The following is a 72,089-nucleotide window of genomic DNA, read 5'->3' as shown; positions in this document are numbered from 1 at the left end:
AAACTACCGAGAAGATCATCCAAATTCAACAACGGTTGAAAACCGCCCAAAGTCGACAAAAGAGCTACGCTGACATTAAAAGAAAAGATATAGAATTTGAAATTGGAGAGATGGTCATGCTTAAAGTTGCACCTTGGAAAGGCGTTGTTCGATTAGGTAAACGAGGGAAATTAAATCCAAGGTATATTGGACCATTCAAGATTATTGATCGTGTCGAACCAGTAGCTTACCGACTTGAGTTACCTCAACAACTCGCGGCTGTACATAACACTTTGCACGTCTCGAATTTGAAGAAATGTTTTGCTAAAGAAGATCTCACTATTCCGTTAGATGAAATCTAAATCAACGAAAAACTTCAATTCATCGAAGAACCCGTCGAAATAATGGATCGTGAGGTTAAAAGACTTAAGCAAAACAAGATACCAATTGTTAAGGTTCGATGGAATGCTCGTAGAGGACCCGAGTTCACCTGGGAGCATGAAGATCAGATGAAGAAGAAATACCCGCATCTATTTCCAGAAGATTCGTCAACACCTTCAACAGCTTAAAATTTCGGGACGAAATTTATTTAACGGGTAGGTACTGTAGTGACCCGAACTTTTCCATGTTTATATATATTAATTGAGATTGATATTTACATGATTAAATGTTTCCAATATATTAAGCAATCAAACTTGTTAAGACTTGATTAATTGAAATATGTTTCATATAGACAATTGACCACCCAAGTTGACCGGTGATTCACGAACGTTAAAACTTGTAAAAACTATATGATGACATATATATGGATATATATATAGTTAACATGATACTATGATAAGTAAACATATCATTAAGTATATTAACAATGAACTACATATGTAAAAACAAGACTACTAACTTAATGATTTTTAAACGAGACATATATGTAACGATTATCGTTGTAAAGACATTTAATGTATATATATCATATTAAGAGATATTCATACATGATAATATCATGATAATATAATAATTTAAAATCTCATTTGATATTATAAACATTGGGTTAACAACATTTAACAAGATCGTTAACCTAAAGGTTTCAAAACAACACTTACATGTAACGACTAACGATGACTTAACGACTTAGTTAAAATGTATATACATGTAGTGTTTTAATATGTATTTATACACTTTTGAAAGACTTCAATACACTTATCAAAATACTTCTACTTAACAAAAATGCTTACAATTACATCCTCGTTCAATTTCATCAACAATTCTACTCGTATGCACCCGTATTCGTACTTGTACAATACACAACTTTTAGATGTATGTACTATTGGTAAATACACTCCAATGATCAGCTCTTAGCAGCCTATGTGAGTCACCTAACACATGTGGGAACCATCATTTGGCAACTAGCATGAAATATCTCATAAAATTACAAAAATATGAGTAATCATTCATAACTTATTTACATGAAAAGAAAATTACATATCCTTTATATCTAATCCATACACCAACGACCAAAAACACCTACAAACACTTTCATTCTTCAATTTTATTCATCTAATTGATCTCTCTCAAGTTCTATCTTCAAGTTCTAAGTGTTCTTCATATATTCTACAAGTTCTAGTTACATAAAATCAAGAATACTTTCAAGTTTTCTAGCTCACTTCCAATCTTGTAAGGTGATCATCCAACCTCAAGAAATCTTTGTTTCTTATAGTAGGTTATCATTCTAATACAAGGTAATAATCATATTCAAACTTTGGTTCAATTTCTATAACTATAACAATCTTATTTCAAGTGATGATCTTACTTGAACTTGTTTTCGTGTCATGATTCTGCTTCAAGAACTTCGAGCCATCCAAGGATCCGTTGAAGCTAGATCCATTTTTCTCTTTTTCAGTAGGTTTATCCAAGGAACTTAAGGTAGTAATAATGTTCATAATATCATTCGATTCATACATATAAAGCTATCTTATTCGAAGGTTTAAACTTGTAATCACTAGAACATAGTTTAGTTAATTCTAAACTTGTTCGCAAACAAAAGTTAATCCTTCTAACTTGACTTTTAAAATCAACTAAACACATGTTATATATCTATATGATATGCTAACTTAATGATTTAAAACCTGGAGACACGAAAAACACGGTAAAACCGGATTTACGCCGTCGTAGTAACACCGCGGGCTGTTTTGGGTTAGTTAATTAAAAACTATGATAAACTTTGATTTAAAAGTTGTTATTCTGAGAAAATGATTTTTATTATGAATATGAAACTATATCCAAAAATTATGGTTAAACTCAAAGTGGAAGTATGTTTTCTAAAATGGTCATCTAGACGTCGTTCTTTCGACTAAAATGACTACCTTTACAAAAACGACTTGTAACTTATTTTTCCGACTATAAACCTATACTTTTCCTGTTTAGATTCATAAAATATAGTTCAATATGAAACCATAGCAATTTGATTAACTCAAAACGGATTTAAAATGAAGAAGTTATGGGTAAAACAAGATTGGATAATTTTTCTCATTTTAGCTACGTGAAAATTGGTAACAAATCTATTCCAACCATAACTTAATCAACTTGTATTGTATATTATGTAATCTTGAGATACCATAGACACATATACAATGTTTCGACCTATCATGTCGACACATCTATATATATTTCGGAACAACCATAGACACTCTATATGTGAATGTTGGAGTTAGCTATACAGGGTTGAGGTTGATTCCAAAATATATATAGTTTGAGTTGTGATCAATATTGAGATACGTATACACTGGGTCGTGGATTGATTCAAGATAATATTTATCGATTTATTTCTGTGCATCTAACTGTGGACAACTAGTTGTAGGTTACTAACGAGGACAGCTGACTTAATAAACTTAAAACATCAAAATATATTAAAAGTGTTGTAAATATATTTTGAACATACTTTGATATATATGTATACATTGTTATAGGTTCGTGAATCAACCAGTGGCCAAGTCTTACTTCCCGATGAAGTAAAAATCTGTGAAAGTGAGTTATAGTCCCACTTTTAAAATCTAATATTTTTGGGATGAGAATACATGCAGGTTTTATAAATGATTTACAAAATAGACATAAGTACGTGAAACTACATTCTATGGTTGAATTATCGAAATCGAATATGCCCCTTTTTATTAAGTCTGGTAATCTAAGAATTAGGGAACAGACACCCTAATTGACGCGAATCCTAAAGATAGATCTATTGGGCCTAACAAACCCCATCCAAAGTACCGTATGCTTTAGTACTTCGAAATTTATATCATATCCGAAGGGTGTCCCGGAATGATGGGGATATTCTTATATATGCATCTTGTTAATGTCAGTTACCAGGTGTTCACCATATGAATGATTTTTATCTCTATGTATGGGATGTGTATTGAAATATGAAATCTTGTGGTCTATTGTTACGATTTGATATATATAGGTTAAACCTATAACTCACCAACATTTTTGTTGACGTTTTAAGCATGTTTATTCTCAGGTGATTATTAAGAGCTTCCGCTGTCGCATACTTAAATAAGGACGAGATTTGGAGTCCATGCTTGTATGATATTGTGTAAAAACTGCATTCAAGAAACTTATTTTGTTGTAACATATTTGTATTGTAAACCATTATGTAATGGTCGTGTGTAAACAGGATAATTTAGATTATCATTATTTGATAATCTATGTAAAGCTTTTTAAACCTTTATTGATGAAATAAAGGTTATGGTTTGTTTTAAAATGATTGCAGTCTTTGAAAAACGTCTCATATAGAGGTCAAAACCTCGCAACGAAATCAATTAATATGGAACGTTTTTAATCAATAAGAACGGGACATTTCAAAACAAACGACAATATGTTTGGAAACTTTGGTAAAATTTAATCATTTTTATACGCTAATCACCCTCAATAATTTAAATTGTTACTGATTTCTTTCAAATGAGGGCATTGCAAGATCTTAAGTGTGGGAAGGGGTTAAATTCTTTCGGATTTTTGTGGATCTTCCCAGAAATAGTGTTTTATATCACTAAAGAATTTCTTTCGTTTTTGGTACGATAATCATTTTTCAAGGAATCCACATACTAAGTAGTTTGCATAGTCTGCAAACTATGGAATTTCACTATAATCTATCTTCAATAGATATTCATCAGGAAAGTTATCTTGTATGGTCGATTCATTTAGAACTTCTAATTCAGGATTTTCAAGACGAGAAAGATGATCAGCTGCGAGATTTTCTGCTCCCTTTTTGTCTCGGATCTCAATATCTTCTTTTAAGAGTAAGATCCAACGGATTAATTGTGGTTTGGTATCTTGTTTCAAAAATAGGTATCTAAGAGCAGAATGGTCAGTATAGACCACCGTTTTAGCTAGAACGAGATATGAACAAAATTTGTCAAAAGCAAAGACAATAGCAAGGAGTTCTTTTTTAGTAGTTGTGTAGTTCGTTTGTGCTCCTTGTAACGTCTTACTAGCATAATATATAGGTTGAAATCGTTTTTCAATCCTTTGTCCTAAAACGGCTCCCATTGCAAAATCACTTGCATCGCACATGAGTTCAAACGGTAGATTCCAATTTGGAGTTATCATGATCGGCGCATTAGTGAGTTTTTCTTTAAGAATATTAAAATATTTGATGCATTCATCTGAAAAGATGAATGGAGCATCCTTTTCTAGGAGTTTATTCATAGGAGTGGCAATTTTAGAAAAATCTTTTATGAAACGTCGGTAAAAACCGGCATGCCCTAGAAAACTCCTAACTCCTCTAACATTGGTGGGATGTGAAAGTTTAGCAATTACATCTACTTTAGCTCTATCTACTTCAATTCCTTCCTTTGAAATTTTATGACCAAGAACGATGCCTTCTTTAATCATGAAATGGCATTTCTCCCAATTAAGTACAAGATTTGATTGTTCGCATCTAATAAGCATTCTTTCAAGATTGACTAGACATGATTCAAATGTATCACCGAAGACTGAAAAGTCATCCATGAAAACTTCCATGCATTCTTCTATCATGTCGTGAAAAATCGCCATCATGCACCTTTGAAAGGTTGCAGGGGCGTTGCAAAGTCCAAATGGCATGCGTTTGTAAGCAAAAGTACCATAAGGGCACGTGAACGTGGTTTTATCTTGATCTTCGGGTGCTATTAGAATTTGAAAATATCTGAAAAACCATCAAGAAAACAATAGTAACTATTTCCGGCTAATCTTTCCAACATTTGATCAATGAAAGGTAAGGGAAAGTGATCTTTTCTGGTGGCGTCATTTAATTTTCTATAATCAATACAAACACGCCATCCTGTTACAGTTCTAGTAGGAATAAGCTCATTTTTCTCATTTGTGATGACAGTCATGCCTCCCTTCTTAGGTACGCATTGAATTGGGCTTACCTATGGACTATCAGAGATTGGATAAATTAAACCTGCATCTAGCAGTTTAATAATTTATTTCTTAACAACATCTTGCATATTAGGATTTAGTCTTCGTTGGCGTTGCACATACGTTTTATGACCTTCTTCCATAAGGATTTTATGTGTGCAATACGAAGGACTTATGCCTTTAATATCATGAATCTTCCATGCAATAGCTGGTTTATGAGCTTTTAGCATAGAAATGAGTTGAGATTTTTCATTTTCAGTAAGAGAAGACGATATTATTATAGGTAATTCAGATTCACCATGTAAATAAGCATATTCCAAATGGTTTGGAAGTGGCTTTAACTCTAATGTAGGTGGTTCTTCTATCGATGATTTATATCGATATCTGTCTTCTTCTTTTAGCATTTGAATTTATTCTGTTGTTGGTTTGTATTCATTAGCCATAAGTGTAGCTAACATTTCAGCTTCATCAATTGGTTCAGTTCCTTCTCCTAAAGAACATTCTCCTGTTCCTTGTAATTCTGGAAATTCTTCTAACAATTCTGCATGTGAATCTATAGTTTGAGTATAATAACATGTATCATCTGCAGATTGCGGTTGTTGCATGGCTCTATCAACTGAAAAGGTAACACTCTCGTCCTCTATACTTAGGGTCAGTTTCTTACCGAACACGTCTATTATTGCTTTAGGCGTGTTTAAGAATGGTCTTCCTAATATGAGAGGAACTCGAGAATCTTCTTCCATGTCTAGAATAACAAAATCTACTGGAAATACTAAAGTACCAACTTTAACTAGCATGTTCTCCATTATCCCTCTAGGATATTTTACTGATCGATCAGCTAGTTGTATACTTATTCATGTTGGTTTCAATTCTCCAAGGTCTAGTTTAGCGTATAATGAATACGGCATTAAATTTATACTAGCAGCTAAGTCTGCCAATGCTTCTATTGAACTAAGACTACCCAGAAAACATGGAATTGTGAAACTTCCTAGATCTGATAATTTTTCTTGTATCTTATTCAAAAGCACTGCAGAACAATTAGCATTCATAGTAACAGCCGAGAGTTCTTCCATTTTCTTTCTATTTGTGATTAGATCTTTCAGAAATTTAGCATATCTAGGCATTCCTGAAATCACATCAATGAAAGGAAGATTAACATTTATTTTTTTAAACATATCCAAGAATTTGGATTGCTCGGCTTCAAGTCTTTCTTTTCTCATTTTACTCGGGTAAGGAAGTGGTGGTTGGTATGGTTTAATATAAGGTTTAGCCTTAACTGTGTTATCTTCATTAACCTTTTCAACTACCGGTTCTTTTTCCTTATCTTGCTCAGATTGTGGTTCTTGTGGAGTAGGAATAGAATCATTAGAAATTACAGGTATTTCAGGTGGTTTAAGTGTAATACCACTTCTTGTGGTAATGGCTTTAGCTGTTTCATTTCGGGGGTTAGCATTTGTATCGCTAGGTAGACTTCTCGGTTTTCTTTCACCAATCAACCTTGCTAGGTTACTTACTTCTTGTTCCAGATTTTGAATAGAAGCTTGTTGATTTCTAAATGCTTGAGCATTTTGTTCATTGGTTTGTTTCTGAGATGTGAAAAACTGCGTTTGAGATTCAACTAGCTTTGACATCATATCTTCTAAATTTAGCTTTTTATCATCGGTTTGTGGTGTTTTGTTTTGAAAAATAGGTCTTTGCTGATTGTAAGTATTATTGGATACTTGTTGAAAGCTAGGACCTTTTTGGTTAATATATGGAACATTTCAGTTATAATACTGATTTTGATTGTAAATTGGTCTTGGCGGTTGATAATTATTTTGATAATTATTTCCAGGCCTTTGGTTCATGTATGAAACATTCTCTCTTTGTTCCATTGTTTGTTCAATACTGAGACAATCTTTTGTTAAATGTGGTCCTCCACACTGCTCACAACTAATTCTTATTGAGTGAATATCTTTAGTCATCTTTTCCATTCGTCTCTCGACAGCATCTATCTTTGCAGAAATGGAATCGAAGTCATGGCTAGAATCGGCTCTAGCTGCTTTAGATGATCTAACGATATCTTTTTCTTGATGCCACTCATGTGAGTGGGAAGCAGTGTTATCAATAATTTTGTAAGCGTCAGTAGCAGTTTTCTTCATAATGGAACCACCAGCTGCTATATCAATGTCTTTTTGTGTAGTGATGTCGCATCCTTGGTAGAATATTTGTAATATTTGATAAGTGTCTAAACTGTAGTGACCCGAACTTTTCCATGTTTATATATATTAATTGAGATTGATATTTACATGATTAAATGTTTCCAACATGTTAAGCAATCAAACTTGTTAAGACTTGATTAATTGAAATATGTTTCATATAGACAATTGACCACCCAAGTTGACCGGTGATTCACGAACGTTAAAACTTGTAAAAACTATATGATGACATATATATGGATATATATATATATATATATATATAGTTAACATGATACTATGATAAGTAAACATATCATTAAGTATATTAACAATGAACTACATATGTAAAAACAAGACTACTAACTTAATGATTTTTAAACGAGACATATATGTAACGATTATCGTTGTAAAGACATTTAATGTATATATATCATATTAAGAGATATTCATACATGATAATATCATGATAATATAATAATTTAAAATCTCATATGATATTATAAACATTGGGTTAACAACATTTAACAAGATCGTTAACCTAAAGGTTTCAAAACAACACTTACATGTAACGACTAACGATGACTTAACGACTCAGTTAAAATGTACATACATGTAGTGTTTTAATATGTATTTATACACTTTTGAAAGAATTCAATACACTTATCAAAATACTTCTACTTAACAAAAATGCTTACAATTACATCCTCGTTCAGTTTCATCAACAATTCTACTCGTATGCACCCGTATTCGTACTCGTACAATACACAGCTTTTAGATGTATGTACTATTGGTATATACACTCCAATGATCAGCTCTTAGCAGCCCATGTGAGTCACCTAACACATGTGGGAACCATCATTTGGCAACTAGCATGAAATATCTCATAAAATTACAAAAATATGAGTAATCATTCATGACTTATTTACATGAAAACAAAATTACATATCCTTTATATCTAATCCATACACCAACGACCAAAAACACCTAAAAACACTTTCATTCTTCAATTTTCTTCATCTAATTGATCTTTCTCAAGTTCTATCTTCAAGTTCTAAGTGTTCTTCATATATTCTACAAGTTCTAGTTACATAAAAATCAAGAATACTTTCAAGTTTGCTAGCTCACTTCCAATCTTGTAAGGTGATCATCCAACCTCAAGAAATCTTTGTTTCTTACAGTAGGTTATCATTCTAATACAAGGTAATAATCATATTCAAACTTTGGTTCAATTTCTATAACTATAACAATCTTATTTCAAGTGATGATCTTACTTGAACTTGTTTTCGTGTCATGATTCTGCTTCAAGAACTTCGAGCCATCCAAGGATCCGTTGAAGCTAGATCCATTTTTCTCTTTTCCAGTAGGTTTATCCAAGGAACTTAAGGTAGTAATGATGTTCATAACATCATTCGATTCATACATATAAAGCTATCTTATTCGAAGGTTTAAACTTGTAATCACTAGAACATAGTTTAGTTAATTCTAAACTTGTTCGCAAACAAAAGTTAATTCTTCTAACTTGACTTTTAAAATCAACTAAACACATGTTCTATATCTATATGATATGCTAACTTAATGATTTAAAACCTGGAAACACGAAAAACACCGTAAAACCGGATTTACGCCGTCGTAGTAACACCGCGGGCTGTTTTGGGTTAGTTAATTAAAAACTATGATAAACTTTGATTTAAAAGTTGTTATTCTGATAAAATGATTTTTATTATGAACATGAAACTATAACCAAAAATTATGGTTAAACTCAAAGTGGAAGTATGTTTTCTAAAATGGTCATCTAGACGTCGTTCTTTCGACTGAAATGACTACCTTTACAAAAACGACTTGTAACTTATTTTTCCGACTATAAACCTATACTTTTTCTGTTTTGATTCATAAAATAGAGTTCAATATGAAACCATAGCAATTTGATTCACTCAAAACGGATTTAAAATGAAGAAGTTATGGGTAAAACAAGATTGGATAATTTTTCTCATTTTAGCTACGTGAAAATTGGTAACAAATCTATTCCAACCATAACTTAATCAACTTGTATTGTATATTATGTAATCTTGAGATACCATAGACACGTATGCAATGTTTCGACCTATCATGTCGACACATCTATATATATTTCGGAACAACCATAGACACTCTATATGTGAATGTTGGAGTTAGCTATACAGGGTTGAGGTTGATTCCAAAATATATATAGTTTGATTTGTGATCAATACTGAGATACGTATACACTGGGTTGTGGATTGATTCAAGATAATATTTATCGATTTATTTCTGTACATCTAACTGTGGACAACTAGTTGTAGGTTACTAACGAGGACAGCTGACTTAATAAACTTAAAACATCAAAATATATTAAAAGTGTTGTAAATATATTTTGAACATACTTTGATATATATGTATATATTGTTATAGGTTCGTGAATCAACCAGTGGCCAAGTCTTACTTCCCGACGAAGTAAAAATATGTGAAAGTGAGTTATAGTCCCACTTTTAAAATCTAATATTTTTGGGATGAGAATACATGCAGGTTTTATAAATGATTTACAAAATAGACACAAGTACGTGAAACTACATTCTATGGTTGAATTATCGAAATCGAATATGCCCATTTTTATTAAGTCTGGTAATCTAAGAATTAGGGAACAGACACCCTAATTGGCGCGAATCCTAAAGATAGATCTATTGGGCCTAACAAACCCTATCCAAAGTACCGGATGCTTTAGTACTTCAAAATTTATATCATATCCGAAGGGTGTCCCGGAATGATGGGGATATTCTTATATATGCATCTTGTTAATGTCGGTTACCAGGTGTTCACCATATGAATGATTTTTATCTCTATGTATGGGATGTGTATTGAAATATGAAATCTTGTGGTCTATTATTATGATTTGATATATATAGGTTAAACCTATAACTCACCAACATTTTTGTTGACGTTTTAAGCATGTTTATTCTCAGGTGATTATTAAGAGCTTGCGCTGTCGCATACTTAAATAAGGACGAGATTTGGAGTCCATGCTTGTATGATATTGTGTAAAAACTGCATTCAAGAAACTTATTTTGTTGTAACATATTTGTATTGTAAATCATTATGTAATGGTCGTGTGTAAACAGGATATTTTAGATTATCATTATTTGATAATCTACGTAAAGCTTTTTAAACCTTTATTGATGAAATAAAGGTTATGGTTTGTTTTAAAATGAATGCAGTCTTTGAAAAACGTCTCATATAGAGGTCAAAACCTCGCAACGAAATCAATTAATATGGAACGTTTTTAATCAATAAGAACGGGACATTTCATAAACCATGTTGCGGACATCCTCTTAACAATTTTCCAAATCTTGTCCACGCCTCATATAGAGTTTCATTTGGCTTCTATGTGAACGTAACAATTTCTGCTTGAAGTCTTACGGCTTTAGATGCTGGAAAGAATTGTTTAAGAAATTTTTCAACTAAAACGTCCCATGTATCAATCGCCCCTTCAGGTAACGATTCTAACCAATCGCCCCTTCTCTTATTTTAAATAGTGTACAGATCCTATTAAAGGTTCGAAGATGTTCATTTGGATCTTCCTTCGGCGCACCACTAAATTGGCATTGATTAGTTACCATATGTAGAATTTGTCCTTTGATGTCATAATATGGCGCATTAATGTCTGGTTGAGTAATTGCGTGACCTTGGCCAGTGCGTTAAGCTCTCATTCGGTCTTCCATACTTAGAGGTTCCAGATTTTCCATGATTGAATTTGTTGAATCTAAATCACTAGAGGATTCTGATTTAATTGTTTGTTCCTCGACAATCTCTGTTTGAATGATTGGTGGTTCCGGAGGAAAGATTAGTGGTTCAGGATCTCTGAATTGTCCCTGAATATCCTCCGGATTCTCAATTGTGAGGTCGGGTTCAAAAAATGGATTATCGGAAATTTGAATTGAAGTACTTGGTCGACTTGATGACGATTCTAAAGAAAAATCAACGGCGACAATATTGGCTAGATGTCTTGATCGAGTTACAGGTGGTGAACGTATGAAAGGTGGTGAACATTTTACTCGGTGCATTCACTGAATATCCTATTAGTTATAAAAATAAAAATTATATAAGTTATCAAATTAATAGACTCATCTGCTTTTACCCACGTTTCGAATAGCCAAAAGATGTAGCAGGGAGCCAGAACCCTTTAAATCGGAAGCTCACAACTCAGCCACTAACAAATCCAACTATTACTACGAAGCAGAAAATTTGAATGTCTATCAATTTAACCGCTTAAAATAATTTTTCTTCGAAGTTTAAAGAAATTTTAGAGAAAAAATAGAAAATTCTATGTCCTAAAAAAATAGAGCGTCGAAAAATAAGAAAGAAAAAGAGTGCGTCGAAAAACGTTGAAAAATAAAAGGTCGAAAAATAATAAAAAGAACGTAGCGTGTCGAAACTTAAAAAGGACCTAAAATTTATAAACAGCGTCGCAAAATTCTAAAGAAAACGCACTTAAGGGATTTTACGGCAAAGCCTAAAAATCTAGAATTTAAAAATAACTATGGCCAAAACTATGACTTAAAACTAATTACGAGCGAAAAATAACAAAAATATGCTTTAACGATTAAAAAGATACGAAATATAAAAATAAACTTAAAGTTGTAAAAAGTACAATTTTTATAAAAATTTTATTTTTATATTATTTATTTTATAAAAGTATTAATTTTATAATTTATTAAAACTAATTAAAACTAAAAATACAAATTAAAACTAAAAACTAAACTAATTAATTAAATAAATAACCCTAATCTTAATTAATTAATAATAATAATAATTAAACTAACCCTAATTCTGTCGGCTGAGGTTACCAGGCCTGTCAAATCAAGTCATGCGATCGCATGACTTGGATGTTATAAATCCATGCGGTCGCATGGAGTAAGGTTTCGGGCCAGGTGTTGGGCTGCTACAGTCCTCGGCCCGATTAGTTTATATATATATATATATATATATATATATATTTTTAATATTTATATAAAAATATTTATATAAATTAAATAAAACTTATATTTTTACAAAATAAAGAAACTTTATAATTATATATATATATATATATATATATATATATATATATATATATATATATATATATATATATATATATATATATATAACAAACTCTTAAAAATATATAAATTTTGTTTTTTTCTTTTTCTTTTTATATTTTTGTATTTTAAAAAAAAATTAATACGTATTTTTACAAAAGTAAATTAAAAAATCTTTTTTTTATATATATAGCGTTTCGCTTCAGGCGTTTAGGCAGTCCCCGGCAGCGGCGCCAAAAATACTTGATGTTATGCGATGTGTATAAAAAATAGTTATATTTTTACAAGGAAATACTATTAAATACGATACAATTTTACACAAGTTATTTATTTATTTATAGAGTGGATATACCTAAACCTTGCTACAACACTTATAGGCAGTGTACCTAATCGTACAGTAGTGTAGTTTTTAGTAAGTCCGGTTCGTTTCACAGGGATCTTAGCCAAGTTTAACGCTATATTTTTAAAACTATATTTGTAAATAAATATATATATAAATATAAGCAGTATTATTATTATAAAAGGGGGTTTTTACCGTTTAATTACCGGTTTGTCGATTTTAAAACTTATGTCGCAGTTAAAACCTAATGTAAAATATTAAAAAAAATAAATATAACTTAATTTAAAGCGTAAAGTAAATGACAATAATGAAATTGCGATAAATAAAAGTGCGATAAATAAAATTGCGATAATTAAAAAGTACGATAATTAAAAGTGCAATAAAATGATAGTAAATAAAATGCGATAATTAAAAGTGCAATTAAATATGAAATAAAGGAATTATGCTTATTTAAACTTCCGTAATCATGATGTTTGACGTGTTGATTTTAGTTTATTACCATGGGTTAATTGTCCTTTGTCCTGGATTATTCAATATGTCCATCTGGTTTTTGTCCATAATAGTCCATCGTCAAATTATCCTTATATCCGAAGTCAAATATTCCAACTAATTGGGGACTTAAACTATAATTACACCAAGTGTCCTTGTATATAATTCACCCCTGTTTTAATAAGTCCATTAACTATTAATCCATTCCCGTGTCCGGTTAAATGAACGATTATTAGTACTTACAAATATCCCGCTCATCGTGTCCGATCGAGTGTATATGGTTATTTATAGGTACGTCCAATTGTAAATCTTTATATTAAATTAACAAACTATCATTTAATTAAATAAATATAAAGCCCATTAATAGCCCATAGTCTAATTTCCACAAGTGTCGTTCTTTTGTCCAAACCCCAATTATGGTACAAAGCCCAATTACCCCATCTTTAATATTTTAGCCCAACATCACGATTACTTCGGCTTAAATAAGCATAATAATAACTTAGCTACGAGACATTAATTTAAAAAGGTTGAACATAACTTACAATGATTAATAATAGCGTAGCGTTACACGGACATAATTTTGACTTATACCCTTACAACATTCGCTAACATACCCTTATTATTAAAATTAAAATTAAAATTAAAATTATAATATATATATATATATATATATATATATATATATATATATATATATATACGTTTGAGAGATGAGAAGAGAAAAAGATGTGTTTTTGTTCGACCAAAACTGCGAAATTTATAGATGTGGCCAGCATATTGAGGCCATGCGATCGCATGGAATTTTCACTTCATGGCCTGCTTTTCCAGCTCACATTTTGTTGTTTGCTTCTTGCCGACGGTTTTATAAATATATATAATATATATATAATTTTTAAGAATTATTTATATATTATATTATATTATATTTATGTGCATAGTTGACTAGTAATTTTTAGTCCGTTGCGTCGAGCGTTGAGAGTTGACTCTGGTCCCGGTTCCGGATTTTTGAACATCCTTTCGTACTATTTAATATCTTGTACTTTGTTTTTTGCGTTTTGTGTCTTGTACTCTTGTAATTTTTAGATGTTTCTCATCAATAATTTGAACCACTTTGATTGTACTTTGTACTTTTGAGCTTTTTGGTCATTTGCATCTTCAATTCGTCGAATCTGTCTTTTGTCTTCACCTTTTATTATTTAAACGAATATTACTTGTAAATAGAACAATTGCAACCAAATGCTTGTCTTTCTTGATGGATAATGCTATGATATATGTTCGGTTTTAGCATTATCAATATATATATATATATATATATATATATATATATATATATATATATATATATATATATATATATATATATATATATAATATATATATAATAACATGAACACTAATAAACTATTATATACATTTATTGTTATAAATAAATATATAAAATAAAATACATTGTAATAAAAAACTAATATTTTATACGTATATTTCTTTTATATATATATTGTTATATCTAATTTAATTATTTAATATATATTTATTTTCGTAGTAAATTTTGTTATTTAAAACTGTTTATATATATACATAGTGTATATTAAATATAATAAATTTTGAGCTTAAAAGGTAAATGTCTGTAACTTTTGGTTGACGTTTAATTATTTTTAAAATAGGTCTAATATATATATATATATATATATATATATATATATATATATATATATATATATATATATATATATATATATATATATATATATATATATATATATATATATATATATATATATATATATATATATATATATATTAGGTTTTAAAATAAAAGTTGGTCCAAAATTTGATTAAAAAGAATATAGTTTTGATAAATATTTTTATTACCTTTTCAATCTAAGTTTTTGTACTCCATACATATAAATTGGAACCAAAAATAAGTAATTATAGAATATTTTTGATCGGGTTTCGAACAGGTAATGACTGAAATAAATAAATGGACTTAATTTTAAAATATGGGATTTTTCTGAATTAAATTAGCCGTAACTGTTTAGCAATGGACACACCCCGTGAAAACTGTCGGTAGTATACATCCAACTAAATGTCACGAGATTTAAAATTATGTTTACTGTACCACTATTTGCCTTTTGACTCCTTAACTAACTATCTTATTATATATAGATATACATAATACATATCAATATATGTAGAGATATTGATCATCTCCTATTCTTCCTCTTGCAAACTTCGTAAACCACGATCACCGGCTACCATGAACACACTCCCTCACTCACCGGGACACCATCACCACGCCACCACTAAACACCACCGTACTCCATCACTAACCACACGACTACTATTTGAATCTGTTTCCGTTTATAACATGCATTAAGACCCATTTACAACCACGATCACCATCACTCTTGGTTGAAACTACCCTTCACTTTCGCCATAAACCGTCACCACCACTATGAACCACCGGTTAACCGTATTCACCTTGAAAACACTCATCACCTTTTATGAATTTAAGCTCATAAACATAATTTAATACTTTGAAAACCCTAGTTATTCATCTTTGAGTCTACATGACCCAAATTCACCCAAAACACCCAATTCACCAACAAATGGGTTTTAAGTTCATCACTTACCCCAAACCCTAACCCATAATCAAATTAAAATCAAGAAACCAAGATTAGAGCATACCACTATCACTACAATGTAGCTAGAGGATAGATGAACAACTTTAATGCTTGCACTTAGACCCGATTCAACCTCCTTCTTCCTTTAATGGAGCTCTCTCACTCTAGAACTTCCTCCCTCTCTAGGATTTAGTGGAAGGTGATAAGGTAGATGGAAATGGAGTAAATGAGACTCCAACAACTGATCCCAAGCCTTAAAGTCGGGTCTCATGTGAATTTACCAAAAAGTCCTTAAAATATGTAATTTAAAAGCAAGAGATGGGCTGTCAGCCCGTAATGGCGCGGCGCGCAGATAGCCTGGGCAGAATTTGTAACAACCCTCACTTTTCGACTTCTAAATTACTGAATTAACCCTAGGGTTATATGTCTGACTATATGTATTAAGGGTTGTTATATATAATTAAATATTGACCGAATAGTAATTTTTAGTCAACAATGTACGCTTAAATAAATAATATATTATTAATATATATAATTTGACATAATTTAACTAAGTATATAAACTTTGTATCACTTTTATTATTTAGTTAATGTATTATATATTTAACTATATAATAAATCCAATTATATATAAATGTAATAATATTTACAAACTTACTAAAACTATAGTTTAATAATTAAAATCATAATTATTATTAAAAATACAAAATACCGAATTATTTATTATTTTTATGCAAAATTTGTATTTATTAATTAAATAAAACAAAAATAAATAAAAAATAAAAAAATATATTATTGACAAATATTCTTGGAAAAACATTAAATAAATTTGTTTATTTACATAAAAAAAATCCTTAAAATAAATAAAAAATAAATAAATAAATAAATAAATAAATTACTTTTTAATTAAAAATTTTAATGGAAAAACTACTTTTATTATTTTATTTTGTACATTATCTCATGACCTAACATTTAATACTTTTTAATTTTAAAATCCCATTAAAAATTAAATATTTCTTTTTCTTTTAATTATTTTATTCTTTTTACCTAATTTTTTCAAGTATAAATACCCCTCATTTCTCATTCAAACTCACACCAAAATTTCTCTCATTCTCTCTTTGAAGAATTACAACTAGTAAGTATTCTTTTCTTACTTTTTATTTTTTTTACTTTTCACTTTTTACTTTTTACTTTTTACTTTTTACTTCGGTTATTATTTTTACCGAAATATGTAAATAATGTTATAAATTATATGCAATTAAAAATAAAATAAATAACATGTATACACTATTACTATTACTAGCACCTATAACCTACTACTTATATTGTAACACAAAAACATTTTGGGATATGTATTAGAGATGTATAGATCTTCGAACTTTCTTGACGAATGGTTTCTATGAGATTCTAGGCAGAGGGTTTGGATTTCCGATTTAAAGGGTCCTATGGCTCAAGCCCCTAGATCTAAATTAGCCATTCGAAGGGAAAGGGGTGATTGGAAGCTTATCTAATACGACAAGTATCCTAAAATGGAAAACACTGATAAAAGTAGAAACTCTCTAGTCATAGAAACTTAGTAAAATAAGAAACTTTCTAAAAATAGAAACTTTATAAAAATAGTAACTTACTAGGAATAGAAACTTAGTAAAACAAACTATACTTAAACACATACTTAAACTTAAACATGGGCAAAACACTTAACTACTCTTAAATATCAATAGGTTGACTTTCCTGCTCACTCGTTCAACTCTTTATTCCGAGGAATAACACTCTCTCTACTTACTAAGGTGAATTCATAGCCCCTCTTTAATTGCTAGCAAACTTACTTACTTTTACTTGGGGTGAGACACATGCTGTTTTTACTTTTTACACTTTAGACACAAGTACCAAACTGTTAAACTATGCTATACCCGGCTATGTCCGACTAAGTCCCTACAGTGATATTTTTAATTGCTGCGGCATGCTTAATTATTGGGGGTAGGCCTATCGGGAGTAACGTCCCCGATACATTTGACCAAGTCATTGTATTACTTAATAATGATATTAAACCGACAAGGACAGACACAACTTGTCATGGGGCAAACTTGAACGTTTAGTCTAAATATCACGCATTGGCATAACTTTTTGATCCTGCGGGAGATCAACTTTACAAACTAAATCTTGTGGTCTAAAACAACGACAAACTTTTTGTTAAACCTATGAACTTCACTCAACCTTTTTGGTTGACACTTTAGCATGTTTTGTCTCAGGTGCTGTTTGATTCAAGCTCTTATACTTACTGCTTATGTGATGCTACTTGGACATAGGATCAAGAGATATCGCATTTATTACTTCTGCATGTGAACATTTACGATATTGTTATTCCTGTCATTGTAACGATATTTCATTTTCCTCTACGTACTCATTAAAGTTAAATTCATCATTTAGTATTGTTCTCATTTATTATAATATGTTGGTATGTTTTGATATTAGTGACGTTCCTTCCAGACCCTATTGGGAGGACGTTACAGATTGGTATCAGAGCATAACTAGGCTGTTATAGAGAACCAGGATTGCATTTTTATGTGTGTCTTACTTGTTAGCTATGGTGCCTTAGCAATCTAGGAAACTATAACCTTTCCTGCCTTAGAATTAAAGCACTTAGGATTGCTCCATAATCTTAACGATTATGGTTTAATATACTTGACTTAAAGATTCTAATCAAAATCTCTTTCCTAATATTAGGATGTCTAATTCTCATCAAGCGAACAAAATGAATCTTTTCGAGCCAACCGAAAAAGATACTGAAAGATCTTCCACTGAAAGACCAGTCCAAAGCCCACCTTATGGCTTTGGTGGTCCTCCATCACCAAATTATAGCCCAAATACTAATCTTGATTCACATGGGTCTCCTCAATACTATCCAAACCCAAGAAATAAAGACAAGAGGAAACGTCTTGAAGAAACTGACCCGTCAAAGAAAAGATCCCGATCTCCTTCCTACGATGAAGTTGATGTCAAGTACGAGATCATGAATCTGTGAAGAACTACTGAAGGCCTAATTCGCCATATTGCAAGGATCGATGCTCAAATGAAGGAAAAAGACCTAGCGATCAAGAAGCTCATGAAGGAAAATGCTGAGCTAAAGAAAGAGATTATATACATACATTTGTTTTATTCCATGACCGATGTGGGACTTTGGTTTGCAGCCTTACAAGAAATGCCCGATGGGGGAAGCAATATCTCTCCTACCTAAGAGAAGATGTTGACTTTAGATTGAAGATGGAGGAAAACCGCGTGAATAATCAACTTTCTATGAGGGACCACAAGTACCATGTAATCAACAATGATGTTTCCAATCTTTATGATAACATCGAGTATCTTTATGAGGAACAAAAGGAGAAGAATGACAAGTTTGAGAAGTTTATGAAGGAGGTTGAGGAAGAGAAGAAGAAATATGAAGACTACTTCAATCCTAATATTTCCTAGTTATTTTCTATCTATGCAAAGGCTAGGCCTTAAACTATTTCTATCCCCGAATCGTGTAATAAGAAGGCTTGTTTAAAGCCTTGTTCTTAATAAAATAAAGTGTTTCGTTTATATCATATTCATCTTTATTCCACTTAATTTTTTTTTCAAACTTATGACCTATCAAGTTTATCAAACTTCTATATGTTATTGAAGATAACGGTTCATCTACAAGCTCCTGCTACTACTTCAAACACTCACGTATCTTATGCCTTTATGCATTGGTTTGCGAACCGAAAAATATTATTGGGTTATCACAGTATACGAATTGAAATTCTTTAATCAATATCTGGTTACAAATCTCAACACGTCATACCACCATTATTACATAAATGGATGACACATCATATCTTATCATATATTATCATGTCTATAAACTTTGTCTACCACTTATCCAAAATTTCCTCCGTAAATTACGGAAATCTTTTTGCTATAAATACGTATTCAAGGAGACGAATATATCATTCGGTATTCAATACCCATTTCATATCAAACCCTATTCCAAACATATAATATGAATTTCTCAAACTCTTCAAGCTCCCACGGCAGCGTAACCGGAACAAACGAACCAATCAGCCATCATCTATTCTGGATGAATTGGGGATGGGTTTGTAGCCGACTCAATCAATGGAGACAAGAAGAAGGTGATCCCTTCCACCAACCGAATTCACCTCTTGGCGAAGAACCTGAAGCGCTTACAGGCGAACCAGTCCGAAACACCATTTTCTCTCTTCTTTCCAGGGTATCCCGTCACGAATATATAATATCGAAGATTCTAGATCTTATTCACCCCCTTGTTCCAACCACCAATCATCCCGGAATAATAGAAGAAGTCAACGAGCTTCGCGCTCGAGTAGTGGCTCTAGAAAATCTGGTGCGAAACCTACGAACACCTGCAGCAGCACCAGCAGCATAACCAGCATCACCACCAGTACCATCAACATCACCACTAACAGCATCAGCTTCATCAACAACAACATTCGCATCCCCCGCCTCAACAACACACTTAGTACCTCAAACATCAACATGATACGCCCCATAGATACTAATGAATATTAGCAATAAAGAGTTAAGATGTATTGACTCATTCTTCGTGAAGAATTATATATGTATACCTTATATATATATATATATATATATATATATATATATATATATATATATATATATATATATATATATATATATGATTTGGAACAATAATAAATCTTGTCGTACTAAGCAATTACGTGAGAATCTCAACTAGTATGTACTACTTGGTTAATTCATATCACTAATATGCTATGATGTACACCCTTCGCTAATGACTTAACAATTGTTAATCACTGCTTTAGCACAATAAACTCCATTTCATAATAAATCAAGTATAACGATGAATGTATTGATTCATAACTTCATTAGCGAAATATTTCGCAACAATTATGAAATCTTTAAGATTTTGGAGATTATTTACTCTCGTTCCAAACCGCAAATCAAATGAGTTTAATATATATTAACTCATTAAATCCATGATTATATCTGAAGAATACATATATGAACGTATATCTTCATAAAGATTGTAAAAGCTGTTAATTGTGAAAATATTTTAACGGGTAGGTACTACCCGAGAAATATTTACATCTCACATAAATACACTGTACATTCTTCAATTTCGATTCATAAATCATTAATTATACTCACTGCCTTCACTGTGATACACAATCATTTTCATACAAATTTAATTACACATTCTGAAATTAACATACCAGAATTCAAGTAAAGCTTTAGCAGGTGTTATCTTCCTAAAGATCACTACATTCATGAATTATATTCATTCGTATTCTATGATGAATTATCACATCAAACCACCGAAATTATCATCAACAACGCCTATTCGTTAACCATTAGATCCGTTGACGATTACAATCAGCGTTTAATCATCTAAAAAAATAAAATTTCTTGAAACCATCTCGGATTGATAACCAATGATTCAGATATGGTAGCATTAAATGCAGAGGAAACAAAAGAATTTTCCTCGTCATTGGAACTTAGAAATTCTGAGATATCACTGTATCTTTCGTTATAAATATCCCCTATATTTATGAAGATATCTTTATAACAATTCTTGTCAGCAATTAATTATCTCTTTGCGATATCTTTATCACATCATAAAGGAAACTATTTTAGTTTCTATATTCTGTAAAGTTCAAGTTTAAATTATGAATGATTTGAAGTAGCGTTGGGAATTGAAGCATGAGTTAGTATAATATAATGACGTCAGGCCAACGTGATTATATTACAGTAAGTCATGCTAAATTTTTAATGGAAGATGATGATTCATAGACTTTATAATCATCATTTGCCATGTTACACGACTCTTATCTATTTAAACTCTAAACATATCAAGAAAATATTTTTCTTGATAATTCGGTCTTTTCCGGATATTCTGGTAATATGACAAATCAAATTGTGCTATTACCTTTCCTTCTGCTTTGAATATCATAATCATTCGAAACTTCATACCTACGAATTCTGGACCGTTACTTGCTTTACAAAAGCATGAAGCTTCGACATATAAGGGAAAATATAAATCCCGATAACAACACTGAAATTACAAACCGTGTATATCAATGCGTATAGCAATATAAAGACACTGGAGAACTAAAAACACAATAAATTCTAGAGCATAGTAGAAGTAAACAGACTCCTCTGGTGGAAGTTGGAAAAGAAGGATGATTGTGGCGATAACCAATATAATGTCAAAGACAAGAACTGAATTGAGCATATTAACAAAACTTTTGGAAGTATTAATTGAGAAAGAAAGTATATAAGTGGTGAAGATAATGAAATGGAAGAAGCTAATTTATAGCAAAAATTCCAGACACAGCAATCGAGGCAATTCACCGCCTTTAATTAAAGAAAATCCTAATTTCTGTAATTACCGGAAAATCAAATCTTATAAACATTTCGAAGATTTCTTTAATTCCTTGAAATCCGGAAATCAATCGTAACTACGTCAAAAGTTTAGGCAAACATTTAATTTTCTCATTTACTCTTTTACGATAGCTTCGTTTATACCCTTTCTATAATCGAATTACTTTATCCATATTATTTAATGTCGATAAAACTCTAATTCATCATTCTTGTTATAAAGAATGACGATCTCTATCAAATTTCATGACTATGATTTTCATGAACTCCTCTCTGTTTTGTCTGCCTAATATTGCAGCATAAACGCTCAAGGTTTTAAATGAGCTCGATATTATTCATAACACATTTCATGTATCCAATTTACCGAAATGACTTGCATAACATCATCATTTTGAATGATCTCTGCATTAATGATAAAATGCACTTCGTAGAAGAACCTATAGAGATTATGGTTTGTATGACTTAAACGCTTGAAACAAAACAATATTCTATCCTTTGGAAAACACGCAAGGCCCCGAACATACCTGGGAACGTGAAGACCAAATGAAACAGAAATATCCCCATCTCTTCTCAACCGCTGATGCATCCGAGAATGTACGCTTAAATAAATAATATATTATTAATTATTAATATATATAATTTGACATAATTTAACTAAGTATATAAACTTTGTATCACTTTTATTATTTAGTTAATGTAATATATATTTAACTATATAATAAATCCAATTATATATAAATGTAATAATATTTACAAACTTAGTAAAACTATAGTTTAATAATTAAAATCATAATTATTATTAAAAATACAAAATACCGAATTATTTATTATTTTTATGCAAAATTTGTATTTATTAATTAAATAAAACAAAAATAAATAAAAAATAAAAAAAATATATCATTGACAAATATTCTTGGAAAAACATTAAATAAATTTGTTTATTTACATAAAAAAATCCTTAAAATAAATAAAAAATAAATAAATAAATAAATTACTTTTTAATTAAAAATTTTAATGGAAAAACTACTTTTATTATTTTATTTTGTGCATTATCCCATGACCTAACATTTAATACTTTTTAATTTTAAAATCCCATTAAGAATTAAATATTTCTTTTTCTTTTAATTATTTTATTCTTTTTACCTAATTTTTTCAAGTATAAATACCCCTCATTTCTCATTCAAACTCACACCAAAATTTCTCTCATTCTCTCTTTGAAGAATTACAACTAGTAAGTATTCTTTTCTTACTTTTTATTTTTTTTACTTTTCACTTTTTACTTTTTACTTTTTACTTTTTACTTCAGTTATTATTTTTACCGAAATATGTAAATAATGTTATAAATTATATGCAATTAAAAATAAAATAAATAACATGTATACACTATTACTATTACTAGCACCTATAACCTACTACTTATATTGTAACATAAAAATATTTTGGGATATGTATTAGAGATGTATAGATCTTCGAACTTTCTTGACGAATGGGTTCTATGAGATTCTAGGCAGAGGGTTTGGATTTCCGATTTAAAGGGTCCTATGGCTCAAGCCCCTAGATCTAAATTAGCCATTCGAAGGGAAAGGGGTGATTGGAAGCTTATCTAATACGACAAGTATCCTAAAATGGAAAACACTGATAAAAGTAGAAACTCTCTAGTCATAGAAACTTAGTAAAATAAGAAACTTTCTAAAAATGGAAACTTTATAAAAATAGTAACTTACTAGGAATAGAAACTTAGTAAAACAAACTATACTTAAACTTAAACATGAGCAAAACACTTAACTACTCTTAAATATCAATAGGTTGACTTTCCTGCTCACTCGTTCAACTCTTTATTTCGAGGAATAACACTCTCTCTACTTACTAAGGTGAATTCATAGCCCCTCTTTAATTGCTAGCGAACTTACTTACTTTTACTTGGGGTGAGACACATGCTGTTTTTACTTTTTACACTTTAGACACAAGTACCAAACTATTAAACTATGCTATACCCGGCTATGTCCGACTAAGTCCCTACAGTGATATTTTTAATTGCTGCGGCATGCTTAATTATTGGGGGTAGGCCTATCGGGAGTAACGTCCCCGATACATTTGACCAAGTCATTGTATTACTTAGTAATGAAATTAAACCGACAAGGACAGACACAACTTGTCATGGGGCAAACTTGAACGTTTAGTCTAAATATCACGCATTGGCATAACTTTTTGATCCTGCGGGAGATCAACTTTACAAACTAAATCTTGTGGTCTAAAACAACGACAAACTTTCACTCAACCTTTTTGGTTGACACTTTAGCATGTTTTGTCTCAGGTGCTGTTTGATTCAAGCTCTTATACTTACTGCTTATGTGATGCTACTTGGACATAGGATCAAGAGATATCGCATTTATTACTTCTGCATGTGAACATTTACGATATTGTTATTCCTGTCATTGTAACGATATTTCATTTTCCGCTGCGTACTCATTAAAGTTAAATTCATCATTTAGTATTGTTCTCATTTATTATAATATGTTGGTATGTTTTGATATTAGTGACGTTCCTTCCAGACCCTATTGGGAGGACATTACAGAATTCTTTTCTCTTTTTTTTTTTAAATATACAAAGAAACCCCACAATTCATTCAACCTAATTTCACATATGAACAAGGAAATATTCGGGTCTTACAGGAAGATATTATCTAAAAAAAAAAGACTGTTAAAATAAATTTAACGGAAAAACGCGGGATGTTACAATAATACTCTTCCTTAGTTGAATTCACATAAAACATAGTTTATTAAGATCGCTCTAAATAAACTACACTATTGTGAAATCTAGTTACCATTCAATTACCATCCTACACTCACATGTAGATGTCTAAATCACTAAGTGTTGAAGTACATGTCATGAACATTGATAAATTCACATAAACCAATTCATAACTTGTATAATTGAACTAGAGTAAATGGATACTTACAACAAATAATCTATGGAAGAACATAATTGATTTAGATTGATTAGATTAATTAGACCCAACCCGGTTAAACTCACGTAAAACCTAAATTACAACAATCACTTGAGGTAAATTCATGACTATGTAGTTCTAGTACCTATTCAATTACCGATCTAAACGTATAGCAAAGTCGTCAATTAAGTATATGTTTACCCGTCTAGATTACTAAAAGTATTGAAGCATAGATTGTGTTCCTAGTGTAACATGTAGTTAACAATCTATGTAATTGAAGGAAAGTACCAAACTAGCATAACTATGGTTCTTTTGGTTGGACATGGTAAATTAATCAATCAAACATCATAGTAACTTAAATAACATTAAAAGATAGAACAATCTCAAACCATAAATCTTACATTAAATTAAACACACAAGGGTTTAGCCAATCATAATAATGAAGGTTACAACAATACAATTGAAACAATAGGAATTCATAATCTTATCACTAAAATAAATGAAACCGAGAGTACCTATTGTAGCATATGACCCCTTCTTCAATCTTAATGCTCAAAAGGGTGAATAACCCTTTAGAATGGCTGGGGAAAGCCCCCTTCTCGGACTAAATCTGATCTATATTATGGTGTCTATTTAGAATGAGTTTAGACTATTTAAATAGCAAGAAAAGTGGGTATTTCAGCCTCTGATGTACCGCATCTCTTTGTGATGCGCCGCATCACCTTCTCACCTACCATCCAGCTTACGTACAAGTCATTTCTAGCTCATTTTTGATGTTTTATACCCAGATGCACCGTATCTAAAAGCGATGCACCGCATCTAGCCTTACTGATGGGCCGTATGCCTCTGAAATGCCGCATTTAATACTTTCGAACAGGAAAACTGCACAGATGCGCCGCATCCCTATCAGATGTGCCGTATCCCTTGAGTTAAATGAGGAAATGTCTAAATGAAAGTTGTAATGCTCTGAGTTACGGATGTCTGGGCTCCGGATTCACCTTTTTCGAGTCCGTATGACCGAGTTATGGCCAAAACGGTGCAGGTGCGCAGAATATTCTAAAATCAGCAATGTTTTCCATAAATCTTCACTTCAACACTCGTAACGGATTATACACACATTTTAACTTATTACAATACACAAGTACAACAATTACATACAAAATGATACAAAATCGGATCAAAATAATGACAACAAATATGTATAATTTTGGCGTTATCAACATTTTTTATTATGTTTTAATGATTTAAGTTTGTTAAGTTAATAGTCCAACATTAGTAATCTACAACTAGTTGTCCACAGTTAGATGTACAGAAATAAATCAATATAAATTATCTCGAATCAATCCACGATCCAGTGTATACAAGTCTTAGGCTAGATCACAACTCAAAGTATATATATTATTTTAGAATCAACCTCAACCCTGTATAGCTAACTCAAGCATTACTGCATATAGAGTGTCTGTGGTTGTTCCCAAATAATATATAGATGGGTCGATATGATATGTCAAAACATTGTATACGTGTCTATGGTATCCCAAGATTACATAATATATGTTAGAATACATGTATAATACAATATAAGTTAGTTAATTTATGATTTGTATAGATTTGTTACAAATTTCACGTAGCTACAACAAGCAAAAATATTCAATTTTGTTTTACCCATAATTTCTTCGTTTTAAATCCGTTTTGAGTGATTCAAGTTGCTATGGTTTCATAATGAACTAAAATTTATGAAACTAAACAAAAAAAGTATAAGTTTATAGTTGGAAATATAGGTTAAAAGTCACTATTGTAAGAGGTAGTCATTTCAGTCGAAAGAACGACGTCTTGATGACTATTTTGAAAAACATACTTCCACTTTGAGTTTAACCATGATTTTTGGATATAGTTTCATATTAATAAGAAAAATCATTTTCCCATAAGAACAAGTTTTAAAACAAAGTTTATCATAGTTTTTAATTATCAAACCCAAAACAGCCCGCGGTTTTACTACGACGGCGTATGTCCGGTTTTACGGTGTTCATCGTGTTTTCAGGTTTTAAATCATTAAGTTAGCATATCATATAGATATAGAACATATGTTTAGTTGATTTTAAAAGTTAAGTTAGAAGGATTAACTTTGTTTGCGAACAAGTTTAGAATTAACAAAACTATGTTCTAGTGATTACATGTTCAAATCTTCGAATAAGATAATTATTATATATATATATATATATATATATATATATATATATATATATATATATATATATATATATATATATATATATATATATATATATATATATATATATATATATAGTAGTTAAACCTACTAGAAGTGACAAAAATTGATCTAGCTTCAAAGGATTTTTGGATGGCTTGAAAGTTCTTGAAGTAGAATCATGACACGAAAATAAGTTCAAGTAAGATTTTCACTCGAAATAAGATTGTTATAGTTATAGAAATTGAATCAAATTTTGAATATGAGTATTACCTTGATTTAGAAAGATATCGTATTGTAATTAAGAAAGATTACTTGAGATTGGATGATCACTTGAAATGGATTTGCAAGATTGGAAGTAAGCTAGTAAACTTGAAAGTGTTCTTGGTGTTTTCTTGAGTTGTTGTTTTGTATGTTGATCTAGGTTAGGATTTATGAGCTAGATTGAGCTAGATTTTGATGAAGATGATGAAGAACACTTAGAACAATTGAAGAACACTTGAGAGAGAGTTGTTTGATGCATGAAAATGGGAATCAAAATGTGTTTGTGATGTTGCAAGTTCATGTGAACTTTGATTTGATTATATGGTCACATTAGTTTGATTTTTAATGTAATCATTCATGCTAGTTGCCAAATGATGGTTCTCACATGTTTTGGTGACTCACAACGGCTGCTAAAAGTTTATCATTGGAGTGTGTATACCAATAGTAAGTACATATAGAAGCTGTGTATTATACGAGTACTAATACGGGTGCATACGAGTAAAATTGTTGATGGAAATGAATGAGGATGTAATTGTAAGCATTTTCGATAAGTAGAAGTACTTTTGTATGTGTCTTGAAGTCTTTCAATAGTGTATGAATACATCTTAAAAACATTAAATGTATATACATTTTAACTGAGTCGTTAAGTCATCGTTAGTCGTTACATGTATGTGTTGTTTTGAAACCTTTAAGTTAACGATCTCATTTAATGTTGTTAACCCATTGTTTATAATATCTAATGAGATGTTAAATTATTACATTATCATGATATTATAATGTATGAATATATCTTAATATGATATATATACATTAAAATTTCGTTACAATGATAATCGTTACATTATGTCTCGTTTCGAAAATCTTTAAGTTAGTAGTCTTGTTTTATATATGTAGTTCATTGTTAACATACTTAATGATATATATAATGTAACAACCCGACTTCATAAACCCAAAAACGCGTACCAAATTTTTTTTTTATGGCAGTGCATCTGGACGGCGTCCAGAATCCTGGACGGCGTCCAGCTCAGAAATATGGGACGGCGTCCAAAGTTTGGGACGGCGTCCAGATCAACACAACTGGGACGGCGTCCAATCAATTGGGATGGCGTCCCAATGGCCTTCCAGCTACTGATCACGGGTCCAACTCACACGAGCGGAAAACCCGCTTCCCGACACTTTCAAACGAAAACCTTTTTACCACAAGTCAATATAAGTGAAACTAAGAGATTTTCATCATCAAATCAAGTTTTACATCAACGGGCCCACATCGCCCATTTTACGAGTTTCGTTCTAAAATAAAAGTTTCGACCAAATATAAGTTTAAGTTCCAAACGACACTAGAGCATGGTGTTTGGGGTTAAACTACCCAATCTCGGTCGAACTCCAAAAGCTAACACCCAAAAGCATCCCCTAACAAAACAAGCGGGAGATCACTAATCCAATTGAATGCTCTTACCCTTGTCAACGCCCGAGCCTATAAAAAAAAGGTAAACAACGAGAGGGTAAGCAAAGCTTAGTGAATGTAATAATTATACGAATACATATATAATTATACCTACTTGCATACACTTACACAACCGCAAACATGCTAGCAAACAACATTAGCTTATCGTCGCAATAACAAGCTATAATTCACCAATACCCCCAAGCTAGCATAACATCCGCATATAAATATAACTCGAATAATATAATATGCTTAAAACACAAATAACCATGGTTAACCAATAGTACAAGGGAACGGCGCTCGCGAAAACGCCATCGGTGTTCATAACATCCGTTAGGGCACTTAACACCTCGCACCACTAACCCCTAGGGTGGCACCTTAACACCTCGGCACATCACCCCGAGTGGCATCTTAACACCTCGATGCAACACTCATTATTTTACGGAGTGGTGTCTTAACACCTCGACACTACACTCCTAGGTGGCATCTTAACACCTCGATGCTACACCCGAGTGGCATCTTAACACCTCGATGCTACACTCTTCACGTGAAACGTGGTGTCTTAACACCTCGACACTACACCTTTCACGCTACAACAAATAGATACATTATATACATACGCATATAATTATTCCACTCACCTCAAAGTCTTCGTGTAAGATAACCGAACTTGCAACGTCAATGTAACGTACCTATTACATTTTAGCACATAATCAATTCACAACTCAAGTCGGTCAAGCAACTCACTTAACAATCTAGAGTCTTTTGACCCTAAGTGCAATCCCGACCCATTTTGCACCTTTAACCCTAATAATGGGTTAACTTCACCAAAAACCCTAATTTTAGCCATTTAAGGTCTTAACACGCATTTAAACACCAAGTTGACTCATTTTCACGCATGCAAGACAACCTAGGTCATCAAAGACCCATTTGACCCATTTCAAGGTCAACATACCCATTTAGGTCACCCACAACCCAAATGACTCCTTATAACACTAACTATAGGTGTACTAGTGATCTATTAGGCCTTTAAGACCCATTTACACATTTCAACATTTTAAAATTCTAAGTTAGTCACCATTTGGGTCTTCATGACCCAAACTTACCCAAAACCCCCAAATCACTCATACATGGGTTTTATGTACAACATTAACCCAAACCCTAACCCTTAAACATATTTACTAGAGAAATCAATTTTAGGGCTTACCACCACAATCAAAACGAAGCTAACGAGGAGATGAACAACTTTAATGCTCGAGCTAGAACCCAAAACAAGCTTCTTCCTCTCCTATTTGAGCTTTCTCACACTTAAGAGCACTCTCTCTCTAGAATTAAAGTAGATGATGTTTGGTGGTTGTGAATGGAGTAATGAGACTCCCAAAACTGATCTAGGGCTTTAAAATTCGTCCAAGAAGTGAAATTACCAAAATACCCATCTAAAATAATTAATAACAAAAAGACATGCCTGCCAGCCATTCTGGACGGCGTCCAAAATGTTGGACGGCGTCCAGGTCTTCAAACTGGGACGGCGTCCCAAATGTTTGGACGGCGTCCAAACCCAAAAAAGAAAACAGGATCTTACATATAATTATCATTTTATCATGTTAAATGTAGTGTAACAATATCTTAATACGATCCATATGTATTTAGTAAGATTTTGTTATAACGATAATCGTTATATATATCATTTCGAGTTTCTTAACTTAGTAGTCTCATTTTTATGTATATAACTCATTGTTTTACAAGTTTTAACGTTCGTGAACCGCCGGTCAATTTGGGTGGTCAATTGTCTACATGAAATCTATTTTAATTAATCAAGTCTTAACAAGTTTGATTGCTTAACATATTGGAAACATTTAATCATGTAAATATCAATTTCATTTAATATATATAAACATGGAAAAAGTTCGGGTCACTACATCATTGAGTCGAGATGTCAGGCAAGGAGACCCGCTTTCACCATTTCTTTTTATCTTGGCCGCGGAAGGTTTGAGCATCTTAGCCAAGGCGGCTACGGATAAAGGTTTGTTTAAGGGTGTTGAAATTGGTAATGATAAAGTGTTACTCTCGCACCTTCAATATGCGGATGACACTTTTTTTTTGGTGAATGGGGTCAAGAAAATGCATATAGCCTACGAAATCTCTTAAAATGTTTCGATTTGGCCTCGGGGTTAAAAGTAAACTTCCAAAAGAGTTGTATTTATGGTATCGGGGTTGGTATTGAGGAAATAACCCACGTTGCAAACCGTATTGGATGTCAAGTCGGTAAACTCCCTTTTACTTACCTTGGGTTTCCTATTGGGTCTAAGATGAATAAATTAAAAGATTGGCATCCGGTGATTGATAAAATAAAAAGTAGACTTTCGGATTGGAGAATGCGTTCGATGTCATTCAGAAGAAGATGGTTCTTATTAAATCGGTTCTAAATAGTCTTCCGTTGTACTACTTCTCGTTATTTCGTGCCCCGCCTTGTGTGATTAAATATTTAGAGAGTGTGAGGAGAAAATTCTTTTGGGGTGGGTCGGGTTCCGAGTCAAAAATCTCATGGGTCAAATGGGACTCGGTTGTTTCTTCATATGAAAATGGGGGGGGGGGGGGGGGGGGGGGGTTAAACATTGGGCTTTTAAAAAATAAAAATCTTGCTCTTTTGGGTAAATAGTGGTGGAGGTTTAATACCGAAACCAATTCGTTATGGGTAAAAATCATCTGTAGTATTTATGGGTCGAGTGGAGGTTTGGAATTGGGGTCTGGCTTGGTTCAGTCCTCAACTACAAGTCTCTGGAAAAATATCATTGTTGCAGGTACCTCGATTGATGAATTGAACATCGAATTCAAGAACTCGTTCAAGAGGATTGTTGGCAATGGCGCAGGCATAAGCTTCTGGAACGAAAAGTGGGCTGGAAATTACAAACTCAGTGATTGTTTCCCTAGGCTTTATGGTCTTGAAATCAATAAAGATTGCAAAATTAATGATCGTATCATTGTGGACGAAGCAGGCCGAAGAATTGATTGGAATTGGACACGCAAGATGACAGGAAGATTGATCCATCAGCTTGCTGAACTAATCGAAATTTGTGCAGGTACCCTTCTTGATGTTCGAAAGTCAGACTGCTGGTCCTGGTCCCTGTCGTCGAATGGATTGTTTTCGGTCAAAGCTCTTACCAAAATAATTAAGCAACGAGGTGTATCGAACACTGTCGTTAATGAAGAAACTCATCGAAATCGTTTGGTTCAAAAAAAAAAACTCGAGGTTTTCATTTGGAGAGCAATCAAAAGACGAATCTCGGTTCGGTGCGAGCTTGATAAAAGAGGTATCGACCTTCATAGTTCTAGATGTCCGGTTTGTGATGACGGTTTAGAAACGGTAGATCATTCTCTAATCTTCTGCAAGCACTCTATGGACGTTTGGAATCGGGTCTATAATTGGTGTGGCTTGGGTAATTTTTCTAACCTTAGCATCAGTGAGGTCGTACGAGGCAATTCCACGATCACAATGTCTTGTTTAGGAAGGAGAATTTGGCAAGCAATTGAATGGGTGGTTGCTTACTACATTTGGAAGAACCGAGACAACAAAGTATTTCGTGACAAAAGTTGGACCGCTCCAATGGCTTTAATTGAAATTCAACTAAAGTCATTCGATTGGATTTCTCATCGTATTCATGGTTGAAAGTTGGATTGGCTCACATGGCTAAATAGTCCTTGTACTTACTTTTCATTCTAATACTTTGTATTGGTATAATTTGTCGTGTTCGGGTTTGGATACTCGCAAACCCGTGGTCTCGTGTAGTATTGTTGGGTAGGTCCAATTGGCCTCCGTGACCTCTTGTAACTCATTGTGTGTTATTTAATAATACCTTGCTTTAAAAAAAAAGAAAAAAAAGAAAAAGAAAAGAAGTTATGTAGTTTTAAATTAGAATATATGTTTTCTTAAGCCTTTGTATTCTAGCTCCATGCTAGGAAGTTTGGGTTTAAAATAAATTTCCATGTTAAAAAAAAAAAAAGGAAAATATCATTAGCCTAAAGAAGTTTTGATTAATTCTTGCTTGTAATATGTGCCTCTTTATGACATATATTAAGAATCATTAAATGACCCTATAACTTTCTTTAGAAAAAAAAATTATATTAATTACATATTATATTTACTGCCAACTAGAGATGGCAATGGATACCCGATCCAGTGGATATCCATCCGATCCACCCGATTATTCGTGGATATGGACGATTTAAATGGATATGGATATGGATATGGACGAAAAAATTTCATCCATGGATGAACCCGCTTCCACCCGAAATAACTAAATATATAAATTTATCACTCAAATTAGTATCATTTGTGTAGTGATATTTCATTAATTATATTCATATTCATCTTTCGTTATATTTTCTCTAAAAATATAACTTTATTCTTATATTTTGTTTTGTTTAATTTAAATGTATTTATCATACTTTGGTGGTTTAAATGTGATTACATGTAACTAAAAGTAAGCAATTTACATGTCGATATCTTTACACATTTAATAGGCTATTTATTGAATATTTGTTATATAGATTAGTAAAAATGTGACTTTCGGTCGCATAAACTATTAAAAAATATTACTTTTGATCGTATATAATGAACCACCGCTTATAATTGTTAAAAATAAGATAAATTTAAACGGATATGGATAATTATCCATTAACCCGCTTCACCATACGGATATGGATATAGATGGATGAAAACTAAAAAAAATAAATGGATATGGATATGGATACAGCCTCACCCGATTCATATCCGATCCATTGCCATCTCTACTGCCAACTTATGTTAACATATATAATGAAGGACATTCTTTTTTTTTTTTTATAGGCAAATGAAAGTATTATATTATATATGTAAAAAATGTACAAAGCAAGGCAGCATTAAGGCTGCGTGATTACAGCACGAACACGAGTGAAACTACAATGATTTTGTAAACAAAGACGAAAAAACGAAAAAAAACGCAAGAGGCTGAGGTTGTATCTCACGCCTTAGCAACTATGTAACATCTACTAATTAAACGTCTCCCATTTAATTTTAATTCATAATTCAGACTTATATTTGGGCAACAAGACGGCTATATATGGAAGTAGTTGTATTCAAAAACAAAGTTAAAAGACTGGATGCCCTCGGTGCAACACGAGTGGCAACGTTGTAATGTATATTGTGTTGAAAGCTTCCTTTTAGCTTTCCTTTTGGAATAAAGCTGTAATTATTAAGCGACGAATACCTTTTTTGAGCTTTACAAAAAATTTTGGTGACCACCACACCCTACACTACCACCTTTAAGTCATTTGCTTTATTAGCAGCTTCTTCGCAACTACGGAGTATCTCGTTACTTTGAATAGATTACTAATTTAACAAACGAATAAGATTTATCTAATAAATTTAATTAGTGAGGGTAGATTACTAATTTAACAAACGGATAAGATTTATCTAAATCTAATTAGTGAGCTTGAATGTTTTTACTCGGATTACGGGGTAGTGTGCCGCTTAACCAAATTATTCTATAATTATATTTGTCGACTACAACAAACTTTGAAGTTTGTGACACTTTTTATGTGAACTTTTCACGCTTAGAAATGTGAAATGTAACTTAATTCTTCGTTTCAAATCTATTTTTCTCGAATAAAAAACATAAAGTCTAAACAAATTAACTATCACATTCACTTGTTTGTTTAATCTCCAATTTCATCATATACCTTTTTACTTATCTTTTTATCTTATATCATAAAGTAGCGGCACAAAACAAGTTTATTAAATAGTAATATTATAACAACCCTCACATTTTCCCTTCTGAATTTACCAAGTTGTCCTTAAGGTTTCAATGTCATATTCTGTGCCTCATCATTAGGGTTGTTATCAAGACATATTAAATGCTTTATAAATAATGATCGTAATTAAAAACCTGAAACCTTAAACCTAAAAGTAATTAATAATCTAAATTCTAACTCTAAAGGTTTATTAATATTATAAGCCCTAACCCTAATAATAAATTAATAAAATAAACCTTAACCCTAGTGCTAATTAAATCATTATGAACATATATGTAAATTATATTACTTTTGTTAAAAGTTAAAGTAATATATAATATATAATTAACTTTATAACAAATACAATTATATATATTAAAACTAAATAGAAGTAAATGTAAATTAATAAAGTTAGAGTCTAATATTTAAATAAAATGTAATCCTAATATTAGTAATATTAATATTAATAATAAAAAAATATATAAAATACATAATAAATAAAAAATGCCTTAAAAAAATAGAAATACATAAAATAAATCAGATGTTTCATATGTAACAAATAATTAACTTAATCCTTGAGTTTTCTCAAATCCTAGTTAAACTATAATTAGTGTACTTGATCTTCAAGTAATTTGAGTGTAACTAGGAAACCAACCCATCTATTTAAAACATCAAGTTTTTCCAAGTTAATCACCAAAATATTCCTGCTGAAATCAGTCGACTAGTTCCCGTTTTCCCTCTCAACCTGTCGACGAAAACCAACCACCATCACAGCCTTTTCCTTTCACATGCATCGACTAAAATCCTGACAGAAACCCTCACTTGCTGTCGACTAAGCAACCCTTATCCAGCCTGCTTTTTGTCGACTGCACAACCCCTAAAACACCTCCTGTTTTTCGACTAAAAACCTCCACCAAAACCCTGCTGTAGTCGACAATAAAACCCTCAAAACCCTCCTGCTGTTCAACCTTTTTCTTGCTGCATAATTGCTACTGTACCTGCTGTGTTGCTGCTGTTTTCTGTCGAACAAGAAGACCCAAACAACCCTCTGTTGGGTCGTCCTTGCTGCTGCTGCTGGTTTCTGTTTATTTTTGCATCACCATCATCATCATCATAAGTCTTGGTCTCTAGCTCCTAAGGTAGCCTAAACCCTAGTTCAATCATGCATTTAATTCAATTACTTTAAAAGTTATATATAAGTATTATGCTAAGTATTAAGATTAAGTAATGAATGAGTTATGATTGTTGTAAGGATAATTATAATGAATAATGTTAATGGTTATGATCAAAGTTAAAAGAATAATTATAAAGATTATGATTATGATTTTATGTAAGTGAATAAGCTAGGAGATTAATTAGTTGTTATAATGAAAGATTAAAAGTATTACGATTACTAAAAAGCTTAGGTTATGAATATGAATAAAAAGTTTATGATTTCATGAGTAAGGTTTATAAGGCTAGTTAAAAATAATAGTTGAAGATAAAGGTCATGATCATGATTATTGGATATGAATATGAATTGATTAATAAGTTAAGGTTGATTGAATGATTATGATACAGATTATGAAGATGAGTTAAGTATGATTAAAAAGGTTTAGGGTTAATGAACATGATTAGTTTATGATTATGTCAAAAGTTATGATTTTATGTTTAGTAAAGAATAATGATAATGATAATAATACATGCATGCATGCATGCATGCATGCATACGTATGTACATATATATAGGTAGGTATATGCTTGTGTATATATTTAGATATATATACATACGTGTATATGTATGTGTATATATGTATGTATATGTACGTGTGTATGTATGTATAAATGTGTATTATGTAAGGTATATAAGTTAGTAAACATAATAAGAAAAGTAATAAGTATATATATATATATATATATATATATATATATATATATATATATATATATATATATATATATATATATGTATTATCTTACACTTATGTATATGTAACACTTACATATAATATATACATATAACACATAGCTATAAACATATATATGTATGAAAATAAATAAAGAATATATGTATGTATGTATCACATAGGTGTATATCTATATATGTAACATATAATGATTAATTAAATAATAATATAATTATTAGTATAACTTATACACTTAACTATATAGTAACACTTAATTACACTAGATATATTATCACTTATATATATATATATATATATATATATATATATATATATATATATATATATATATATATATATATATATATATATATATATATATATATATATATATATATATATATATATATATATATATATATATATAACTAATAAGTACATTAATAACTTGTTAAGTGTATACACTATTAACGTGAAGGTTATGATTAAAGATGGCGTACAAAGACTACAAACATCACCGCTACTTGTGGCCTAGGGTGATCCTTGTTACCATTATGGGACGCTTATGGATCTCGAATGCCAAGACTTAGATTCTGGTCAAGAGATCATGGGCCGCTCGGTAACAATAGATCATTCGAGTGACTTGCATGTTAGCAACGAAGTTTGGATAAGATGGTACAACATCTTTGTTAAAGATTATAACCCGAACATTCTTAAATTAGAAGCTTACTATAAGTGGAAGCTTTCCATAAATAGTAGGTTTCCAAAAATAGAAACTTTTGAGAAATAGTAACTTTTCTCGAATACCGTCACTGTTAATATAGTTTGCTATATTAATAAACATACTTTATGTCTATTAGACATTAACTAATCAAATGTTATATCTCTAGGTTGAGATCTCCGATTTCATACTCCGTTCATACTTTTTGCGTGGAATATCTTACTTGCTAATAAGGTGAACTTCATAGTCCCACTTTTTAACTTTCTCTATTACTTATTTTAAACTTTTGGGGTGAGACACATGCTTGCTTTTAAATGATTTACAATTTAGACACAAGTGCCTAAACTATTTGATATGCAATTTCGTGAGACTTTTATTAAACATGTATTTATTTTTACATGCAAATCTCCGCCATAATACCGTTAACTGCTGGAATTGAAATTTTGCAAGCTTAATTATCGTGAGTAGGCCTATTGAGAGTGACATCTCTACCCATTAGCGTGATCGTCAAGGGGGTACATAATAATGATTGCCGACACCCGTACAGTGTCAGGGGCTAATGTTTAGTTCGATATTATAACTCATGGCATATTGAATACTTTGATATTTTGAATTAAATCTTGTGGTCTAAAACTTATTATAATTGTTAAACCTATGATGTTCACTCAACCTTTTTGTTGACAATTTAAGCATGTTTGTCTCAGGTGAAGATTAGCTTGTGTGCTGCCCTATGATGCTTAGTTACCTGTTGCATTGGAGTCCACATATTAGACTTATCATTTGAATTTCATTATGTAAAACATTATTATGTTTTCGCTCAAATCAAATTTTGTTTTATTAAAACGTCTCATATAGAGTCGTTCTCGTTTATACATACTTGTGTTGTGATATTGTGAAGTCATATTTCCCCGGCCCTATTTGGAGGTATGACAGAGTGGTATCAGAGCCAGGTTGTTATAGAGAACCAGGATTGCATATTATGTGTGCCTTATGTGTTTGTTAGGTGCCTTAGCAATCTATAGGACTATACTATTTCCTCACTTAGTATGAAGTATAATCCTCATATCTATGATTGCCTTACTATGCCCCCTTATATCTTTGCTGTCATACCGTTTTTTAGAATCTACTTAGTACTCTTCTCTAGGATATCTAGTCATCACCCAGTCATCATTTTGGATACTGAAGGATTCGACACTGAAGGATCTATTCGCACACCCAAATACTTACTTGCTTCACCATCATTATCACTAACTAACCCATATTACCTTTTCTTATCCATTGTTGTTGCTACCTACCGCACCATAACTCTCCAACTAATACTGTCTTTGTGTATTGAATATCAATGGCAACTCGTGATGCTAACGCTCTTCCCAATGTTACTTTGATTCCCGCACAATTTCAACAATTGCTTGTTGCCGCCCAAGGCAACAATAATCAAGGAAACAACCAAGGAAACCCACCTACATCATGCACCTACAAGGAGTTTATGAACTGTAAGCCTCCATCCTTCAATGGAAATGAGGAAGCACTCGAATTGACTCGTTGGTTCAAAAAACTCGAATCAATCTTTCGCATCTGTAACTGCGTGGAGGTCGACCGAGTGAAGTATGCCACTCATACACTAAGTGGTCCTGCTTTGACTTGGAGGAACGCTTATGCCCAAACTGCAGGGCTAGATGCTGCTAATACTATTCCATTGGCCGTTGTGAAAATAATGATGACGGATAAGTTTTGCCCGAGGAACCAAATTCAAAAGCTAGAGGTTGAGTTTTAGGAATTGAATGTCAATGGTACCAATATTGAAGCTTATACCAACAGGTTTATAGAGTTGGTTTCATTGTGCCCGAACATGGTGCCCACTAAATAAAAGAAGATTGAGCGATACATAGAAGGTCTTCCTGACGAGATTCAAGGAAATGTTATTGCTGCTAGTAAAGAGACCTTAGATGCAGTGATACTTATGGCTCAAAACTTGATGATGGCTAAGAGGAGAAAGGCCGCGGCTAATAAACCAGCCAAGGCTAAGACGAGTGAAGGCAAAAGGAAATTTGAGCCTACTCAGGAATCAAACCAAGGTTCGAATAAGAAAGTTGCCGAAAATTCAGGAGGAGGTTATTCTGGGAAACGACCTTATTGCAGCCTTTGTGAGAGACACCATTCTGGGCGGTGCAAGGCTGAGTGCACTAAGTGTAAGAGGATTGGTCATATAGCCAAGACTTATAGGGTTGAAGTTCCTTCGACCAAAAACACCTGCCACAAAAGCCAACGCAACCATTCCTACATGCTATGACTGTGGAGAAACAGGGCATTTTCGCAACCAGTGTCCACCGTTCATTCCTACATGCTATGACTGTGGAGAAATAGGGCATTTTCACAACCAGTGTCCAAAGAAAAAGGAAAACACGGGAAATGCTAAAGGCCGAGCGTTTGTGATGACTTCCAAGGAAGCTCGGGATAATGAGGAAGAAGGGGAAGAGGCACAATAAAGAATTTTGACAACTACAAGTGTCATTTAAATTTCTCATAGTGGTCTTTATGTTATCATTTAGTACTTCTATATTTTGGAAGATTTCGTTAAGTTTCTGTAATACTCTGGTTATTTTCTTTTAAATAAATGAATGATGTTATTTTCTTTTCTTTCATTTTCCATTGAATCATTCACCTCGAAGAAAATGAATATTGACTAGATGATATAGTAGTAACCTTATGGAGTGATAAAAGTATGATTTAGTATAATATAATGGCGCCTGATCAACGTAGTTATATTATGATAAGTCATGCAGAAATCCTAATGGATCATGATGGAAATAAGATCTGATCAACCTTAGGACCATTGTGTACCGTTACCTACTCCTTATCTCTATATTGTCAACTAAAAATATCAACCCTAAATCTTATATTATCCTTTACTTGTTAATTATCCACGCCCGGTGCAGCACCTATTGCATAGGTATCATACCGCTAGCTCCATCCGAAATGAAGAAATCATCCAGTCAACTCCAAGGATTTTTGGAGAAAGGTTTCATTCGTCCTAGCTTGCCTCTATGGGGAGCACCCATTCTATTTGTTAAGGAGAAAGATGGCATGTTGAGGATGTGTATTAATTACCGAGAACTCAACAAGCTAACCATCAAAAATCTTTATCCATTCCTACTTATTAATGACCTGTTTGACCAAATGCAAGGATCAAGTCTCTATTCGAAGATTGATCTTAGGTCGGGTTATCATCAATTGAGAGTCGAGGAAGCTGATGTTTCTAAGACTACTTTTTCGAACTCGTTATAGGCACTATGAGTTTCTTGTCATACCTTTTGGTTCAACCAATGCTCCTGCTATATTCATGGATCTTAGGAACCGTGTATGTAAACCATATCTTGATAAATTCGTAACCGTTTTCATTGATGACATCTTAATCTATTCCAAGAGTGAGAAAGAGCATGAGCAACATCTGCGATTTATTCTAGAGCTCTTAAAGAAGGAACAACTGAATGCCAAGTTTTCCAAGTGTGAACTTTGGCTGCGAACCGTACAATTTCTTGGGCATGTAGTTGATAGTGAAGGAATACATGCCGATCCTATAAAAATCACCGCTATTCAGAAATTTTTTCGAGAACTAGTCATGGATGAAGTCCATAAGACTAGATATTCTAATCACCCAGGCTCCTTTAGCTGAAATTTCATACAATATCAGCTCTCAATCGAGTAGATCTCCACTGTAACTAAGTGTAAACTTTGCTTTAACAAAACATTGACCGAATGGTAATCAACACTTCTTATTAATTAAAGTTTATACATTTAACATTTCAAATTTTAAAAAGTGTCTTGTTGATGACATGCATGTTATACCTTTGGATGATCTTAGTAATGATGAATAATCGCATTTCACCGGAAAACCTATAGAAGTTATGGATCGTGAGGTTAAATGTTTGAAACAAAGCTCTATTCCTGTTGTTAAAATCCGTTGGAATTCACGAAGAGACCCCGAGTATACCTAGGAACGTGAAGACCAGATGAAGCGGAAATATCCACGTCTATTCTCAACTGTTGATGCATCCGAGAAGTCTTACTAAAACTTCGGAACGAAGTTTAAATTAACGGGGAGGTACTATAACAACCCTTGCATTTTCCCTTCCGAATTTACCAAGTTGGACTTAGGGTTTCAATGTCATATTCTGTGCCTCATCATTAGGGTTGTTATCAAGACATATTAAATGCTTTATAAATAATGCTCATAATTAAAAACCTGAAACCCTAAACCTAAAAGTAATTAATAATCTAAATTCTAACCTTAAAGGTTTATTAATATTATAAGCCCTAACCATAATAATAAATTAATAAAATAAACCTTAACCCTAGTGCTAATTAAATCATTAACATTATGAACATATATGTAAATTATATTACTTTTGTTAAATGTTAAAGTAATATATAATATATAATTAATTTTATAACAAATACAATTATATATATTAAAACTAAATAAAAGTAAATGTAAATTAATAAAGTTAGAGTCTAATATTTAAATAAAATGTAATCCTAATATTAGTAATATTAATAATAATAATCAAAAAATATATAAAATACATAATAAATAAATAATGCCGTAAAAAATAGAAATACATAAAATAAATCGGCTGTTTCATATGTATCAAATAATTAACTTAATCCTTAAGTTTTCTCAAATCCTAGTTAAACTATAATTAGTGTACTTGATCTTCAAGTAATTTGAGTGTAACTAGGAAACCACCCCATCTATTTAAAGCATCAAGTTTTTCCAAGTTAATCTCCAAAATATTCCAGCTGAAATCAGTCGACTAGTTCCTGTTTTCCCTCTCAACCTGTCGACTAAAACCAACCACCATCACAGCCCTTTCCTTTCACTTGCATCGACTAAAATCGCTACAAAAACCCTCACTTGCTGTCGACTAAGCAAACCTCATCCAGCCTGCTTTTTGTCGACTGCATAACTCCTAAAACACCTCCTGTTTGTCTACTAAAAACCTCCACCAAAACCCTGCTGTAGTCGACAATAAAACCTTCAAAACCCTCCTGCTGTTCAGCCTTTTTCTTGCTGCATAATTGCTGCTGTACCTGCTGCGTTGCTGCGGTTTTAAATCATTAAGTTAGCATATCATATAAATATAGAACATGTGTTTAATTGATTTTAAAAGTCAAGTTAGAAGGATTAATTTTTGTTTGTGAACAAGTTTAGAATAAATAAACTACGTTCTAGTGATTACATGTTCAAATCTTTGAATAAGATAGTTTTATATGTATGAATCAAATGATGTTATGAACACCATTACTACCTCAAGTTTAGTAGGTAAACCTACTGGAAATGACAAGAAATGATCTAGCTTCAAAGGATCTTGGATGGCTTGAAAGTTCTTGAATTAGAATCATGACACGAAAACAAGTTCAAGTAAGATTATCACTCGAATTAAGATAGTTATAGTTATAGGAATTGAATCAAAGTTTGTATATGAGTATTACCTTGATTTGGAATGATATCTTACTGTAAACAACAAGGATTTCTTGAGGTTGGATGATCACTTTACAAGATTGGAAGTGAGCTAGTAAACTTGGAAGTATTCTTGATTTTATGAAACTAGAACTTGTAAAATTTATGAAGAACACTTAGAACTTGAAGATGGAACTTGAAAGAGGTCAATTAGATTAAGAAAATTGAAGAATGAAAGTGTTTGTAGGTGTTTTTGGTCGTTGGTATATGGATTAGATATAAAGGATATGTAATTTTGTTTTCATGTAATTAAGTCATGAATGATTACTAATATTTTTGTAATTTTATGAGATATTTCATGCTAGTTGCCAAATGATGGTTTCCACATATGTTAGGTGACTCACATGGGCTGCTAAGATCTGATCATTGGAGTCTATATACCAATAGTACATACATCTAAAAGCTGTGTATTGTACGAGTACGAATACGGGTGCATACGAGTAGAATTGTTGATGAAACTGAACGAGGATGTAATTGTATGAATTTTTGTTAAGTAGAAGTATTTTGATAAGTGTCTTTAAGTCTTTCAAAAGTGTATGAATACATATTAAAACACTACATGTATATACATTTTAACTGAGTCGTTAAGTCATCGTTAGTCGTTACATGTAAATGTTGATTTGAAACCTTTAAGTTAACGATCTTGTTAAATGTTGTTAACCCAATGTTTATTATATCTAATGAGATGTTAAATTATTATATTATCATGATATTATGATATATTAATATATCTTAATATGATATATATACATTTAAATGTCGTTACAACGATAATCGTTACATATATGTCTCGTTTCGAAATCCTTAAGTTAGTAGTCTTGTTTTTACATATGTAGTTCATTGTTAATATAAATAATGACATGTTTACTTATCATTTATCATGATTAAACATAGTGTAACAATATCTTAATATGATTCATATGTAATTAGTAAGACGTTGTTATAACGATAATCGTTATATATATCGTTTCGAGTTTCTTAATTCAATAAACACAATTTTATGTATATAACTCATTGTTAAAATACCTAATGAGATACTTACTTATCATAATATCATGTTAATTATATATATAATCATATATATGTCAACATATAGTTTTTACAAGTTTTAGCGTTCGTGAATCACCGGTCAACTTGGGTGGTCAATTGTCTATATGAAACCTATTTCAATTAATCAAGTCTTAACAAGTTTGATTGCTTAACATGTTGGAAATACTTAATCATGTAAATATCAATTTCATTTAATATATATAAACATGGAAAAGTTCGGGTCACTACAGTACCTACCCGTTAAATAAATTTCGTCCCGAAATTTTAAGCAGTTGGAGGTGTTGACGTATCTTCTGGAAATAAGTGCGGGTATTTCTTCTTTATCTAATCTTCTCATTCCCAGGTGAACTCAGGTCCTCTACGAGCATTCCATCGAACCTTAACAATTGGTATCTTGTTTTGCTTAAGTCTTTTAACCTCACGATCCATTATTTCGACGGGTTCTTCGATAAATTGAAGTTTTCCGTTAATTTGGATTTCGTCTAACGGAATAGTGAGATCTTCTTTAGCAAAATATTTTTTCAAATTCGAGATGTAGAAAGTGTTATGTACAGCCGCGAGTTGTTGAGGTAACTCAAGTCGGTAAGCTACTGGTCCGATGCGATCAATAACTTTGAATGGTCCAATATACCTTGGGTTTAATTTCCCTCGTTTACCAAATCGAACAACGCCTTTCCAAGTTGCAACTTTAAGCATGACCATCTCTCCAATTTCAAATTCTATATCTTTTCTTTTAATGTCAGCGTAGCTCTTTTGTCAACTTTGGGAGGTTTTCAACCGTTGTTGAATTTGGATGATCTTCTCGGTAGTTTCTTGTATTATATCTGGACCCGTAATTTGTCTATCCCCCACTTCACTCCAACAAATCGGAGACCTGCACTTTCTACCATAAAGTGCTTCAAACGGTGCCATCTCAATGCTTGAATGGTAGCTGTTGTTGTAGGAAAATTCTGCTAACGGTAGATGTCGATCCCAACTGTTTTCGAAATCAATAACACATGCTCGTAGCATGTATTCAAGCGTTTGTATCGTCCTTTCACTCTGCCCATCAGTTTGTGGATGATTGGCAGTACTCATGTCTAGACGAGTTCCTAATGCTTGCTGTAATGTCTGCCAGAATCTTGATATAAATCTGTCATCCCTATCAGAGATAATAGAGATTGGTATTCCATGTCTGGAGACGACTTCCTTCAAATACAGTCGTGCTAACTTCTCCATCTTGTCATCTTCTCTTATTAGCAGGAAGTGTGCTGATTTGGTGATATGATCAACTATTACCCAAATAGTATCAAAACCACTTGCAGTCCTTGGCAATTTAGTGATGAAATCCATGGTAATGTTTTCCCATTTCCATTCCGGGATTTCGGGTTGTTGAAGTAGACTTGATGGTTTCTGATGCTCCGCTTTGACCTTAGAACACGTCAAACATTCCCCTACATATTTAGCAACATCGACTTTCATACCTGGCCACCAAAAATGTTTCTTGAGATCCTTGTACATCTTCCCCGTTCCAGGATGTATTAAGTATCTGGTTTTATGAGCTTCTCTAAGTACCATTTCTCTCATATCTCCAAATTTTAGTACCCAAATCCTTTCAACCCTATACCGGGTTCCATCTTCCCGAATATTAAGATGCTTCTCTGATCCTTTGGGTATTTCATCCTTTAAGTTTCCCTCTTTTAAAACTCCTTGTTGCGCCTCCTTTATTTGAGTAGTAAGGTTAGTGTGAATCATTATATTCATAGATTTTACACGAATGGGTTCTCTGTCCTTTCTGCTCAAGGCGTCGGCTACCACATTTACCTTCCCTGGGTGGTAACGAATCTCAAAGTCATAATCATTCAACAATTCAATCTACCTGCGCTGCCTCACGTTCAGTTGTTTCTGATTAAATATGTGTTGAAGACTTTTGTGGTCGGTATATATAATACTTTTGACCCCATATAAGTAGTGCCTCCATGTCTTTAATGCAAAAACAACCGCGCCTATTTCCAAATCATGTGTCGTATAATTCTACTCGTGAATCTTCAATTGTCTAGACGTATAAGCAATTACTTTCATTCGTTGCATTAATACACAACCGAGACCTTGCTTTGAGACATCACAATATTTCACAAAATCATCATTCCCTTCAGGTAATGACAATATAGGTGCTGTAGTTAACTTTTTCTTCAACAATTGAAACGCTTTTTCTTGTTCATCCTTCCATTCAAATTTCCTCCCTTTATGCGTTAATGTAGTCAAGGGTTTTGCTATTTTGGAAAAATCTTGGATGAATCTCCTGTAATAACCAGCTAGCCCTAAAAATTGGCGTATGTGTTTCGGAGTTTTCGGGGTTTCCCACTTTTCAACGGTTTCAATTTTTGCTGGATCCACCTGAATACTTTCTTTGTTCACTATATGACCGAGGAATTGAACTTCTTCCAACCAAAATGCACACTTTGAAAACTTAGCGTACAGTTTTTCTTTTCTCAACAACTCTAGCACTTTTCTCAAATGTTCTTCGTGCTCTTGATCATTTTTCGAGTAAATAAGTATGTCATCGATGAAAATAATGACAAACTTGTCAAGATATGGCCCACACACTCGGTTCATGAGGTCCATGAACACAGCTGGTGCGTTAGTCAATTCAAACGGCATAACTATAAACTTGTAATGACCGTAACGCGTCCTAAAAGTAGTCTTTGGAATATCATCCTCCTTAACTTGCATTTGATGATATCCAGAACGTAAATCGATCTTCGAATAAACAGACGAGCCTTGTAGTTGATCAAATAAGTCCTCGATTCTCAGTAGTGGGTAGTGGTTCTTGATGGTAAGTTTGTTCAACTCTCGGTAGTCGATAAACAACCTAAATGTACCATCTTTCTTCTTGACAAACAAAACAGGAGCTCCCCATGGTGATGTGCTTGGTTGAATGAAACCACGCTCTAAAAGTTCCTGTAACTGACTTTGTAATTCTTTCATTTCGCTGGGTGTGAGTCTTTATGGAGCACGAGCTATTGGTGCAGCTCCTGGTACAAGGTCTATTTGAAATTCAACGGATCGATATGGGGGTAATCGCGGTAATTCTTTCGAAAATACATCGGGAAATTCTTTTGCGACGGGAACATCACTGATGTTCTTTTCTTCAAGTTTAACTTCCTCGATGTGTGCTAGAATGATGTAACAACCTTTTCTTATTAGTTTTTGCACCTTCAAACTAGTAATAAGATTTAATTTCGCGTTGTTCTTTTTTCCGTACACCATTAAAGGTTTTCCTTTTTCACGCATAATGCGAATCGCATTTTTGTAACAAACGACCTCTGCTCTCACCTTTTTCAACCAATCCATGCCAATTATTACATCAAAACTTCTTAACTCGACTGGTATTAAATCAATTTTAAACGTTTCATCCCCCAGTTTAATTTCTCTCTCCCGACATATATTATCTGCTGAAATTAATTTACCGTTTGCTAATTCGAGTACAAATTTACTATCCAAAGGCGTCAACGGGCAACTTAATTTAGCACAAAATTCTCTACTCATATAGCTTCTATCTGCACCCGAATCAAATAAAACATAAGCAGATTTATCATCAATAAGAAACGTACCCGTAATAAGCTCCGGGTCTTCCTGTGCTTCTGCCGCATTATTATTGAAAACTCTTCCACGGCCCTGCCCATTAGTATTCTCCTGGTTCGGGCAATTTCTAATAATGTGGCCCGGTTTTTCACATTTATAACAAACAGCGTTGGTATTACTTACTCTGACACTATTCGTTTCGGCATTACTTGTTCCGACATTATTTGTTCCTTTAGTTCTGTTAAACTTTGGTCCGTAGACCTCACACTTTATCGCGCTATGACCATTTCTTTTACACCTGTTGCAAAATGTTGTGCAAAACCCCTGATGATTTTCTTCACACCTATGACATGGCTGTTTTTGGTTTTTGTTGCCGTTGTTGTTATTGAGGTTGTTGTTGGGATTGTTATTATTGTTGAAACGGTTGTTGTAGTTGTTGTTGTTGTTGGGATGTTTGTTGTAGTTATTGTTAGGATTGCGGTTATTGTTATGATTGTTGTTGCGGTTGTTGGGATAGTTGTTGCGATTGTGGTTGTAATTGTTGTTGTTGTACTGGTGACTCTTGTCACCGTTTTCCTCCCACTTCCTCTTGAGTTGTTTCGTGTTGGCTTCTTCGGCCGCCTGCTCTTTAATTCTTCCCTCAATCTGATTTATGAGTTTATGAGCCATTCGACTTGCCTTCTGTATAGAAGCGGGTTCGTGTGAACTCACTTCTTCTTGAATCCTTACTGGTAACCCTTTTACAAACGCGTCGATCTTCTCTTCTTCATCTTCGAATGCTCTCGGACACAATAGGCACAACTCTGTGAATCGTCGTTCATATGTGATAACGTCGAACAATTGTGTTCGTAACTCTCTAAGTTCTGCCTTGAGTTTATTGACTTCGTTTCTAGGACGGTACTGCTCGTTCATCAATTGCTTGAATGCCGACCACGGTAGTGCGTAAGCAGCATTTTGTCCTACCTGTTCAAGATAGGTGTTCCACCACGTTAACACATTACCTGTGAAGGTATGCGTAGCATACTTAACTTTGTCCTCTTCAGTACACTTTCTTATGGAAAACACCGATTCGAATTTCTCGGTCCACCGTTTCAATCCAATTGGTCCTTCGATTCCATCAAATTCCAAAGGTTTGCAGGCAGTGAATTCTTTGTAGGAGCATCCTACACGATTTCTTGCGCCGTTAGCTGCATTGCTAGATTCAGAGTTATTGTTGGTATGTAGCGCAGCCTGTACTGCGGCTATGTTTGCAGCAAGAAAGGTACGAAATTCCGCTTCGCTCATATTCATGGTGTATCGAGTAGTCGGTGTCATTTCCTTCAAAATAGCCAACTGAATCGAGTTAATCATACAGAATATTAAGAGTAGTCAATAGTATTTCGCAGCATAATATGAACTCATTTATAAAAGCTTTTTCTTCATATTAGCATTTTATAAGTTTAAATTCGGGTACTACCTACCCATTAAGTTCATACTTAGTAGCTAATATACAATTCAACTACTACAATTCCATATGAAAAAACTGATTATAATAATATATCACATATAAATATTCTTCAAACTTAAAACTTCGCTATATTACATATAACATGAAATATAGTACACTATGATACAGGACAGTTTTGAAGATAAATCTAGTTAATACGCAAGTTGTTCAGCAAAGGAAATAAAGACACGTAATTCATAAGTCCAGAAACAAGTCATGCATTCTGGTTTTACTAAGACGACTTCCCATCCTTGGTCTTGTGGAAAATTACCGTTATGACCATTGGCTATGCAGCATGTTGTAATGTCGTCAAAAGGATGAGGGTTTCGTAATGTCCAACAGCCCCGTAATAATCTAAAAACCTTGTTTCTCACCCCAACTACTGAATCCGTCACTTGTGGGAAGGTTTTATTTAAAAGTAGCAATCCGATGTTCTTTTTCTCACTTTGGTAAGAAGCGAACATCACTAACCCGTAAGCATAACATGCTTCATTATGTTGCATGTTAGAAGCTCTTTCTAATTCACGAAATCCTATGTTGGGATATGTTGAGTCAAAATAGGTTCTTAACCCGTAGCGTAAAATTGCATTTGGGTTCCCCGCATTTAATGCTTTAAAGAAAACACGGCGTAATTTACGGTCTCCCCAATGTGATATACCCCACCTATCAAAGGAAAGCCTTTTATAAACTAAGGCATTTCTGGAAAGTCTTTCAAATGTTTGACAAGTTAATTTTGCCATAACTAAATGTGCTGATGAATTCAAACCGACTCTAGACAAGATTTTCTCAATCGTATCCTCTGGTAGGTCTTCTAAAATATTCAGTTGTCTACCCTTAACGTCTATTTTGTTTTTATACTGTAAAATAGACAAGGATTAGATTCGTAATAACAAACAATACAAGCAACTTTTACATAGAACATAAAAGTACAAGCACACTACAATACATATAATACACAACATGATTACAACCCTCTAATCTGAATCACTGGTTTCTTCTTCTTCGGACTTGGTTCGTTTTCCTAATTTTCTAGGAATATATGGTGTTCCTCTAATACGAGCCGTCGTTTTCCATAATGGTTTAGAAAAACCTGGTGGTTTAGAGGTTCCCGGGTCATTGTTACATTTTAGGAAATACGAATGTTACCGATACATATAAAGTTCATCGGGGTTGGAATCGGGTTTCTCTATTTTTATACCTTTTCCCTTATTATTTTCTTTCGCTTTATTAAATTGGGTCAAGGTAATTTCTATAACATCATCGGAATCCTCATCGGGATCCGATTCATCGGAAAATTGGTAATCTTCCCAATATTTTGCTTCCTCGGCGGAAACACCATTGACCATTATTAACTTTGGTCCGTTGGTTGAGGATTTTCTTTTATTTAATCGATTTACTATAGGTATCAATATTTCTTCCTCCGGAACCTCCTCCTCTTCTGGTTCCTCTTCTTCCGGTTCCTCCTCTTCCGGTTCCTCCTCTTCCGGTTCCTCCTCTTCCGGTTCCTCTTCAGGAATTTGTGAATCTTCCCAAAATATATTCGACTCTTCATTATTATTAGGTGAATCAATCGGATTTGTACTAGAGGTAGACATCTATCACACAATATCAAACACGTTAAGAGATTAATATATCACATAATATTTACATGTTAATAATATATAGTTTTCAACAAAAAAAGGTTAAGCAATCGTTTTTGAAGAAAAATACGGTCGAAGTCCAGACCCACTAATGCATCCTAACAAACTGGGTAAGACACACTAATGAAATTTTCTGGTTCTCTAAGACCAACGCTCGGATACCAACTGAAATGTCCCGTTCATATTGATTATAAACGTTCGATATTAATTGATTTCGTCACGAGGTTTTGACCTCTATATGAGACGTTTTTTAAAGACCGCATTCATTTTTAAAACAACCATAATCTTTATTTTATCGACAAAGGTTTAAAAAGCATTACATAGATTATCAAATAATGATAATCTAAAATATACCGTTTACACACGACCATTACATAATGGTTTACAATAAGAATATATTACATCAAAAATAAGTTTCTTGAATGCAGTTTTTACATAATATCATACAAGCATGGACTCCAAATCTTGTTCTTATTTTAGTATGCAACAGCGGAAGCTCTTAATAATCACCTGAGAATAAACATGCTTAAAACGTCAACAAAAATGTTGGTGAGATATAGGTTTAACCAATATATTATCAAATCATAATAATAGACCATAAGATTTCATATTTCAATATACATCCCATACATAGAGATAAAATTCATTCATATGGTGAACACCTGGTAACCGACATTAACAATATTCATATTAGAATATCCCCTATCATTCCGGGAAATCCTTCGAACATGATATAAACGAATTCGAAGTACTAAAGCATCCGGTACTTTGGATGGGGTTCGTTAGGCTCAATAGATCTATCTTTAGGATTCGCCTCAATTAGTAGATTGGTTTACTAATTCTTAGGCTACCAAGCAAAAGGGGCATATTCGGCTTCGATAATTCACCCATATAATGCAGTTTCAATTACTTGTGTCTATTTCGTAAAATATTTATAAAACTGCATGTATTCTCATCCCAAAATATTAGATTTTAAAAGTGAGACTATAACTCACTTTCACAGATTTTTACTTCGCCGGGAGTAAGACTTGGCCACTAGTCGATTCACGAACCTATAACAAATATGTACATATATATCAAAGTATGTTCAAAATATATTTACACTATTTTTAATACGTTTTAATGTTTTAAGTTTATTAAGTCTGCTGTCCTCGTTAGTAACCTACAACTAGTTGTCCACAATTAGATGTACATAAATAAATCGATATATATATATTATCTTGAATCAATCCACGACCCAGTGTATACACGTCTCAGGCTAGATCACAACTCAAAGTATATATATTTTTGGAATCAACCTCAACCCTGTATAGCTAACTCCAACATTACTGCATATAGAGTGTCTATGGTTGTTCCAAATAATATATATACATGGGTCGATATGATATGTCAAAACATTTGCATACGTGTCTATGGTATACCAAGATTACATTAGAATACACGTATAATATAATATAAGTTTGCTAGGATATGATTTGTATAGAATTATTACAATATTTCCCGTAGCTACAACAATCAAAAAATATCCAATCTTGTTTTACCCATAACTTCTTCGTTTTAAATCCGATTTGAGTGAATCAAATTGCTATGGTTTCATATTGAACTCTATTTTATGAATCTAAACATAAAAATTATAGGTTTATAGTCGAAAAAATAAGTTACAAGTCGTTTTTGTAAAGGTAGTCATTTCAGTCAAAAGAACGACGTCTAGATGACCATTTTGGAAAACATACTTCCACTGTGAGTTTAACCATGATTTTTGGATATAGTTTCATGTTCATAAGAAAAATCATTTTCCCAGAAGAACAACTTTTAAATCAAAGTTTATCATAGTTTTTAATTAACTAACCCAAAACAGCCCGCGGTGTTACTACGACGGCGTATATCCGGTTTTACGGTGTTTTTCGTGTTTTTCGGTTTTAAATCATTAAGTTAGAATATCATATAGATATAGAAAATGTATTTATTTGATTTTAAAGTCAAGTTAGAAGGATTAACTTTTGTTTGCGAACAAGTTTAGAATTAACTAAACTACGTTCTAGTGATTACATGTTCAAATCTTTGAATAAGATAGTTTTATATGTATGAATCGAATAATGTTATGAACATCATTACTACCTAAAGTTTAGTAGGTAAACATACTAGAAGTGACAAGAAATGATCTAGCTTCAAAGGATCTTGGATGGCTTGAAAGTTCTTGAAGTAGAATCATGATACGAAAACAAGTTCAAGTAAGATTATCACTCGAATTAAGATAGTTATAGTTATAGGAATTGAATCAAAGTTTTTATATGAGTATTACCTTGATTTGAAATGATATCTTACTATAAACAACAAGGATTTCTTAAGGTTGGATGATCACTTTACAAGATTGGAAGTGAGCTAGTAAACTTGGAAGTATTCTTGATTTTGTGAAACTAAAACTTGTAGAATTTATGAAGAACACTTAGAACTTGAAGATGGAACTTGAGAGAGATCAATTAGATGAAGAAAATTGAAGAATGAAAGTGTTTTTAGGTGTTTTTGGTCGTTGGTATATGGATTAGATATAAAGGATATGTAATTTTGTTTTCATGTAAATAAGTCATGAATGATTACTAATATTTTTGTAATTTTATGAGATATTTCATGATAGTTGCCAAATTATGGTTCCCACATGTGTTAGGTGACTCACATGGGCTTCTAAGAGCTGATCATTGGAGTCTATATACCAATAGTACATACATCTAAAAGCTGTGTATTGTACGAGTACGAATACGGGTGCATACGAGTAGAATTGTTGTTGAAACTGAACGAGGATGTAATTGTAAGCATTTTTGTTAAGTAGAAGTATTTTGATAAGTGTCTTGAAGTCTTTCAAAAGTGTATGAATACATATTAAAACACTACATATATATACATTTTAACTGAGTCGTTAAGTCATCGCTAGTCGTTACATGTAAATGTTGATTTGAAACATTTAAGTTAACGATCTTGTTAAATGTTGTTAACCCAATGTTTATTATATCTAATGAGATGTTAAATTATTATATTATCATGATATTATGATATATTAATATATCTTAATATGATATATATATACATTTAAATGTCGTTACAACGATAATCGTTACATATATGTCTCGTTTCGAAATCCTTAAGTTAGTAGTCTTGTTTTTACATATGTAGTTCATTGTTAATATACATAATGACATGTTTACTTATAATTTATCATTATTAAACATAGTGTAACAATATCTTAATATGATTCATATGTAATTAGTAAGACGTTGTTATAACGATAATCGTTATATATATCGTTTCGAGTTTCTTAATTCAATAAACACAATTTTATGTATATAACTCATTGTTAAAATACCTAATGAGATACTTACTTATCATAATATTATTTTAATTATATATATAATCATATATATGTCAACATATAGTTTTTACAAGTTTTAGCATTCGTGAATCACTGGTCAACTTGGGTGGTCAATTGTCTATATGAAACGTATTTCAATTAATCAAGTCTTAACAAGTTTGATTACTTAACATGTTGGAAACACTTAATCATGTAAATATCAATTTCATTTAATATATATAAACATGGAAAAGTTCAGCTCACTACACAAACAGCCCTCTGTTGGGTCGTCCTTGCTACTGCTGCTAGTTTCTGTTTGTTTTCGCATCACCATCATCATCATAAGTCTTGGTCTCTAGCTCCTAAGGTAGCCTAAACCCTAGTTCAATCATGCATTTAATTCAATTACTTTAAAAGTTATATATATATAAGTATTATGCTAAGTATTAAGATTAAGTAATGAATGAGTTATGATTGTTGTAAAGATAATTATTATGAATAATGTTAATGTTTATGATCAAAGTTAAAAGAATAATTATAAAGATTATGATTATGATTTTATGTAAGTGAATAAGCTAGGAGATTAATTAGTTATTATAATGAAAGATTAAAAGTATTACGATTATTAAAAAGCTTAGGTTATGAATATGAATAAAAAGTTTATGATTTCATGAGTAAGGTTTATAAGGCTAGTCAATAATAATAGTTGAAGATAAAGGTTATGTGTCATACCCCCAAATAGGGCCGGGGAAATATGACTTCACAATATCACAACACAAGTATGTATAAACGAGAACGACTCTAAATGAGACGTCCTTAATAAAACAAAATTTGATTTGAGCGGAAACATAATAATGTTTTACATAATGAAATTCAAATGATAAGTCTAATATGTGGACTCCAATGCAACAGCTAACTAAGCATCATAGGGCAACACACAAGCTAATCTTCACCTAAGACAAACATGCTTAAAATGTCAACACAAAGGTTGAGTGAACATCATAGGTTTAACAATTATAATAAGTTTTAGACCACAAGATTTAATTCAAAATGTCACAATATTCGATATGCCATGAGTTAAAATAGCGAACTAAACATATATATATATATATATATTTACTAACCTTATAATACTTTCATAATACACATTCATACATACATACACACGTACATATATATACATATATACACATACATATACACGTATGTATATATTTACATATACATATACACATATATATACAATGCATACATGTACATACATACGTATGCATGCATGTATGCATGCATGTACATCATGATCATAATTACTTATCATACAAACATAACCTAATAACAGTAATCATTATCACATAAAATCATAACTTTTTAACATTCTATTCATTAACCCTAATCTTTAATAATCATAATCAATTAAATCTTTTAACCATTTAATTATTTACTTACATATCAAGATCAATCTTTAATCTTATCAATAACCATAATACTTTTAATCTAGTCATGCTTAACCTTATTCATAAACAATAACGAATCTTCATGACATATTCATAATCATAATCTTTAACTAGTTCATACCCTATGTCATATTCATATTCTTATAATCATATTCATTATCATTATTCATACTCGTTCATAATTCATTATCAACCTTTAACACGTAAAATCATAATTTTCATTATATTTTAATATTATTCAATAAATTAACAAGTTATTACTACATGATCATAATTTAATTTAATCTTACTTATAACAATATACATATAACCTCAAAAGTAATAAATTTAAAACAAGATCAAGCTAGGGTTTTAGACTACCATATGATCTAGAGATCAAGGATTGATGATGAATAAAAGCTGAACAGGAAACCAGTAGTAGCAGCAGAAAAACCTGACCCAATTTGAGGTCTTTTTGGGTCCTTTTTGTTCGACAGAATGCAGCAACAAAACTCCAGAAAAACGCAGCTACACAGGATGATTGCGGGCTATTTGGACGTCGAAACAGGAGCTGAACAACAGCAGGATCAAAGTCGAATAGCAGGCTGTGTTGGTGTGATTGTATGTCAACTGCACAACAGGTTTTTAGGGGTTTATGTATCGACTAATCAGAAGAAGGAAAAGAAGCTGGACAAGATCGAATGCAGGCTGATTTATGGCTTAGTTAGTTGAATAAATTGGCTTGGAGCCTACTGGATTTAATCGACCAACAAGGGAAATAAGGGAGGGATTTTGTTTGTTTTAGTCGATGCAGTAGGTGGTTTAGGGAAAGGGTTTTTAGTCGACAGAATTATAAAGGGAAACAAGGAAACTAGTCGACAATTGCAGAGGTTTATTTGTGGTGAACTTATGGAAAAATCATGAGGGTTTATATAGGTGATCAAGTGTTGGATCAAGATTTGGATTCTTGGTGATCAAGACACTAATTAGAATCAAACTAGGATTTTTAAATACTTAGTAATCAAGCTTGTTATTCCCTTTTTATTTTTATTAGTCTAGCCGTTTTTTTGTAGTATAATACTTATTATTTATATTTTTATTATTATTATATATATTAGGGTTACATTTTATTTATTTATTAGACCTTAACTTTTATTAATTTTATTATGTTCCAATTAGTTTATATATATTCTTATTCGTTTGAATCTTATAAATATTGTCACATTTTAATTTATGACATATTGTTTATATCATTTATTTAGTATTAGGGTTAGGGTTTAATATTCAATATTAAATAGGATTAGGGTTTAGTAGTTAATACGTAGGGTTTGGTTTAATGTTTTATATAATATTAGGGTTTTAACAATACATACGATCATTTAATGAAAGCATAAATTTTTAGGTCATTTGTCGAAATGGATAACAACCCTAAATCGATTACACAGAGGAATAGATGAAAAACCCCAAGGGCATTTTGGTCATTTCAGAATGGAAATGTGAGGGTTGTTATATTATGATCATGATTATTAGATATGAATATGAATTGATTAATAAGTTAAGGTTGATTGAATGATTATGATACAGATTATGAAGATGAGTTAAGTATGATTAAAAAGGTTTAGGGTTAATGAACATGATTAGTTTATGATTATGTCAAAAGTTATGATTTTATGTTTAGTAAAGAATAATGATAATGATAATAATACATGCATGCATGCATGCATACGTATGTACATATATATAGGTAGGTATATGCTTGTGTATATATTTAGATATATATACATACGTGCATATGTATGTGTATATATGTATGTATATGTACGTGTGTATGTATGTATGAGTGTATTATGTAAGGTATATAAGTTAGTAAACATAATAAGAAAAGTAATAAGTATATATATATATATATATATATATATATATATATATATATATATATATATATATATATATATATATATATATATATATATATATTATCTTACACTTATGTATATGTAACACTTACATATAATATATACATATAACACATAGCTATAAACATATATATGTATGAAAATAAATAAAGAATATATGTATGTATCTATCACATAGGTGTATATCTATATATGTAACATATAATGATTAATTAAATAATAATACAATTATTAGTATAACTTATACACTTAACTATATAGTAAAACTTAATTACACTAAATATATTATCACTTATATATATATATATATATATATATATATATATATATATATATATATATATATATATATATATATATATATATAAGTATATTAATAACTTGTTAAGTGTATACACTAGTAACGTGAAGGTTATGATTAAAGATGGCGTACAAAGACTACAAACATCACCGCTACTTGTGGCCTAGGGTGATGTAGTGACCCGAACTTTTCCATGTTTATATATATTAAATGAAATTGATATTTATATGATTAAGTGTTTCCAACATGTTAAGCAATCAAACTTGTTAAGACTTGATTAATTGAAATAGGTTTTATATAGACAATTGACCACCCAAGTTGACCGATGATTCACGAACGTTAAAACTTGTAAAAACTATATGATGACATATATATGGATATATATATATATATATATATATATATATATATATATATATATATATATATATATATATATATATATATATATATAGTTAACATGATATTATGATAAGTAAACATATCATTAAGTATATTAACAATGAACTACATATGTAAAAACAAGACTACTAACTTAAGGATTTCGAAACGAGACATATATGTAATGATTATCATTGTAACAATATTTAACTGTATATATATCATATTAAGATATATTAATACATCATAATATCATGATAATGTAATAATTTAACATCTCATTTGATATAATAAACAATGGGTTAACAACACTTAACAGGATCGTTAACCTAAAGGCTTCAAAACAACATTTACATGTAACGACTAACAATGACTTAACGACTCAGTTAAAATGTATATACATGTAGTGTTTTAATATGTATTCATACACTTTTGAAAGACTTCAAGAAACTTATCAAAAAACTTCTACTTAACAAAAATGCTTACAATTACATCCTCGTTCAGTTTCATCAACAATTCTACTCGTATGCACCCGTATTCGTACTCGTACAATACACAGCTTTTAGATGTATGTACTATTGGTATATACACTCCAATTATCAGCTCTTAGTAGCCCATGTGAGTCACTTAACATATGTGGGAACCATCATTTGGCAACTATCATGAAATATCTCATAAAATTACAAAAATATTAGTAATCATTCATGACTTATTTACATGTAAACAAAATTACACATCCTTTATATCTAATCCATATACCAACGACCAAAAACACCTACAAACACTTTCATTCTTCAATTTTATTCATATAATTGATCTCTCTCGAGTTCTATCTTCAAGTTCTAAGTGTTCTTCATAAATTCTATAAGTTCTAGTTTCATAAAATCAAGAATACTTCCAAGTTTACTAGCTTACTTCCAATCTTGTAAAGTGATCATCCAACCTCAAGAAATCTTTATTATTAAAGTAAGATATCTTTCTAATACAAGATAATACTCATATTCAAACTTTGGTTCAATTTCTATAACTATAACAATCTTATTTCGAGTGATGATCTTACTTGAACTTGTTTTCGTGTCATGATTCTGCTTCAAGAACTTTCAAGCCATCCAAGGATCCTTTGAAGCTAGATCCATTTGTCTCTTTTCCAGTAGGTTTATCCACAAAACTTGAGGTAGTAATGATGTTCATAACATCATTCAATTCATACATATAAAGCTATCTTATTCGAAGGTTTAAACTTGAAATCACTAGAACATAGTTTAGTTAATTCTAAACTTGTTCGCAAACAAAAGTTAATCCTTCTAACTTGACTTTTAAAATCAACTAAACACATGTTCTATATCTATATGATATGCTAACTTAATGATTTAAAACCAGAAAACACAAAAAACACCGTAAAACCGGATATACGCCGTCGTAGTAACACCGCGGGCTGTTTTGGGTTAGTTAATTAAAAACTATGATAAACTTTGATTTAAAAGTTGTTATTCTGGAAAAATGATTTTTATTATGAACATGAAACTATATCCAAAAATCATAGTTAAACTCAAAGTGGAAGTATGTTTTCCAAAATGGTCATCTAGACGTCATTTTTTCGACTGAAATGACTACCTTTACAAAAACGACTTGTAACCTGTATTTCCGACTATAAACTTATACTTTTTCTATATAGATTCATAAACTTAATTTAATATGAAACCATAGCAATTGGATTCACTCAAAACAGATTTAAAACGAAGAAGTTATGGGTAAAATAAGATTGGATATTTTTGCTTGTTGTAGCTACGTGAAAATTGGTAACAAATCTATATTAATCATATCCTAGCTAACTTGTATTGTATTATACATGTATTCTAATATATTATGTAAACTTGGGATACCATAGACACGTATTCAAATGTTTTGACATATCATATCGACCCATGTATATATATTATTTGGAACAACCATAGACACTCTATATGCAGTAATGTTGGAGTTAGTTATACTGGGTTGAGGTTGATTTCAAAAATATATATAATTTGAGTTGTGATCTAGCCTAAGACGTGTATACACTGGGTCTTGGATTGATTCAAGATAATATATATCGATTTATTTCTGTACATCTAATTGTGGACAACTAGTTGTAGGTTACTAACGAGGACAGCTGACTTAATAAACTTAAAACATTAAAACGTATTAAAAATGTTGCAAATATATTTTGAACATACTTTGATATATATGTACATATTTGTTATAGGTTCGTGAATCGACCAGTGGCCAAGTCTTACTTCCCGACGAAGTAAAAATCTGTGAAAGTGAGTTATAGTCTCACTTTTAAAATCTAATATTTTGGGATGAGAATACATGCAGTTTTATAAATGTTTTACGAAATAGACACAAGTAATTGAAACTACATTATATGGGTGAATGATCGAAGCCGAATATTCCCCTTTTGCTTGGTAACCTAAGAATTAATAAACCGATCTACTAATTGACGCGAATCCTAAAGATAGATCTATTAGGCCTAACGAACCCCATTCAAAGTACCGGATGCTTTAGTACTTCGAATTCTTTTTTATCATGTCTGAAGGATTTCCCGGAATGATAGGGGATATTCTTATATGCATCTTGTTAATGTCGGTTACCAGGTGTTCACTATATGAATGATTTTTATCTCTATGTATGGGATGTATATTGAAATATGAAATCTTGTGGTCTATTATTATGATTTAATAATATATAGGTTAAACCTATAACTCATCAACATTTTTGTTGACGTTTTAAGCATGTTTATTCTCAGGTGATTATTAAGAGCTTCCGCTGTTGCATACTAAAATAAGGACAAGATTTGAAGTCCATGCTTGTATGATATTATGTAAAAACTACATTCAAGAAACTTATTTTTGATGTAATATATTCTTATTGTAAACCATTATGTAATGGTCGTGTGTAAACGGTATATTTTAGATTATCATTAGTTGATAATCTACGTAATGCTTTTTAAACCATTATAGATAAAATAAAGATTATGGTTGTTTTAAAAATGAATGCAGTTTTTGAAAAACGTCTCAAATAGAGGTCAAAACCTCGCGACGAAATCAATTAATATGGAACGTTTATAATCAATATGAACGGGACATTTCAGTTGGTATCCGAGCGTTGGTCTTAGAGAACCAGAAAATTGCATTAGTGTGTCTTACCGAGTTTGTTAAGATGCATTAGTGAGTCTGGACTTCGACCGTGTTTTTCTTCAAAAACGATTGCTTAACATTTTTTTTGTTGGAAACTATATATTATTAACATGTAAATATTATGTGATATATTAATCTCTTAACGTGTTTAATATTGTCTGATAGATGTCTACCTCTAGTACAAATCCCATTGATTTACCTAATAATAACGAAGAGTCGAATATATTTTGGGAAGATTCATAAATTTCCGAAGAGGAACCGGAAGAGGAGGAACCGGAAGAAGAGGAACCAGAAGAGGATGAATCGGAAGAGGAGGAACCAGAAGAAGAAGAGGTTCTGGAGGAAGAAATATTGATACCTATAATAAATCGATTAAATAAAAGAAAAATCCTCAACCAACGGACCAAAGTTAATAATGGTCAATGGTGTTTCCGCCGAGGAAGCAAAATATTGGGAAGATTACCAATTTTTTCGATGAATCGGATCCCGATGAGGATTCCGATGATGTTATAGAAATTACCTCGACCCAATTTAATAAAGCAAAAGAAAATAATAAGGGAAAAGGTATAAAAATAGAGAAACCCGATTCCAACCCCGATGAACTTTATATGTATCGACAACATCCGTATTTCCTAAAATGTAACAATGACCCGAGAACCTCTAAACCACCAGGTTTTTCTAAACCATTATGGAAAACGACGGCTCGTATTAGAGGAACACCATATATTCTTAGAAAATTAGGAAAACGAACCAAGTCCGAAGAAGAAGAAACCAGTGATTCAGATTAGAGGGTTGTAATCATGTTGTGTATTATATGTATTGTAGTGTGCTTGTACTTTTATGTTCTATGTAAAAATTGCTTGTATTGTTTGTTAATTATCTTTTACAAATCTAATCCTTGTCTATTTTACAGTATAAAAACAAAATGGACGTTAAGGGTAGACAACCGAATATTTTAGAAGACCTACCAGAGGATATGATTGAGGAAATCTTGTCTAGAGTCGGTCAGAATTCATCAGCACATTTAGTTATGGCAAAATTAACTTGTCAAACATTTGAAAAACTTTCCAGAAATGCCTTAGTTTATAAAAGGCTTTCCTTTGATAGGTGGGGTATATCACATTGGGGAGATCGTAAGTTACGTCGTGTTTTCTTTAAAGCATTAAATGCGGGGAACCCAAATGCAATTTTACGCTATGGGTTAAGAACCTATTTTGACTCAACATATCCCAACATAGGATTTCGTGAATTAGAAAGAGCTTCTAACATGCAACATAAAGAAGCATGTTATCCTTACGGGTTAGTGATGTTCGCTTCTTACCAAAGTGAGAAAAAGAACATCGGATTGCTACTTTTAAATAAAACCTTCCCACAAGTGATGGATTCAGTAGTTGGGGTGAGAAACAAGGTTTTTATATTATTACGGGGCTGTAGGACATTAAGAAACCCTCGTCCTTTTGACGACATTACAACATGCTACCTAGCCAATGGTCATAATGGTTATTTTCCACAAGACCAAGGATGGGAAGTCGTCTTAGTAAAACCAGAATGCATGACTTGTTTCTGGACTTATGAATTACGTATCTTTATTTCCTTTGCTGAACAACTTGCGTATTAACTAGATTTATCTTCAAAACTGTCCTGTATCATAGTGTACTATATTTCATGTTATATGTAATATAGCGAAGTTGTAAGTTTGAAGAATATTTGTATGTGATATATTATTATAATCAGTTTTTCATATGGAATTTTAGTAGTTGAATTGTATATTAGCTACTAAGTATGAACTTAATGGGTAGGTAGTGAAATGTCCCGTTCTTATTGATTAAAAACGTTCCATATTAATTGATTTCGTTGCGAGGTTTTGACCTCTATATGAGACGATTTTCAAAGACTGCATTCATTTTAAAACAAACCATAACCTTTATTTCATCAATAAAGGTTTAAAAAGCTTTACGTAGATGATCAAATAATGATAATCTAAAATATCCTGTTTACATACGACCATTACATAATGGTTTACAATACAAATATGTTACAACGAAATAAGTTTCTTGAATGCAGTTTTTACATAATATCATACAAGCATGGACTCCAAATCTCGTCCTTATTTAAGTATGCGACAGCGGAAGCTCTTAATAATCACCTGAGAATAAACATGCTTAAAACGTCAACAAAAATGTTGGTGAGTTATAGATTTAACCTATATATTATCAAATCATAATAATAGACCACAAGATTTCATATTTCAATATACATCCCATACATAGAGATAAAATTCATTAATATGGTGAACACCTGGTAACCGACATTAACAAGATGCATATAAGAATATCCCCTATCATTCCGGGAAATCCTTCGGACATGATAAAAACTAATTCGAAGTACTAAAGCATCCGGTACTTTGGATGGGGTTCGTTAGGCCCAATAGATCTATCTTTAGGATTCGCGTCAATTAGGGTGTCTGTTCCCTAATTCTTAGATTATCAGACTTAATAAAAAGGGGCATATTCGATTTCGATAATTCAACCATAGAATGTAGTTTCACGTACTTGTGTCTATTTTGTAAATCATTTATAAAACCTGCATGTATTCTCATCCCAAAAATATTAGATTTTAAAAGTGGGACTATAACTCACCTTCACAGATTTTTACTTCGTCGGGAAGTAAGACTTGGCCACTGGTCGATTCACAAACCTATAACAAATATGTACATATATATATATATATATATATATATATATATATATATATATATATATATATATATATATATATATATATATATATATCAAAGTATATTCAAAATATATTTACAACACTTTTAATACATTTTGATGTTTTAAGTTTATTAAGTCAGCTGTCCTCGTTAGTAACCTACAACTAGTTGTCCAACGTTAGATGTACAGAAAAAAATTGATATATATTATCTTGAATCAATCCACGACCCAGTGTATACACGTATCAGGCTAGATCACAACTCAAAGTATATATATTTTTGGAATCAACCTCAACCTTGTATAGCTAACTCCCACATTACTGCATATAGAGTGTCTATGGTTGTTCCAAATAATATATACACATGGGTTGATATGATATGTCAAAACATTTGCGTACGTGTATATGGTATCCCAAGATTACATAATATATTAGAATACATGTATAATACAATATAAGTTAGCTAGGATATGATTAATATAGATTTATTACCAATTTTCACGTTGCTACAACAAGAAAAATTATCCAATCTTGTTTTACTCATAACTTCTTCATTTTAAATCCGTTTTGAGTGAATCAAATTGTTATGGTTTCATATTGAACTCTATTTTATGAATCTAAACAGAAAAAGTATAGGTTTATAATCGGAAATATAAGTTACAAGTCGTTTTTGTAAAGGTAGTCATTTCAGCCGAAAGAACGACGTCTAGATGACCATTTTAGAAAACATACTTCCACTTTGAGTTTAACCATAATTTTTGGATATAGTTTCATGTTCATAAGAAAAATCATTTTCCCAGAAGAACAACTTTTAAATCAGAGTTTATCATAGTTTTTAATTAACTAATCCAAAACAGCCCGCGGTGTTACTACGAAGGCGTATGTCCGGTTTTACAGTGTTCTTCGTGTTTCCAGGTTTTAAATCATTAAATTAGCATATCATATAGATATAGAACATGTGTTTAGTTTATTTTAAAAGTCAAGTTAGAAGGATTAACTTTTGTTTGCGAACAAGTTTAGAATTAACTAAACTATGTTCTAGTGATTACAAGTTTAAACCTTCGAATAAGATAGCTTTATATGTATGAATCGAATGATGTTATGAACATCATTACTACCTCAAGTTTTCTGGATAAAGCTACTGAAAATGAAAAAAATGGATCTAGCTTCAAAGGATCCTTGGATAACTTGAAAATTCTTGAAGCAGAATCATGACACGAAAACAAGTTCAAGTAAGATTTCCACTCGAAATAAGATTGTTATAGTTATAAAAATTGAATTAAAGTTTGAATATGAGTATTACCTTGTATTAGAAAGATATCTTACTGTAAATAATAAAGATTTCTTGAGGTTGGATGATCACTCTGCAAGATTGGAAGTAAGCTAGCAAACTTGGAAGTATTCTTGATTTTATGAAACTAGAACTTGTAGAATTTATGAAGAACACTTAGAACTTGAAGATAGAACTTGAGAGAGATTAATTAGATGAAGAAAATTGAAGAATGAAAGTGTTTGTAGGTGTTTTTGGTCGTTGGTATATGGATTAGATATAAAGGATGTGTAATTTTGTTTACATGTAAATAAGTCATGAATGATTACTCATATTTTTGTAATTTTATGAGATATTTCATGCTAGTTGCCAAATGATGGTTCCCAAATGTGTTAGGTGACTCACATGGGCTGCTAAGAGCTGATAATTGGAGTGTATATACCAATAGTACATACATCTAAAAGCTGTGTATTGTACGAGTATGAATACGGGTGCATACGAGTATAATTGTTGATGAAACTGAACGAGGATGTAATTGTAAAAATTTTTGTTAAGTAGAAGTATTTTGATAAGTGTCTTGAAGTCTTTCAAAAGTGTATGAATACATATTAAAACACTACATGTATATACATTTTAACTGAGTCGTTAAGTCATCGTTAGTCGTTACATGTAAGTGTTGTTTTGAAACCTTTAGGTTAACGATCTTGTTAAATGTTGTTGACCCATTGTTTATTAAATCAAATGAGATGTTAAATTATTACATTATCATGATATCATGATGTATTAATATATCTTAATATGATATATATACATTAAATGTCGTTACAACGATAATCGTTACATATATGTCTCGTTTCAAAATCATTAAGTTAGTAGTCTTGTTTTTACATATGTAGTTCATTGTTAATATACTTAATGATATGTTTACTTATAATAATATCATGTTAAATATATATATATATATATATATATATATATATATATATATATATATATATATATATATATATATATATATATATATATATATATATATATATCCATATATATGTCATCATATAGTTTTTACAAGTTTTAACGTTCGTGAATCGCCGGTCAACTTGGATGGTCAATTGTCTATATGAAACCTATTTTAATTAATCAAGTCTTAACAAGTTTGATTGCTTAACATGTTGGAAACACTTAATCATGTAAATAAAAATTTTATTTAATATATATATAAACATGGAAAAGTTCGGGTCACTACAGTACCTACCCGTTAAATAAATTTCGTCCTGAAATTTTAAGCAGTTGGAGGTGTTGACGTATCTTCTGGAAATAAATGCAGGTATTTCTTCTTCATCTGATCTTCTCGTTCCCAGGTAAACTCGGGTCCTCTACGAGCATTCCATCGAACCTTAACAATTGGTATCTTGTTTTGCTTAAGTCTTTTAACTTCACGATCCATTATTTCGACGGGTTCTTCGATGAATTGAAGTTTTTTGTTGATTTGGATTTCATCTAATGGAATAGTGAGATCTTCTTTAGCAAAACATTTCTTCAAATTCGAGACGTGGAAAGTGTTATGTACAACCGCGAGTTGTTAAGGTAACTCAAGTCGGTAAGCTACTGGTCCGACACGATCAATAATCTTGAATGGTCCAATATACCTTGGATTTAATTTCCCTCGTTTACCAAATTGAACAACGCCTTTCCAAGGTACAACTTTAAGCATGACCATCTCTCCAATTTCAAATTCTATATCTTTTCTTTTAATGTCAGCGTAGCTCTTTTGTCGACTTTGGGCGGTTTTCAACCGTTGTTGAATTTGGATGATCTTCTCGGTAGTTTCTTGTATTATCTCCGGACCCGTAATCTGTCTATCCCCCACTTCACTCCAACAAATCGGAGACCTGCACTTTCTACTTTAAAGTGCTTCAAACGGCGCCATCTCAATGCTTGAATGGTTGGTGTTGTTGTAGGAAAATTCTGCTAACGGTAAATGTCGATCCCAACTGTTTCCGAAATCAATAACACATGCTCGTATTATATCCTCAAGTATTTGTATCGTCCTTTCGCTCTGCCCATCAATTTGTAGATGATAGGCAGTACTCATGTCTAGACGAGTTCCTAATGCTTGCTGTAATGTCTTCCAGAATCTTGAAATAAATCTGCCATTCCTATCAGAGATAATAGAGATTGGTATTCCATGTCTGGAGACAACTTCCTTCAAATACAGTCGTGCTAACTTCTTCATCTTGTCATCTTCTCTTATTGGCAGGAAGTGTGCTGACTTGGTAAGACGATCAACTATTACCCAAATAGTATTATAACCACTTGCAGTCCTTGGCAATTTAGTAATGAAATCCATGGTAATGTTTTCCCATTTTCATTCCAGGATTTCAGGTTGTTGTAGTAGACCTGATGGTTTCTGATGTTCAGCTTTGACCTTAGAACATGTCAAACATTCTCCTACATATTTAGAAATATCGGCTTTCATACCTGGCCACCAAAAATGTTTCTTAAGATCCTTGTACATCTTCCCCGTTCCAGGATGTATTGAGTATCTGGTTTTATGAGCTTCTCTAAGTACCATTTCTCTCCTATCTCCAAATTATGGTACCCAAATTCTTTCAGCCCTATACCAGGTTCCGTCTTCTCGAATATTAAGATGCTTCTCCGATCCTTTGGGTATTTCATCCTTTAAATTTCCCTCTTTTAAAACTCCTTGTTGCACCTCCTTTATTTGAGTAGTAAGGTTAGTGTGAATCATTATATTCATAGATTTTACTCGAATGGGTTCTCTGTCCTTTCTGCTCAAGGCGTCGGCTACCACATTTGCCTTCTCCGGGTGGTAGCGAATCTCAAAGTCGTAATCATTCAACAATTCAATCCACCTACGCTGGCTCATATTCAGTTGTTTCTGATTAAATATGTGTTGAAGACTTTTGTGGTCGGTATATAAAATACTTTTGACCCCATATAAGTAGTGCTTCCAAGTCTTTAATGCAAAAACAACCGCGCCTAATTCCAAATCATGCGTCGTATAATTTTGCTCGTGAATCTTAAATTGTCTAGACGCATAAGCAATCACCTTCGTCCGTTGCATTAATACACAACCGAGACCTTGCTTTGATGCGTCACAATAAATCACAAAATTATCATTCTCTTCAGGCAATGACAATATAGGTGCCGTAGTTAGCTTTTTCTTCAATAATTGAAACGCCTTCTCTTGTTCATCCTTCCATTAAAATTTTTTCCCTTTATGCGTTAATGCAGTCAAGGGTTTTGCTATTTTGGAGAAATCTTGGATGAATCTTCTGTAGTAACCAGCCAATCCTAAAAAATTGACGTATATGCTTCGGAGTTTTTGGGATTTCCCACTTTACAACGGTTTCGATCTTTGCCGGGTCCACCTGGATACCTTCTTTGTTCACTATGTGATCGAGGAATTGAACTTCTTCCAACCAAAATGCACACTTTGAAAACTTAGCGTACAGTTTTTCTTTCCTCAATACTTCTATCACTTTTCTCAAATGTTCTTCGTGCTCTTGATCATTCTTTGAGTAAATAAGTATGTCATCGATGAAAACAATGACAAACTTGTCAAGATATGGCTCACACACTCAGTTCATAAGGTCCATGAACACAGCTGGTGCGTTAGTCAATCCAAACGGCATAACCATAAACTCGTAATGACTATAACGCGTCCTAAAAGCAGTTTTTGGAATATCATTCTCCTTTACTCGCATTTAATGATATTCAGAACGTAAATCGATCTTCGAATAAACCGACGAGCCTTGTAGTTGATCAAATAAGTCGTCAATTCTCGGCAGTGGATAACGGTTTTTGATGGTAAGTTTGTTCAACTCTCTGTAGTCAATACACAACCTAAATGTACCATCCTTCTTCTTGAAAAACAAAACAGGAGCTCCCCATGGTGATGTGCTTGGTTGAATGAAACCACGTTCTAATAGTTCTTGCAGTTGACTTTGCAGTTCTTTCATCTCGCTGGGTGCGAGTCTATAAGGAGCACGAGCTATTGGTGCAGCTCCTGGTACAAGATCTATTTGAAATTCAACAGATCGATGTGGAGGTAGTCCCGGTAATTCTTTCAGAAATACATCGGGAAATTCTTTTGCGACGGGAACATCATTGATGCTCTTTTCTTCAGTTTGTACTTTCTCGACGTGTGCTAGAACAGCATAGCAACTTTTTCTTATTAGTTATTGTGCCTTCAAATTACTAATAAGATGTAGCTTCGTGTTGCCCTTTTCTGCGTACACCATTAAGGGTTTTCCTTTTTCTCATATAATGCGAATTGCATTTTTGTAACAAACGATCTCTGCTTTCACTTCTTTCAACCAGTCCATACCGATTATCACATCAAAACTCCCAAACTCTACTGGTATCAAGTCAATCTTAAATATTTCACTAACCAGTTTAATTTCTCGATTCCGACATATATTATCTGCTGAAATTAATTTACCATTTGCTATTTCGACTAAAAATTTACTATCCAAAGGCGTCAATGGACAACTTAATTTAGCACAAAAATCTCTACTCATATAGCTTCTATCCGCACCCGAATCAAATAAAACGTAAGCAGATTTATTGTCAATAGGAAACGTACCCGTAACAAGCTCCGGGTCTTCCTGTGCCTTTGCCGCATTAATATTGAAAACTCTTCCACGGCCTTGTCCATTCGTGTTCTCCTGGTTCGGGCAATTTCTAATAATGTGGCCCGGTTTTCCACATTTATAACAAATTACATTGGCATAACTTGCTCCGACACTACTTGCTCCGCCATTACTCGTTCTGACACCATTTGTTCCTTTCGTTCTGTTAACCCCTGGTCCGTAGACCTCACACTTTGCCGTGCTATGACCATTTCTTTTACACTTGTTGCAAAATTTGGTGCAGAACCCCGAGTGATACTTTTCACACCTTTGGCATAGCTGCTTCTGATTGTTGTTGTTGTTGTTGTTGCGGTTGTTATTGTTGTTGGGATGATTGTTGTAGTTGCTGTTGTTGTTGTTGTTGTTGTTGTTGTTGTTGTTGTTGTTGGGCCGTTTGTTGTAGTTGCGATTGATGTTGTGATTGTTGGGATAGTTGTTGCGATTATTGTTGTAATTGCTGTTGTTGTATTGGTGATTCTTATCACCGTTTTCCTCCCACTTTCTTTTGACTTGCTTCACATTGGCCTCTTCAGCCGCCTGTTCTTTAATTCTTTCCTCAATATGGTTCACTAGTTTGTGAGCCATTCTACATGCCTGTTGTATGGAGACGGGCTCGTGTGAACTTATATCTTCTTGGATTCTTTCCAGTAATCCTTTCACAAACGCGTCGATCTTCTATTCCTCATCTTCGAATGCTCTCGGACACAATAGGCACAATTCTGTGAATCGTCTTTCGTATGTGGTAATATCAAATCCTTGGGTTTATAACCCTCTAAGTTCTGTCTTGAGCTTATTGACCTCGGTTCTGGGACGGTACTTCTCGTTCATCAAGTGCTTGAATGCTGACCACGGTAGTGCGTAAGCATCATCTTGTCCCACTTGCTCTAGATAGGTATTCCACCATGTTAACGCAGTACCTGTGAAGGTATGCGTAGCGTACTTCACTTTGTCCTCTTCAGTACACTTACTTATGGCAAACACCGATTCGACCTTCTCGATCCACCGTTTCAATCCGATCGGTCCTTCGATTCCATCAAATTCCAAAGGTTTGCCGTCAGTGAATTCTTTGTAGGTGCATCTTACACGATTTCTTGCTCCGTTAGCTTCATTTCTAGATTCAGAGTTATTGTTGGTATGTAGCGCAGCCTGTACTGCGGCTATGTTTGAAGCAAGAAAGGCACGAAATTCCTCTTCGCTCATATTCAAGGTGTGTCGAGTAGTCAGTGCCATTTCCTTCAAAATAGTCAAATGAAACGAGTTAATCATATTGAATATCAAGAGTAGTCAATAGTATTTCGTAGCGTAATATCAACTTATTTATAAAAGCTCTTTTTTCATATTAGCGTTTTATACTATTTAATTCGGGTAGTACCTACCCGTTAAGTTCATATTTAGTAGCTAACATACCATTTCAACTACTACAATTCTATATGAAAAACTAATCAAAAAAAAAAATATCATATTCAAACCTTTATACAATAACTTGCAAACTTACAATACTGCTTTTTTTTTACATATAGCATGAAATATAGCACATAAAACTTTGAAAATATGTATATATATATATATATATATATATATATATATATATATATATATATATATATATATATATATATATATATATATATATATATATATATATATATATATATATATATAGTTGTGAAGATAATTCTAGTTAATAAATAAGGCGTTCAGCAAAGGCAATAAAGACACGTAATTCATACGTCCAGAAACAAGTCATCCATATATATGTCATCATATAGTTTTTACAAGTTTTAACGTTCGTGAATCGCCGGTCAACTTGGGTGGTCAATTGTCTATATGAAACCTATTTCAATTAATCAAGTCTTAACAAGTTTGATTACTTAACATGTTGGAA

The sequence above is a fragment of the Rutidosis leptorrhynchoides genome, chromosome 1 (genome assembly GCF_046630445.1).
Source record: "Rutidosis leptorrhynchoides isolate AG116_Rl617_1_P2 chromosome 1, CSIRO_AGI_Rlap_v1, whole genome shotgun sequence".
Taxonomy (NCBI): domain Eukaryota; kingdom Viridiplantae; phylum Streptophyta; class Magnoliopsida; order Asterales; family Asteraceae; genus Rutidosis; species Rutidosis leptorrhynchoides.
This window is presented reverse-complemented; position numbering follows the sequence as displayed.